The 72,089-nt window shown below is 36.9% G+C and overlaps 3 pseudogenes; all 3 read left to right on the top strand.

The window, feature by feature from the left end:
* The first annotated feature begins 53,928 nt into the window (after window positions 1–53,928).
* LOC149227494 (chromatin remodeling protein DDM1-like) lies at window positions 53,929–59,961 on the top strand (annotated as a pseudogene).
* A 3,049-nt stretch (window positions 59,962–63,010) lies between these two features.
* LOC149227493 (protein EXORDIUM-like 2 pseudogene) lies at window positions 63,011–64,550 on the top strand (annotated as a pseudogene).
* A 4,449-nt stretch (window positions 64,551–68,999) lies between these two features.
* Window positions 69,000–70,441, top strand: LOC149227492 (protein EXORDIUM-like 2 pseudogene; annotated as a pseudogene).
* The last annotated feature ends 1,648 nt before the right edge of the window (window positions 70,442–72,089 follow it).

Genomic DNA, 72,089 nt, shown 5'->3' with positions numbered 1-72,089 from the left:
CCGATTCCTTAAGCCACCTCCACCAAAGCTTTGCACCTGAAACTCTACTAAGGGTTTCAGGATCATGAAGCCCCAAACCTCCGTGGGCCTTAGGTTTGTAGAGCTTATCCCAAGCTACCAAAGCCCATTGGTTTTTCTCTTACCCTTTACCCCAAAGAAAATCCCTTTGAATGTTCCTGATCTATTGTAAAACTCCTTTAGGAGTAGGAAGAGCTGACATCATGAAAATGGATATGGTCTGCAGGACAACTTTTGTGAGCACAAGGTGCCCTGCTAAATTCAAAGATCTGCGTGTCCATTTCCTAACCCTATCCTGCAGTTTGTTAATGATTGGCTCCCATGCTCCCCTGCTTAGAGGTTTGTCTGTAAGGGTCATTCCAAGGTACTTAGAGGGTAATTGTTCCCTTTGGAACACTAGAATTCTGGTAAGGTTTCTCTGAATAGCAATGTCAGTGTTAAAAAAGAAAAAAAAAATTGCCAAGGCTTACCTTTGTACCAACGACCATAGCAAAGTCATTCAAGATTTGTTTAAAAGCTTTGGCTTCCCTAACCATGGGAATGCCCTGTAGCATAGTGTCATCCACAAATTGTTGGTGAGTTGAAGCAACTCCATCTATGGTGAGTTCCAAACCCTGGATTCTTCCCTCAGTACTTGCCATTTTTATCGCTCTTCCTAGCCCTTCCATCATGAGCACAAAGAGGAAGGGGGAGAGCAGATCTCCTTATCTTAAACCCCTAGAAGGCATGAAGGTTCTGGAGGGTAAGCCATTAAGCAGGATTGAAAACCTGGCCGTGGATACAACGGCCATAACCCATCTGATCCAATTGTGATCAAAACTATAAGCTTTCAACACTACCCTGATGTAAGACCAACTTATCTTGTCATAAGATTTCGCTAGGTCAAGCTGTATGATCATACCAGCTTTCTTGTTACTCTTAAGAGAGTGCACCATCTCATGAGCATGTATGATGTTGTTGAAAATATGTCTTCCTTCCACATAACCAGTTTTCTCCTCTAAGACAAGAACTGGAAGAAGGGGCTTGAGTCTGTTGGCAATCACTTTGGAAATAATTTTGTACACCACATTACATAAAGCTATGGGTCTTAATCTGTCCGGTGTCATAGCTTTTTCCTGCTTTGGAATCAAATCTATGAAAGAGGCATTAAGAGCCTTCAAGGCCGATTTGGATCTTCTTGAGTATTCCACTGCAACAAGGATGTCTTGTTTGATTGTTTTCCAGCATGATTTGAATAAGTCCACATTGAAACCATCGAGGCCAGGAGCTTTCCCATTTTTCATCTCGTTGATAGTTGCACTGACCTCATCTTCAGACACTGGCCTATTAAGATTATGATTGTCTTCCCTTGTTACAAGCTTGGGAATGTACATTGTGAATTTGTTAATGAACTATGACCTGTATAAGAGAGGCTCCTTTGCAATGCTAAGGAAGTGTTGTACTAGGAAAGATTCCATTTCTTTGTGGGTGACGAGCTCATTCCCTTGAAGATCTCTGAGTTTTGAAATTTTGTTATGTGACCTGTGACTCAAAGTTGATTTATGAAAAAAAAAATTGTTTCTTTCCCCTTCTCTAATCCAATGAACTCTCAATTTCTGTCTCCAGAAAATCTCATCTTGCCTCCACCTATCATCCCATTCCTTCTGAAGAGAATTATCTTGAGTTTTCCTTTCCTCGGTAAAACCATTTGTGATTATGAGCTGAATAATACCCTGAAGTTTCTGTTCAACTTCTTTTTTGGCATTGAAAATATTACCAAACTATTTTTTGTTCTAGTATTTGAGTCTGGCCTTGATGTATTTAAGTCTTTGTTGTAGCATTTACATTTTAGTGCCTTGAAAGGGAAAATCTTCCATCCACCATTTCCGAATGCTACTGGTGAAGTCAGGGTGAGAGAGCTAGACATTTTAAAACCTAAAAGCTCTGTTCCTCGGTGTAGCAATAAAAGTGGCTTCAAGCTGGACAGGCCAATGGTCTGAGCCTCCAAAAGGAAGGATTAAAGCTGACATGTCATGGCCTGTGAGAAACAGGTCCTCCGAGATCATGAATCTATCCAGTTTAGAGGCAACTTGAGAAGCCCCTCCTCTCTTGTTGTTCCAGGTGAAAGTACCATTTATTGTTTCAACAACCACTAATCTCATGTTATTTATGAAGTTCTGGAAGGAAATGGAGTCTCTACCTAATGTTCTGGTACCCCCCTTTTTCTCTGTGGGAGATTCGATCATATCGAAATCCCCTGCCAGAATCCAGGGCATATCAGGATATCTCTCTCTTAGCTCCTCAAGGGAAGTGAGAAGCTTGAGTTTGTCTTCTAATTTTTTAGGACCATAGACATTTGTAATCATGTAAATCTCCTTATCACCCACAAGTTGTATTACCAGCGAAAGATAGTTCCTAGATGCTTCCGCATCTAGGATTCCAAATTTTTGGGGATCCCAAAGCGTAAGAATCCCTCCTACTGAGTTGTCTGCCTTTACCTCTAGATACTCATACTTGCTTAACCATTTGCTATGTATTTCTCTGATTTTATCCATCGAGAACTTTATTTCCTGAATGAAAACCATATCTGGTTTTTATTCTTTTATTCTACTGCTAAGATTTCTTTGTTTCCTTTTACTTCCTAGGCCCCTAATATTCCAGGTTGTAAGCTTCATTAAGAAAGGTTTATAAAAGAGTAACTGGTAAGATCTTTCATCTTACCTGAGTTGATCATGAGTTTTCCACATTCTATCAGTAGCTCATTCTGTCTCTTCCTTCCTCTTTTCCTACCCGAGTTCTTGGAAGAGTGCCCCGGTGTATCCTCCATTTTCTTCATCCCTCTATTTTCCTGGTTCTCATGGTTTCTTTTGACTCCAAAACCCTTAGCTTGGGATCTCCATAGGAAGAGTTTTTGAACCCTATCAAACTCCTCTTATGGTAGGGAGTCACTCCTTTGGTAATACCTTGCTCCAAAAACTTCTCTAGATCCAATTTCTCCCTCTCAAGAATCACTTGTAGATCTTTGTCCTTTGTTCCCCCTCACTTGGGGTCATATAATGGTCCCTGCTAAGCTCCACAATGCTCGATGGATCATCCTGTTGCTGGCTATTCTCTGGTATGTCCTCCATGCTAGTATCCATATCCTTCCCATTGATTTTAGTTTCTGATTTCTGGTTTGCCCCATTGTTTCCACCTTATTCTTCTAATATTTTGAAACTATTGTGGCTCAGTTTCCTGTATTCATTGATTTTCTTTTGGTACCACTTTCCTCCTTTCCCCTTACCCCCCACTTTAGTGAATCCCTCGGGATCTTTGCTTGTGGTGGTTTTTTTTTTGCTTTTCCATTTGTTTAATGGGTCGTCTTTGTATAGGTGCCCGTGTTCATGGCACTTATGGCACCTAAATGGGACATGCTCATAGTCCACCACCTGCACTCATTCTTCATCATAAACTTCTAAAATGATCTTGTCCGAGAGTGCCCCAGATAGGTCCATTTCCACACAAATCTAAGCGAAGGACGTGTATTTGCCTCTTAATGTCACCTCTGATGTCTTTATAAAATGCCCTAGCTTGTTGCTGATAGCCTTTAGAGACTCCAACAGCCAATAATCTAAAGGAAGGGAGTATAGTCTTATCCATACCGGTACTGAAGTGAACGTTTCTTATTATAGGGAAAAATTCATCACCCATGGTCGCATGTAAAGGCCTGCAGCAGCATAAAAATAGGGTCCTCCCTCGAACACTCTGTCTTTATCTTCTAAGCTCGTGAACACCACCATAAAGAAGCCCTTGGATCCAAGGTGAAGGTTTATTTCCCCCTTAGGTTTCTAGTGGTTCCTTATCCATGCATGTAAGGCCTTCTTCGTCGGCCAAATCCCCATAAATTTACATATGATCGCGTGTTCCGCCATGTTATCTTTGTGCACCTGTAGCATTGGGTCACTTAAAATGGCCCAAGGAGTAATGATCGACTTGGGTTTATAGACCCCTATCACCCTTGAAGGTACAATTTCTGATTGTTGCCCTCTTTCCTCTTCTCCCTTCTATCTTCCTCATGATTTTCTCTTTGTTCGTGAGGTTTGATATTTCCTGTGTTAGTGTCTTTAGTTATCCCCTCCATTGGTTTCTTGAAGCGATGCAGACCAGTTTCCTTGCTTTTGTTCGCAGCTATTTGACTATAGGAGGGAGCAGAACTCCCTCCTCCACGACCCGCCATGGTTACCAGTGCCAAACCCTAACTCAAACCCTAATTCAGATTGCGGAGCACCTCACTTCCCCAGAATAAACATAATATTTAAAAAAATAATAATAATTTTAAAAAAATGGAAATGATATTTTGAATTTCAAAATAAAAAATATTTTTATAAATAATTTATTGTATTCCATTGTTTTTTTCATTATCTAAGTAAATACAAAATATAAATTCATTGATTTTGTTTAAATTTAATTGATCACACTACTATGTTTCAATCATCCATAAGCCCATTCATTAATGGACCCCTTTTAGGAGACCATTTGGTAAAGATATATGTCCTTGCACTTCAAGCCTTGAAATGTGAACCAAACCAATCATATGATTTAAAAATTAGGACAATATATAGATTTCCTTCAAAGTATTTAAGACCTTAGCATAAATTATTATTATTATTATTATTTGGTTCGAGAGTTTTTTTACCAGTGACTTTGAAATAATGGTTATTTTTTACTTTTGTACCAGTGACTTTGACATAATGGTGATTTTTTACTTTAAATTATGTAGTTGTAACTCCTTGTTCTAGTGGCGTCAACTCCTCGATTTCCTCATTATAGTTGCAACAATTCCCTTGTTCCCTTGGGACAACAACTCCCCTATTCGCTTGTGACAACTCCCATGTTTGTTTGTTTCCTTGTTATAGTTGCGACAACTCCCCCATAATGGTGGTAACTCACCTGTAGCTTGTTGCTAAAAATTTACTAGTATGTTTGTAACTCCTTGTTCTAGTGGCGGAAACTCCCAACTTCCTTTTTACAATTGTGATGACTTCCATGTTCCCTTGTTACAGTCGCGAGAACCCTCCTATAATGGTGACAACTCACATATAGCTTGTTACTAAAACTTTACTGCTGTGGTGTCAACTTCTATACCATATTCACATATAATGAATTAATTACAAAATTTTCTTTTATATTGCAAAATTAATTAATTTAAATTATTAATTTTTTTTAACTATTTTTTGTTTTATTTGGTTTTATTATTTCAAAATTTAATCAATCATAGTTTGATGTTTTAATAGAACCATCTTATTTAATGTATTTTTTATCATTATGTTAAATAAACCTGTCATAATTTATGCTTATTGTGATCTGAGGTTAAGTGACAACTCAATTATTATTATTATTATTATTATTATTATTATTATTATTATTATTATTATTTTTATTTTTTTATTTTTTTTTTATTTTTTTATTTTTTTTTTTTATTTTTTTTTTTTTTTTTTCAGGTTTTCTCACCTGAATTTAATTAATTCTAACTTGGTTGTAAAATGCTATAAAACTACTTAGTTTGAATTTTAAAACATATTTTATGCCATAAAGTGATTCAAAATCAAATTTTGAATATAATCAACATTTTTTAAAGATATAAATGTTTGAAGAGATAAAATATTTTAATTAATTTTAATTTTTTTTTACCCTAATTGATGTTTGATTGATTTAGCATTAATCTTTTAAGTGTGCATTCATAACTGTAATTTGTTTTCCACCAAATTGGATTTTTTAGCCTTTTTTTAATTGATTTAGCTATTATGCAAGTCAATCTTGTGAAAAGTGAACCAAAGAAAATATATGAATCAAACAAATTATATAATTTAAAAATTAGTTGCAACTCCTTGTTTATTGGTGGAAACTCCTCTATTTCTAGTTATGGAAACTCCCATGTAGGTTACTAAAATAGAGTATTGTTTGTTGAAATCTATGTTTTACATGTTGCAAATTATATTTTTGTTATGATGTTTTTTATATTTATTTATAAGTTGGAAACCATAGTTATTTATTATGTTGTTCCCTCTTTATTTCACCATATAATTCTCTAGTTGTTCAACTTCTCATAGTTTGTTAACTTAGTTCACGGTATCAAAACTATTTATTCAAATACAAAACAATATATAAAAATTATGGTTATATGTTTAAAATTCTTGAAGATTTTAGGTGATTTTAATTTTATTTTTTTTATAAAATTATACCTATATACCAACCCTTAAAATTATGCCAAATTTTTTACATGAAACAAATCGAGCATTGTCCATGAGCAAGCTGCATAAAACGCTTACCCTAAACTCCATAAAAAAATTACTATTATTATAGCTCCTCCTTAAATCTGCAGAAAAACAAGCGTAGCATTGTCCATGAGCAAACTCCATAAAATATTTAATGTTATTATCGATCCTCTTTAAAGCTGCAAAAATATTTATACTATTATTATCACTCCACCTTAAATCAGCATTGTCCATGAGCAAGCTCCATAAAATATTTACTGTTATTATCGCTCCTCTTTAAAGATGCAAAAAATATTTACTATTATTATCGCTCCACCTTAAATCTGCAGAAAATTTCAAATTATATTGCTCTTATCATCACTTCAAGTTAGAATCTCATAAATTGTTCAAATTTGAAGCAAAAAAATAATCTTTGCAAATCAAACTATGGAAATAAAACAAATACAATAGATACCTAGGAATTTACATGCTTAGAAAATAAATGGAAAATATCAGGAGAGATATGGAAGGGCATTCAAGTAGAGATTGTCTCCATTGTCAAACTAGAGATAATTTCCTTCAAATTAGTGGAGTTATAGATGTGTCACGAAGAACCTGTCACTGGTAGTAGATACACTCCAAACGTTAAACACAAACCTCACCAAACATATGTAAATTAGAAAGAAAATAAACCCAAATATATCCCCTCTTTATGTAAATTAGAAAGAATCTTCCCTCTTTATTTCAAAACACTTGTAGTAGATACATTCCAAATGTTAAACACAAACCTCACCAAACATATGTAAATTAAAAAGAAAATAAACCTAAATATCTTCCCTCTTTATTTAAAAGTTTCATTCTCGCGCTTAATTTGAAATTTGAAATCATGGTGTGAGAGCAACATCATGCATGATGGCATCATGCATGGTGTGTACTATCATTCACAACTAGACCATAACGGAAATCGGGAGGAGGTTGGTGAAACAATGGAGATGGACGTTGTTGGAGCAGATGGAGTGGGCCCATCAAAGTCGCTAGAGAATGACCACTGGCGAGGGAGGGCACAAAACCCGAAGGGTAAAACGTTGACCCGTTAGCTTACTCCGTTAATTATATGGAGTTGTAAACTTGCACATGGATTTTTATCTACAGAGTTATCATAGTTATCATTACTTGACATTTGGCCTCCTCCATTTTATATAATGGAGGTCTTTTATGTATTTTTACAGAGTTTATGAGTAATAAAATACTCTTGCATGTTCCACTTTGGATTCCCTAAGTTGCGTTTGAGGAATTCTCACACACTTTGTTGTGTTTGAGGAATTGTCACACACTTCATTGGGAATAAATTAGATGGATTAACCACCACCCTAGGATCTTGGGATTAACTTTCCACTCAAGGTAATGGTAAGTGTTTGTAATTTTACGACTACTTATGGATTTGGGTGTAATAGAAAACCTCAAAATGGTATATAAGTAGGCATTTCCTGCCCTGCTAAATCTTTTTTGGGCTCGGTCTCTTATATTTTTTTCCAATATTTTTAAGATCTAAATGGGGTTTCCATTCTCTATGAGAGTTTCGACAATATGAATGTGAATGTCAAGATTGAAGCCTCTATCTCTCAAATCTGAAGGTTCTCATTGTGGATCGATGAAATGTTTGTTGTAAAATGGAGTCCTCGATGCATGATGGCCCATATTTGATAGCATCAACACATATTTGAAAATAAAAAAACCTATTTATTTGTACGCTACAAAAATTTGAATCTTCTCCTTGTTTCTGTTACAGTTTCATGTTGATTTGTGTGTTCTTGTTCCTTGGCTAAATTAGGGAACCATTTAACAACTTAAGGATCCACAACTTCACCTCTCACTACAAGGGAAATTTTAAATATTAGTGGCAACACTTGTTACTATAATTTTTGAGACAAAGGTCTATATAGTGATGATTGAAGAAGCTATCACACAATCACATCCTATTAACATCTCTTTGGTTTGTTTTAGTGTGGTCTTTGTTCATTTTGTGCTTTGGTTTCTTGCAAAAAGAACAAGATTTGTGCTCATGACATGATTGACTATTTACTATTCCTCTTTGAGTCCATTTATCAACTTGGTGTCTTGACCAATTTATCAAGATGGCTAAAATATTGCAAGAGTTCTATGAGAAGAAGACAATGAATCAAATTTGTAATGAGGTCTTTTAATTACAGGCGGTCATTATTGTATTTCAAATAGAGAAGGAAACCCTTAAGCATTGGTTCCATCCTCTATCGCTGGGAAAATACGGAAGGTCAAAAATCTAAATCAACCATGGAAAATTATTTCTAGATGCTTGCAGATGAGTTTCACAAAATGATTGACTTCCTAAATGGGTTGGAGGAGAAATTTGAGTCCTTGTTTGACTCAAAAATTGAAATTTTGAAGAATCAACTTTGCAAGTTTGAGGAGAAAAATAATTAATGGGTTGTGGAGGTTTTCTTTTTAAAAGCCTCAATGTTGGATCAATATCGAACTATGAAAGAAAATTATGATGCCTTGTAACAATAGTTGATTAAGAATGATGAAGGCATTCAGAACTTGCAAGAGTGCAAGAAACACATTGAAATAGAAGTCAAATGCCTTCAAAATACTCAAAAGGAGAATATGTTTGTTGAGTTGTCAAACTCACCTAGTGATGTTTATAATCGTGCTTTTGTTTCATCTAGCTTTGAAAAATACACCATTAATATCGGGTTCCAATTTCTGAGAAAAATGGGATATATTAGAGGAGTACATGGGAAGAATGGACAGGGAATCATTGTTCCCATTAGCGTTGTAGTGCAATTACATCAAGAGTAGGTCTTTGATATGATATTGTTGATGCCTCATTACCTACATCCAGCTCTATTGAGAATAGAGAGAGTCATTTTTTGTTAGAGGAATTCAGAATGATTTGTTTTACGAACATGCTCCTACTAACTGTGATAAATAGATCGACGATGTTGATGCTAATGTCATTATAGATGACATTGTTGTTACTATAGAATAAAAAATGATCCATATCAACATCATAATCAGAGGAAATCACTCAGGCATCAACATTCTTGGTCACATAGTAGCCCTCCATTCAAATCATTATATAATATATGTGAAAGGATGAACTGTGGACCAACGCTAACCATGAGGATTGACTGTGGTTAGATCGATGGATGGTCATGGAATAATTTGAATAAATGTTTGTGGAATTCATATTGTTGTGTCTTATTAGTTGTGTAGTCATATAGAGTTTCACTTGTTAGCTTTTGATTACCACTACTCCGTCAGTTGTGTTGGAGGGGGTGACACATATGGATATCAGCGACCACCTACCTATTCCACTCGCTCACAACACAATTTTTGTAATTTGGAAGTTTTCTATTTTTCGAATTTCTTAGGTTCTAAACTATTGAATCTATTTTGAGGCCTTAAACATCATTATTTGGGGAAATTGGTTGATGCAATCATGGACTATTATTCATAGTAAAAAATTGTACTCTCAAATAGACCTTTCCAATGGGCTATCATGCATTCTAAACAAAGATCATATGCCAAAGTTATGACCCTAGGATGTTGACATTCCAACTTACCCCATTAGGGCCCATAAGCCTTTGGTGCTACATCTCCTAGGGTTAGGTTTTTCTATTTTTATGGTTTCTCATTGCTTATTCAAAATAAATAAGCCTCAAAGCCCCATTGTAACATAGTTTAGAAGGTGTAACCATCACATCTCTTCTTGGAGATAAGCTACCATCATTCGAGCTAGTTTTTTTTCATTCTACATGTATACAGTTTCAACATTTTGCATTTATTAGTTGAAGAAAATTTTCAATATATCATTTTGTTTTGGTTTTAAATATGTATTTCATTTCATTCCATTCATAAATTTAGACCAATCGTATCATAATGGTCTACTCTTCTTCTTTTTTTCCATGCATGTCCCCAATGAGGTCAAGGTATAAGTACTTGGGACTCGAACTGCTTGAGCCCTTGCAAGATCGTTATCACCAGCCCTGATGGCCTCCCATGTCGAAAGATTATAAATATGAGGGAGATGGAGATATTATCAAACTATTGCTCAAAGAAGCCTTCAAGTGACAAAATAATGAGATGATGGATAATTGTTCCCAAATAATTCGATGGATACCAATAGGAGACACAATTCATCTAGTGGCGACTTCATAGGCACTTTCCCCTTTAAGTTTGATCCAAGAGGATCTTGTTAGTCCAGTGCATCTAGAGAGTTCAGGTTGTCTTCAGCTTCATCAGCTTCGCCAATGTTCTTCAGTGTCTAGTGTTGTCTTCAGTTGTTTCGGTGTTGGTTACTTCGTCATGTTAGATGTGGTCCAAATTGTCGATTGATGGTGTTTGATGATTGATTGTCACATGGTGACAATATCATTTGTAATGTTTTTTTTTATATAAGGTGAAAAAAAGGGTTTATAACCTAAGCTAACTATAAAAACTAGCAATCAAGGGTTTAAAACCTAAGTCCTAAACCTATGTGACAAACCTAATGTAAAAAACCTAATTACATAAACCTAAGACCTATGTTAAAACCCAAAATCAGACTTTATTTTAAAAACCAAATGCAAAATACATTGAACACTCAAACCGCACGGGTTAGACTTACCGCAGCGGAAAATTGCGGTCCATGTAAACAGTTTTTGAGTTAAATACAGGACCTAAACCGCGGACAGATAACTGTGTCGGAGATTTTAAGTCATGTGAACAGTTAGCAGTTGGGTGTGACAGTAGCTTAACCGTAGGTCTTAACCACAACAGAGATTTGGCATGTGAGTAGTTGAAGGCCACGTAACTGCAATTGTTTACCAAAACCGCGGGGTTAAAACAACGGAGGTGGCAGTTTATGTTGCGACTGCCCTATTCACATGGGCAAGGTCAAAACCTCTGCGCAGTTTATTGACCGTTAGCAGAATATCTATAACCTAAGGTGCTATTTTGGGTTTTATATGTGGATTGATTTATTTTTAATGTAACCACCTAGCCTAATGTCACAATGTGACAAGGCCAAGTACAACAAACCCTTAAAGAAGCATATACATGCCAAGATTAGCTTGAGAGGCCTTGAATGCACCTGCAGCATTATAAATACATCATTTTTCTCATGTAAAAGGCATTAGAGTGATTTTGAGTCTTGTATGAAGATGCTGAGCCAGAGAGGCAGTTGTTTTTAATGTATCTTGGCCGTCCGGCGGCGGAATTGGGAACCAAGATAGGCGTTATAAAGCTAGGAGAGAGAGATTTATGTTGACAAAGACCAGAAGTTCCTACATGCACATTCAGTTTAGTGTTTTTTCTATGTAAAATACCTCTTTCGATCAATCCTAATAAAGCGGATGCCCATATTGAAATCGAGCCCTGAGACATAGTCCATCAGGGACGAACTCTGTAATCAATGTTTGTTGTCTTCTATCTCTATTCTTACTGAAAATTCATGCTTAGTTTTGTTTCTTAATTTACTGATTAAGTCTTAAATCAACTTCTTTCCTTCAGTCTTCCACATTCAACACTTAAGGTTAATGATCAATTCACTATTGGAAATTAATCCATTCTACTTTAGTTCTAGTTTATGATTGATTTCAGATCATATAATTTGGTATCAAAGCAAGTTACATTTTGTATAATTTTTGTCAATGAATGTTAGCCAGGTCTAAGTCGCGATGTGTAGAAGGAACACTTGAGGAGTTTGATCCAGAGATTGGAAAGCAAAAAGTCGCTCATAAATCGACCATGACAGGATCTAATGCAGGTGAAAATCTTAAAGAGAAGATGAGCGAGGAACAATTTCATAAAGTGTTTTTGAGCATGCAGAAGATGTTGGGAGAGCTCTACGAAGATAAGAAGGCGAGAGATGCAGTTTCTTCTTCAAAGACATCAAAGAAGGACAAGGGAAAAGGGAAGGCTAATAAACCTCCTTCTCTTCCATCATCTCCATCATCATCTCCTTCTTCTTCCAGCTCAAATTCTAAATCTGAAAAGAAACCTAAGAAATCGTCTCTTTTGAAACTTGATGTAAAATTTGAGCTACCTATTTATGATGGCAAAATTAATCCTGAAAAGTTAGACAACTCGATTAAGCAGTTAGAAGTTCATTTTCGTATTCAAAACATTTATGATGAAAAGACAAAAATTTAATTAGCTACACTTAGAATGGGGGGAACAAATTTAATTTGGTGGGAAAGTAAAACTCAAATAGATATAAATCGGAAAGGTAAAGTCATCTCCTCATGGTCTAAGTTTTTAAAATCTTTCAGAACACAATTATAACCTTTGGGATACATGCTGAAAGATGTTATTGATTGGCAGCATTTGAGGCAAGGTAAGGGGCAGAATTTTCAAGAGTTTACTCAGGAATTCAGGAAGAAAGCTTTGGCGCTTGGTATTCCATTGGATACACGTGAAACTCTATTAAAGTACATTGGTAGTTTACATTCATATTTACAGCATCCATTATCAATGTTTAATCTTGATGACTTTGATGAAGTGCGTGTTCAATCCATACATATTGAATCAGGTGGAAGACCGTTCAAGTTTTCACAAAAACCATCTAGACAGTTGGAAATCAACGATTCCAAAGACAACAAGAGGAAGGGAAATTTGAATGGAAAGAGATCAATGAAAGCTCAGAAGGAAAGTGAAAGACATACTTGTACTCATTGCTAGAGGATTGGACATGATGAATCCAAATGTTGAAAACTTCACCCAAAACTCAAACCAAAGAAGTTCTAGAAGAAGAAAGGTGAAAATAAGGCGAATGCAACAATCCAACAAGATTTGGGTTCTAACTCAAGTGATGAAGGTAAAATAACTGCAGTTTCGATAGGTAAAAATTCTAACACGGGTTCAAGTTCTAGTACTTCTGCACCTTTTTCAAACATAAATCTTCTGAATGAGGATAAAAGGTTTGAACTATTTCACATAAGGATAAGTTCTAAGCACAAGAAAATAGATACATTATTTGACAGTGAATCACAGGCAAATTTAATATCTGAAGATTTAGTTAAGAAATTGTGTTTTGAGACACAGAATCATCTAAGACAATACCCACTAGGTTGGCCACTTTTCATCCATAGACCAATGGACAGACATAAGTGGTGAACATGACAATCATAAATATTCTCTGAGGTTACTGCAGTAAACATCCTAAATTGTGGGATGAATATTTACCTTATGTGCAGCATGCTTACAATCGAGCCTTACATTCTTCGACTAACCGATCACCATTCGAAACATGTTTTGGGTATCTACCAAAGTCACCGATGGATTTCATGTTCGGTGAAGAGGATAAAGTGGGTGAACATGATGATGCAAACAAAGCAATTAAGTTCATTCAACAAATACAGAAGATACATGAAGCAGTGCAGGATCAGTTAGAGAAGAGTTAGGCCAAGTACAAAATGCACCATGATATGCATCGAGTCGATCATCATTTTCAAGTTGGCAATCAGGTATGGTTGTATATCAGTAAAGAGAGGGTTAGAAGTGAAGGTAAGAAACTAAAACCTATCAGGTATGGCCCTTTCAAGATTGTGGAAAAGGTTGGAAATAATGCATTCTGTTTAGATTTACCTTCTTACATAAGCATTTACTCAGCTGTAAATGTGGAAAATCTAAAGTTGTATGAACCTTCGATGATCATGGATCCCGAGGAAGATACACAGATTCCAACTATTGATGATTTGGCACCTGAGTATATGAATGAGTTGTAGGAATATACCATCTTGGACAGGAATAATCGATCTTCAAGACATGGATATGTTCAATATCTTCAAGTGGGACTCAAGGGCATGAATTCAAGAAAGGCAAGGTGGATGGAGATCGGAAGAGTGAGGGAACTATACCCTCACCTGATATCTGCTTAAATCAAAATTTTATGGTCCAAAAGATTTCAAGTGGAGAGGATTTATCCAGGAGTATCTTTTCAGTCCAGCGTATCTAGAGAGTTCAAGTCATCTTCAGCTTCATCAGCTTCGCCATTGTTCTTCAGTGTCTGGTGTTGTCTTCAGTTCTTCCGGTGTTGGTTACTTCGTCATGGTAGATGTGGTCCAAATTGTCGATCGATGGTGTTTGATGATTGATTGTCACATGGTGACAATATCATTTGTAATGGTTTTTTTTTTATATAAGGTGATGAAAAAGGTTTATAACCTAAGCTAAGTGTAAAAACTAGCAATCAAGGGTTTAAAACCTAAGTCCTAAACCTATGTGACAAACCTAATGTAAAAAAGCTAATTACATAAACCTAGGACCTATGCTAAAACCCAACATCAGACTTTATTTTAAAAACCAAATGCAGAATACATTGAATAGTCAAACCTCATGCGTTAGACTTACCGCAGTGGAAAATTCTGGTTCATGTGAATAGTTTGAAGATAAATATAGGAGCTAAACCGTGGATAGATAACCTTGTCAGAGATGTTAAGTCATGTGAACAATTAGCAATTGGGTGTCACAGTATCTTAGCTGCAGGTCTTAACCACGACGGAGATTTGGCATGTGAGGATTTGAAGGCCACGTAACCACAATTGTTTACCGGAACCATAGGGTTAAAACAACGCAGGTGGAAGTTTATGTTGCGACCACCTTGTTCACATGGCTAAGGTCAAAACCTCCGTGTAATTTATTGACCGTTAGCGGAATATCTATAACCTAAGCTACTATTTTGGGTTTTATATGTGAATTGATTTATTTTTAATGTAACCACCTAGCCTAATGTCACAATGTGACAAGGCCAAGTACAACAAACCCTTAAAGAAGCATATACATGCCAAGATTAGCTTGAGAGGCATCGAATGCACCTGTAGCATTATAAATACATCATTTTTCTCATGTAAAAGGCATTATAGTGATTTTGAGTCTTGTATGCAGATGTTGAGCCAGATAGGCAGTTGTTATTTTTATTGTATCTTGGTCGTCTAGAGGCAGAATTGGGAATTGAAATAAGCATTGGAAAGCTAGGAGAGAGAGCTTTCGGTTGACAGAGACCAAAAGTGCCTACCTACACATTCAGTCTAGTGTTTTTTTTGTGTAAATTACCTCTTTCTATCAATCCTAATAAAGGTGACGCCCATCTTGAAAGCAGACCTGGAGACATAGTCCATCAGGGATGAACTCTGTAATCAATGTTTGTTTTCTTCTATCTCTATTATTACTGCAAATTCATGATTAATTATGTTTCTTAAGTTATTGATGAAGTCTTAAATGAACTTCTTTCCTCCAGTCTTCCACATTCAGCACTTAAGTTTAACAATCAATTCGCTTTTGGGAATTAATACATTCTACTTCAGTTTTAGTTTATGATTGATTTTAGATCAAAGGTACAAGTGATTTTGATATTATTATATTTGAAGGTCAGATAGATGTAGATGATCTAGATAAATAGTTAAATCTATTAGAAGGATACTTTTTAGTCCATAATTTTTCCAATAGAGAAAATATAATTTTGCACTCCTTAAGATTGCCCCCCATGTCAAGGACTTTTGGGAAACTTACTATGAGAAAAGAGCCATGAAGGAATCCACACTGTTTCCAATTGCACCCACTTGGAACTCTTTTAGTGATGTTTCTAGGGGACAATATTACCATGTTGGAATCTACAAAAACTAGTACATGAGACGGACTACACTACGGCAAGAAAGGGACCAACCAGTGTTGGAGTTCACAAACATCTTTCATACCTTGTGTACTTATCTAGTATCAAGAAATATGAGTGACATCTAGGGCTTAAGTGTTACATTTTTCTACACAAATACATTCATATAAAAATGGAGTTCTTGGAAATGTCTTCTCTTGGTGCAACATACTAGTATGTTATCAAAGTCAAGAAAAAATTTAAAAATAAGAAGCGAGAATTTGGATCTACAAATCCTTCATAGAAAAAGCGGGGCAAGGGCATTCCCAAACCATAGAAAGAAAAAAAAAAATCTAGAAAGGACCACCCTAGGAAAACCCATCAAATCCATAAGCAAAGAATGATAATGGGAAGACAAAGAAAGACATGGGAAAGTGGTGCGAGTTCCACAAGAGCCCCACTCATAACATAAATGAATGTCGCACAAAGTAGTCAATGGTGGTTCAATTAAAAGCTTCAAAGTCACACACATGTTCCAACTCTAAACCATACCTAGAAAATGGGAAATAGATCATTGATAAGGAACTCAATGCCACCATTTCCACCACTAAGGTCCGGCAAAGTGAGCCCAAAGATTTGGATGAAAGTGAGCGTCACTTTCACTCACAAATGTGGGTGAGGGTTGCTCCACTATGTTTCATTGTCAATAGTGGGAGTAAAAATAACCTTATCTCAGTAATGGCTTTTAAGTGGTTAGGCTTGTTGACAACACCATACCCACAACCATAGACCATAGGGTGGCTTTGCACGAATGAGGTATTGTGTGATGTTTATCCCCTTAAAGTTTGTGATGTTATGTTAGGCCAACCATACTTGTGAAAGTGTCATGCTATATACGAGTCTAGATCTTGCAATTTTATTATTATTTTAGGAAGAAAAATATAAAATATACCAGAAGTATCCCCACCTACTTCCATTTATTTGATATTTTCTAAGAAATGGAGTAAGATCATTTCCAGGGTTGAGAAATTTGTCTTCCTCCTAATTATCTCTCAAAGTAAGGAGAAAATCATGGTCACATCCATGATCTTCACACGAGACTCCTCTACGCAGCAAAGGCAAGTGGATAAGGTCATGGATGTTAGGTCCCTATAATACTAGTGCAACCCCTTATTGTTATTTTGGTTCGCATGTAGTACCCATATTGTTATCATTGTGCCCCATAGAACCTGCTATTGTTATTGTTGTGCCCTTACAATATTATTGTTATGTAGGATCTTATTATTTTGTGACCCCTTAGACTCCTATATATAGAAAGGGGGTCTTCTCATTTGTATCATCTAGGAATTATTCATTTATATAATGTAAAGGAGGTTTCCCCCTAAAATAAGACACCTTTTCAGTCAGTGATCTATCTTTTTGTGAGCTTGTTGCATAACATTTGGTATCACATCTTTGGATTCTAGGGTTTTGCTACTTCAAATAGGTCATCATGGAATTTTCACTATAACTTGTTTTTTGTGAAGCTTCAGAAGCTAAAATTGCAACCACGTGTTGAAAAGTGTGCAACAAGAAATTCTTGCTGAGAGTGCAACAAGATGATGGAACTTAGTGAAAAGAGTCGTCTTCACTAAGTGCAGGCTATTTTTGGTGTAAGTCTATTTTTAGACTATGTCTATTTTTAGACATATGGATCATGTCTATGGATTGCAGGTTGTTGTTTATGGATGATTGGTCAAGTTGGGAAAAATAGATGGACTTCTATTTTTGATCAAAGTGTGAGTGATCACAGTGTGAGTGATCAAAGTCTATTTTTAGACTAGTTGTCAAAAATAGAAAAGTCAAATATTATTGTCTCATAATAATATTTGGACTATAAACTTGATCTTATTCTCTTGGAGCACTTCAGGATGAGCTACGGATGTGGTACATGCAGATCCCAGAAGGAAATACGTGGTTACCTATGGGATGACTAATATTTGCATGCAGGACTTCAGTTAGAACTCAAGTGAGTTGAGTTTAGTGGACTGGAGGTACAGTTGATGGAGTTGTGTTCAGTTTAGCTTTGTTAAACTAGTTGTATTTAGTCTAACTGATCAATAGACTAGAGATGAGTTGGGTGAATTAGTTATTAATTAATTCACAAGTTATTAACTCATAATGCAACTATAGAATACATCAGTTAACTCAGTTGCATGTCAGTGCATGTTCAGTTCAACAGGGACAGGTGGTAGAGAATCAGATTGCTATCAGTTGTGACTATAGTTGTGCACTAGATCTTGCACAATCAAGGGATTGAGTATGCCAATGAGTTTGCTCACGTATTTGCCCAGTATTGTAGCCTTTGCTCACGTCCAACAAAGTGTGAGTGACTATTTTGAGGTGAAATACGAGTTTGGTGAGCCATTCTCATCAGTTCTTGAGCAAGTATTGAGCAGTGGAGGCAGGCAAGCAGTGGAATAGATTTGGAGATCGGATCTGAGCTGTATTGTGTGTAACAGGTGGAGCTGGTACTGGATTTCTTGTGATAAGCATTGTACTTTGTAATGTTACATGATTCAATCAATATAATATACAGATAGTGTGGGGTTTTTAGCGAGATGCTTTCCCCGGGATACATACTGTGTTTATGAGTTTGATTGATGCTTCTGTGTGTGCCTGTGAATGTTTCTGCTTCTGTAAATTGATGATCAACGTAGAGGATATTATGTATTATACATGTTCCTCTTATAATTGTATGATCAGGATAATCTCTGTGAATATGTGTTAAATTATTCAAAATTTCTACATGGTATCAGAGCTGCTTGATTTGTAGAAGAGATTTTTACAGGATATCAAGCGAGGATTGACCATCGGATCTATTATTCAAAAAGTGTTTACATTTTATTTCTTCAGGCAGAGTCTGTGATTGGGCCAAGTAGCCTCTAGATTCATCCTTCTTTTGGAAGGTGAGATATCCGGTGAATGCCCATACAGTCGATCTCTGTACAAGAAATACTTTGTTCTCACGAATTCTAGATCAGAAGCGGTTGAGTTTTGAGCTGGTGGAATTCGAATTTAATTCCAAAGCAAGAGATAAAACTCAGAAACATTCAGTGTGAGAATGGAGATAGTATGCCCTAGTATCTCACGAAGTTCACCCAATGCCGGGATGAGCTGGGAAGTGTCGGGGTGACTGTCGGATGAGGATTGTGTGTCTAGCACTCCTTGACCTTCCTAAGAGTTGGCATAACTACCAGGACTCAGTGAATGGAAGGGAGAAACTGCCAGGATGGGAGAGACTTTGGTCAGATCTTGTGCAGGAGGATATTAAACGGAGCACCAAAGACGGTTCTTCATCTATGCAGGATGAGGAGAACTGTGCCTTAGCGAGTAAGGCGAAGAAGGGGAAGGGGAAGGTTTCTCTTTCCGAATCCAGTTCTTCCAATGATGGGAAGAAGGTTGACAAGGTGAAGGTGAGATGCTTTCGTTGTCATGAGTTGGGTCATTATGCTACTAATTGCCCAAAGAAGAAGTCCAAGAAGGGATCCGGGGAAGGATCTGAAGGTGAGGCACTTGCTTCACAGTTTGAGTTGGATTTCACACTCTTCGCATGCATGGTTTCATCCATGGTGGGAAGTGGTTGGTTTCTTGACAGTGGAGCTTCTTTCCACATGACCGGTGACAAAAGTTTGTTCAGTACTTTGGAGGAGAAAGATCTCCAGATACTCATAGGGATGGGTAATGATGAGAAGTATAGTGTCTCAGGTGTAGGCACAGTTATTTTTTAGAGGGAGCATGGAGCTCGCCTTACCTTTACCGATGTCAAGTATGTACCAGGACTGAAGAGAAACTTGGTGTCAATCGTGATGTTGGAAGACAGAGGCTATGATGTGGTCTTTAGTAAGGGAAAGGTTTTCTTTAGACACATCATCACTAGACATGTGAAGCAGATTGGTTCACGGGTCAAGAACCTGTATGCTCTTGAGGTTCAAGATGCATGCAAAGCCTTGAGCAGCAAGGCAACTGATGGAGACTTGGTGGTTGAGAGGGAGCGTATATTACCTCTCAACATGCAGAGCCAGAAGAAGTCTCAGACGATTGTGGAGGAGCCACGATTGGTGCAGCAGCTTCAGGAGGTTGTTGAGCAGCCACAACAAGGGAAGCTGAGAGGAGATCGAGTAGAGACATCTACTCATCCAGAGACCTCCAGTAGGGGGAAACTTCGAGCCAGGTGGGATGAGGGATCGCATGCAGCCATACCTCCGGGTAGGAGGTGGGGTGATGTGGATTGATTGTCCCAAGGAGGAGGGGCAGGATCCTTGAGGTACCCAACCTCTTGGATGAGACCTTGCTACGGGAGCCCTGATGTGTAGTAGTAGGAACTAACTGATTGGGTAGAGACAGATGCGGATGGAGCGACAGAGAGAGCGACAGTGCAGGGAATCCCAGGACAGCGCATAGCTAGCAGGTTGTAGCAATGCGAGAGGCACAAGTGTTTTGCACAGTGCTAGGTGGCACAGAGAGGTGTGAAATGGTGCGAGATGCATGGAGATGTTGCAGTAGTGCAGATGTCAGAGAGGGAGCACTTGTCAACAGCAGGTAGAGCTTCAGCATCAGAGGATGTTTCTATCCCAACATGGAGGTCAGTTGGGAGGTGCAGTGTGGATGCAATGCTGGGAGATAGAACCAGCAGCAGCACGGATGCAGTCAGAGATCAAAGTGATAGAGGCTAGAGCAGTCAGATACTGAAGAGCACAGAGATGCAGAGTTTCAGTCGACAGAGGCAATAGCAGTCAGAGACTTTGATGACAGAGCAAGTGGACCGGCCAGATGTGTTGCATGGAGAACATTCCAGAGTTACAGGATCGGGTTTGAGAGGAAGCCTTTCTTGTTGAGAGGGAGTGTTGAAAAGTGTGCAACAAGAAATGCTTGTTGAGAGTGCAACAAGATGATGGAACTTAGTGAAAAGAGTGGCCTTCACTAAGTGGGCCCGCAGGCTATTTTTGGCGCAAGTCTATTTTTAGACATATGGATCATGTCTATGGATTGCAGGTTGCTGTTTATGGATGATTGGTCAAGTTGGGAAAAATAGATGGACTTCTATTTTTGATCAAAGTGTGAGTGATCACAGTGTGAGTGATCAAAGTCTATTTTTAGACTGGTTGTCAAAAATAGAAAAGTCAAATATTATTGTCTCATAATAATATTTGGACTATAAACTTGATCTTATTCTCTTGGAGCACTTCAGGATGAGCTACGGATGTGGTACATGCAGATCCCAGAAGGAAATATGTGGTTACCTATGGGATGACTAATATTTTCATGCAAGACTTCAGTTAGAACTCAAGTGAGTTGAGTTTAGTGGACTGGAGGTACAGTTGATGGAGTTGTGTTCAGTTTAGCTTTGTTAAACTAGTTGTATTTAGTCTAACTGATCAATAGACTAGAGATGAGTTGGGTGAATTAGTTATTAATTAATTCACAAGTTATTAACTCATAATGCAACTATAGAATACATCAGTTAACTCAGTTGCATGTCAGTTCATGTTCAGTTCAACAGGGACAGGTGGTAGAGAATCAGATTGCTATCAGTTGTGACTATAGTTGTGCACCAGATCTTGCACAATCAAGGGATTGAGTGTGCCAATGAGTTTGCTCACGTATTTGCCCAGTATTGTAGCCTTTGCTCACGTCCAACAAAGTGTGAGTGACTATTTTGAGGTGAAATACGAGTTTGGTGAGCCATTCTCATCAGTTCTTGAGCAGGTATTGAGCAGTGGAGGCAGGCAAGCAGTGGAATAGATTTGGAGATCAGATCTGAGTTGTACTGTGTGTAACAGGTGGAGCTGGTACTGGATTTCTTGTGATAAGCATTGTACTTTGTAATGTTACATGATTCAATCAATATAATATACAGATAGTGTGGGGTTTTTAGCGAGATGCTTTCCCCGGGATACATACTGTGTTTATGAGTTTGATTGATGCTTCTGTGTGTGCCTATGAATGTTTCTGCTTCTGTAAATTGATGATCAACGTAGAGGAGATTATGTATTATACATGTTCTGCTTATAATTGTATGATCAGGATAATCTCTATGAATATGTGTTAAATTATTCAAAATTTCTACACCACGTGGATATGAAATATTAGTGAACTTCATTTACGAATTTAAGATATTTTATTGCTATATTTTCAAAGATATGATTCAAGGAAGTTTGGGTTTTTGCATGCTCCAGAATTCCATCTCAAACAGGTGACCCGGGGAAAATCATCATAACTTTATCTCTAAGCATTGGATTTAAATTTTGTAAAAAGTGCCTAAAAGAGGATGGACTGTAGTTTTTTGGATATCATTTTCAAGGATGAAGGTTGAGACAGTGACACGTGGCACTCTATACACGTTCACTCCACTGAACTAATTTATAATCCATCCATCATGGGAGATTGGGCATAACCTTTTCTTGAAGAATCCAATCTTGGTCTGACTTGTTGGGTTGGAATGAAGATTGATAGGGATACTTCATGACATAATTTTAGATCTTGAAGGTTCAAAATTATAGAGATACAACAACTGCAATATCTAGCTCCTAAAAAGAAAGAAAAATATGTGTATTTCTTCAATTTTGCATAACTTCTGTTTGAAAAATCAGTTTGAAGTGATTCAAAGGAGATAGTGAAGAATATATATCATTTCTTGATTTCAAAATGCCTCAAAACAAAAAAAATGGACACAACTAGTAAGCAACCAGAAATATCTTCAATGACACATGAAGAAGAGGAAAAAATGCAACATGATATGTCAAAAATTATGAGACCAAGTGCAACAAATTTTGCTCTCTCAAAGAGTAACCAAAAATTAAATGGAAGCTAAGATGGATGGTTTTAAGAATGGTTTAAAATCTGACATGGAATGCTTGAAAGATGGATTAAAACCATACATGGAAGGTTTGATGGATAGTTTAAAAGCAGACATGGAAGCTTGGAAAGAAGGTTTGACAAAGTTGCTACAAGAAACGCTTCCTAGTGGCGAAAAGATATTAGATGAAACTCATGATGAGAAAAAAATAAATTTTAATCATGATTTCATAGACTCTAATGTTGGATTGAAGACCCACCATATTCTAAAGATCGATATGAGGAAGTTTGATGGCAAGGATCCAGTAACATGGATACTACACATGGAGCAATATTTTGATCTCCATAATGTGCAACTCACACAAAAGGTACACATTGAAACTCTATATTTAGAACCAAATTAGTTGGTATGGTATCAATGGATTTGTTCTCGTAAACCACTTGTCACTTGGTCATTTTTTACTGAGAAAATGATAGAACATTATGAGGATATAAAGATAAACACATTTTTTATCCAATAAATAAATCTCAAATAAAATGGTTCAATGGAAGAGCACATTGAGGACTTCCAAATATTTAATATAAGGGTAAATGATATTCCATAGGAACATAGGATTGATGTCTTCATAGAGAATTTAAAGGATAACATCTAACATGAGGTTCACCTTTGGGAACCTAATTCATTGGAGAAGGCATTCAAGGTGGCAAGAAAAGTTGAGAGCAAAATTATGGAAACAAGGAAGTGTACCACTCACAACTATAAAGATGGAAGTTTTGTTTCTCCTAGCCTTCCACAACCTAAAAGGTTGACACCGCAACATTTGGAACCAAAAAGAGAGAAAGGCCTTTTATATAGTTGTGATAGCAAATACACTAAAGGGCATAAGTGTGTAGAGAATAAATTATTTTACAAAGATTGTGAAGAGGAGGAGGAAAAGGAACAAAAAACATAAAAAGAAGAGCATATACACCAAGAACCAACCCTAGAGAAAGAAGAAATAAATATGACCATATCTTGTAATGCATTGTTAGGAATTACCACTCCTCAAACTCTCAATATAGAAGGACATGTCAAGAAGAAAAAGGTAATAGTGTTTATTGATTTAGGTAGTACCGATAATTTTATTCATTGTAAGGTATCCAAGGAATTGAATTGCTTCCTATATCCAGCACCAGAGTGTCAAGTGATGGTTGCAGATGGAGGAAATATAAATTTCTCTTGAAAGTGCCATAATATCAAGCTAACTATGGGTGAATATGTATTGAATAGTCCAATGCTTTCCATTCCAATGGGTGGTTCTAATGTTGTACTAAGAGTTGAATGGTTACAATCTTTGGGTATAATAGCTTTTAATTTTCAAGAAATTTTCTTGAAATTTTTTTGGGAAGGAAAAGAATTTGAATTAAGGGGTATTGCAGGGAAACCAGGAAAGATAATTAGATCTAATGGCATGAAAAATCTTCTAAAGAAATAAAAAAGGGGAGTAATTGCAAAATTATGCTCACTAGAGATTCAAACATCAAAATCATCTATTTCTCTATATCTCCAAAAAGTCTTGGACAATCATTATAAGGTATTTGAGACTTCCAAAGGCCTCCCACCTGTTCGTGATCATGATAATGCTATTCATTTGATTCCAGGAAGTGTTCCTCCAAACATCTGGCCTTAAATATATCCTTATGCCCAAAAGGGTGAAATTGAATGTATGGTTGCAAAAAAGCTAGAGGCTAGAATAATTCAACCTAGTCAAATTTCTTTCTCTGCGCTAGTAGTATTGGTGCATAAGAAGGATGGATCATGTCACATGTGTCTAGATTATAGGGAGCTCAACAAGCTCACTATTAAAGATAAATTTCTCATTCATGTGATTGATGAATTGTTGGATGAATTACATTGAGCAATTTACTTCACCAAGTTGGATCTTTATTCAGGATATCATCAAATTAGAATGAAGACTGAAGACATTATGAAAACAACATTTAGAAATCATGATCTAGTCATTATGAATTTTTGGTCATGCCTTTTGGCCTTACCAATGCACCTTCTACATTTCAAGGTTTGATGAATTCCATTTTCAAACCCTTCCTTAGAAAAATTTTGTTAGTATTTTTCGATGATATACTAATCTACAACAAGTCTTGGAAGGATCATGTTCAACATGTTGACAGTGTGCTCAAACTATTCGAGGAGAAACAACTGTATGCAAAAACTACCAAATGTTTCTTTTGACTACATGATGTGGAATATCTAGGTCATATTGTATCTCATGAGGGTGTTAAGGTAGACGCTAACAAAATTAAATCCATTAAGGAATGGAAAATCCCCATAGCCAAAAAGCATATTTGAGAATTTCTCGAGTTGACAAGGTATTATCACAAGTTTGTTAAGAATTATGGGATAATAGCAACACCTTTAACAACATTACTGAAGAAATATGCATTTTCTTGGACTCCATTAGCAACTAAGGCCTTTGAACATCTTAAAGAGGCAATGTGCCAAGCACCAGTCTTAGCTATGCCAAACTTCACAAAAACCTTTATTGTGGAATTTTATGCCTCAGGAAATGGAATTGGTGTTGTTTTAATGCAAGAAGGAAGACCCATTTCTTTTTGAAATCCGTCCAAACAAAGGAAAGTATTTACACAAACCTATTTATGAGAAGGAAATGTCGGCAATACTACATGCACTAAAGTAATGGAGACCTTACCTAATGGGAAGACACTTCAAGGTAAAAACATATCATGATAGTCTTAAATGCTTTTTGGAACAAATATTATCTTCAAAAGAGCAACAAAAATGGGTCAAAAAGATGTTGGGTTATGACTTTGAAATCATCTACAAAAAAGGGAAGAAAAATGTTGTTGCAAATGCACTCTCAAGAAAGGATGAGGATGTGGAAGGATTGCTTTGTGCCATTTCTATTATCCAACCAAATTGGATAAACGAAGCAAGGCATGAATGAAATAATGACGAGAGGTGTGGACACTCATTCAAAAGTTGCAGCAAGATCCCAGTATATCTGATACATTTAGCTGGAAAAATGATTCATTATGGTAAAAATATTGCTTATATCTTTGTAAGAATTCCCAACTCGAACAAAATATTGTTTTAGAATCGCACACCTCTCCCTTAGGAGGGAACTCAGGATTTTTAAAAAATTACCACAGAACAAAGAAGGAATTTTTTTGGGAGGCCTTAAATTTGATATTCAAAATTTTGTGGTGTAATGTTTGGTTTTCCAACAAAATAAAGTTGAGACAATTAAGACCTCGGGTTCAATGGATTTTATCACAGGTTTACCCAAGTCTGAAGGAAAGAGTGCCATCATGGTGGTGGTTGATAGACTTACCAAGTATGGACATTTTTTTGCAATATCTCATCCATTTAAAGCTAGTACAATTGTTATTGAATTTATGGAAACAATTCAAAATCTACATGGAAAGCCAAACATTATTGTAAGTGATAAAGATCCCATTTTCACTGGAAAGTTTTGGACAAAATTATTTTCTTGTTTGGGTACTCAATTAGCTCATATCTCATCCTATCATCCTCAATCTGATGGGAAAGATGAGATATTGAACAAATCTTTGGTAGGATATCTTCATTTCTTTATATCTAATAAACAAACACAATGGGTCAAGTGGCTACCTTTGGCTGAATGGTGGTATAAAACTTCCTTCCATACTACAACAAAAATGACCCCATTTATTGTACTTTATGGATATCATCCATAATTCATCACACCATATTTAAGAGAAAGTTACAAGGTTTAAATAGTGGAAGATCACATCGAGCATCAACAACAATTTCTCCAACTCTTAAAGGATAACCTCACTTTGGCGCAGAATCACATGAAACAATAGGCATATCAACATCGCAGTGAAGGAAGTTTTGATGTAGGCAATTGGGTATTTTTACGGCTACAACCATACAAATAAATGTCCCTCAAGAAGATAAGAAGGATAATAAATTACCACCAAAGTACTACATCCCTTACAAGGTGTTGCAAAATATTGGCACTATGGCATACAAATTGGATCTTCCAGCATCTTCCTGAGTGCACCCAGTTTTCCACGTTTCATGTTTAAAGAAGGTTATAGGTGACAAGATCTCAATTCTAACAATATTGCTAGAACTTGACGAGGAAAGAAAATTCATATTGGACCCTGAAGCAGTCATGAAAATAAGAACCCAAAAACTATGAAACCAATCAATTTCTTAGTATCTCATCAAGTGGAAGAACTTACCCATTGAATATTCCACATGGGAGGATAAGAATTTTATACAGAAGCATACATAACTACTCATGCGTTGAGGACAACACTTTTTTGAAGGAGAGGGGCATGTTAGGTCCCTATAATACTAGTGTATCCCCTTATTGTTATTTTTGTGCCCATGTGGTCCCCATATTGTTATTATTGTGCCCCATAGAAACCCACTATTTTTATTCTTGTGCCATTACATTATTATTGTTATGTAGACTCGGACTATATTGTGACCCCTTAGACTCATATATATAGAAAGGAGGTCTTATCATTTGTGTCATCCAAGAATTTTTTATTTATGTGATGTAAAGGAGGTTCCCCCACCCGAAGAGGATACTTTTTAAGTCGTTGATCTATATTTTCGTGAGTTGGTTTTATAACAATCGAAAAGCACAAAGACATCTTCTCCTCACCCATGGGTGTACCTTTTCACTGTCAGGTCAAGCATTCAATCAACTTGACCCCTGACACTCCTCTACCCAATGGTCTAATATACCATCGCTCACTTCTGGAAAATTAGGAAATCAAGTGGAAGATCCAAGAGCTACTATTAAAGGGCACATTTGATCAACCTTGTGGGAGCTCAAATGTACTCATGCAGAAGAAGGATGGGACTTGGAGACACTACATTGATTATCAAACTCTAAACAAAATCATCATCAAGAATAAGTACCAGATTCCCTAGATTGACAACCATCTTGACCAGGTCAAGGGGGTCAAGTACTTCATCAAGATTGATTTAAAGTCCAACTATCACTAAGTTCCAATAGAACCAACTAATGTGTGGAAGATTTCTTTCAAGTCCAAGGATATTCTTTTTGAATGGTTGGTCATTCCCTTTGGTTTTATAAATTCCCCAGCAACTTTGATGAGGCTAATGGACGACATCTTAAAGCCTTTCACTAACTTTTTCATGGTTTTATATCTGGATGATATCCTCAAATTCAACAAGAATTGGGCATAACACTTCCAACATTTTTGGCAAGTCCTTCTCACTCTGCAGTAGCATAAGGTATGTTCTAACATGGAGAAATGATCCTTCAAAATGGACAAGGTCTAATATCTATGTTACATTATTGATGAACAATGTGTGCATATATATCCAAGTCATTTGGAATTGGTCGACCCTCATGACTCTAACAAAGCTTTGCAGCTTCTTGAGCCTTCCTAATTCCTATTGAATATTCATGTTTGGGTTATCTTATATCACTTGGCCCTTAAGTCAAGGTACTAAGGGTGGAGCAAAAGTAATTTTTTTTTGGTCTAAGTAAAAACAAAAGGCATTCGATGAAATGAAACACTACCTTTTCTCTGCACTAGTCCTCACCTTGTTAAAATTGAAACAATTGTTTGAGATTCAGATAGGTGCCTTTGAATGTGCTATTGTTGTAATCCTCATTAAACAAGGACATCCAATTTCCTATAATAGTGGTACACTCTCTAATACTATAACACCCTCCTCTGACATTTACCCAATTTAACTGGTATGTTGAGGTAAACATGTGACGAGAGGCTACTTAATGAGCCTCATAAATGGGTAATTATATGGGCTCATTTTGCCTCCTAACTTAGCTTAATCCACCATTATCATTAGTTTATTTCATGTTTTTGATTATATTTATGCTAATAGAGTGAGTTGGGTTAGTCATTATGCCATGAAGTCTAATGTGTGCTTTATGCAGAGTTTTGGTCAATTTTGATACAAAGTCAAAGGTTTAATGAGCATTTGGTAGCCAATATTCGAGGGAAACAACGAAGAGGATTTTTAGGAGGGTATCCCCCTCATTTATGACTCCCTACTTCGAATCCTCCTTCAGAAGGCTTGGAGCACAAGCAGCCACATCAATGCATCAAAGGGGCAGCCAAGCAAGTGAAGAATAATTGTTGTCTATCTCAAGTCTTGGGAGCCAAGCCTCCTTGATTTTAGGAGAGTTGTTGGGAGCTCTAGTTGTATAAATAGAGAGGCCTAAGGCCTCATTAGGTTGTTGGATATTATTCAAATTTTCGCACTTTTGTTACATATTTTTCTCAGCTCATTTTCGAGCTTACTTTTGTGGATAGTTTCATGTAATGTGACTATTATTTTGATAATGAAGATGAAATCCTTTCTGAGCCAGCACTGAGTTCTCTTAGAGGGCTAAAGCTCTTGGGTTAGGGCCCAACCCAAGCTGCCTATCACCTCTCGTTTTGTATTTATATGTTTTGTTTCAGTTTATGAATTAGTTGTTGTCAGATGGATTTCTTCCTTGGTTAGAATAGGTTGCTTTTGGTGATTTACATAGTTATTTCCATTTCAGTTTGCTAAAGTAGGTTAAATATTGTTAGAATAAATATTCAAAAAGGCCATCAACCAAGCCTTGACCTCCCTTCCTCCCTTTAGGACCATGAGCTGAGGTCAAAACCCTCTTTCGACCACAGAAACACAATTTTGCCTTCTCCATGCAATTTCTAGTGTTGTAGCTGATTTGGAGGTGAATGCTTTGCTTCAGATCTTGCCATACTCATTTTTGTTTCTACAATAAACCTCTTTCCATGCTTTCCTTTCCATATAGCATTATTCAGCATTCTGTTTTCCTAGATCAGAATTTAGGTTAACATGAGATACAGTTCTTTTTTTTTTTGGTGCAGCTAGTTTCTTTGCTTGCTCAGTTTCAGAGTTTGATTTGCAGCTCTCTTGCAGTACATCTCTACTCATAATAATTCAATAAATCAGCCATCACCAACTCTCTTTGCTACATGTTCCACAGGTCATTCACAACCCCTCATAAATCTGCCCTAATTTTCTGCACTTTTCTCATAAACTTTCCTCTCATCCCTTGAACAAGTCCAACCATCATTCCCTTCCCTAATCCTCCTTGATGAACCTCAGACACCTTAACACATCCTTCTAGCCTTCAGCTACCCTTTCCAACCATTTTCCCACCTTTAAAACCTCTAAAACAGCCCTCGGCATCCTCCTGTAGATCCCTTGCAGCCTTCTAGGACCCCTCCACACCTTCCTACACCTTTGCAAATTCCAAAGTCGCCCTCCATCACCACTTAATCACTGTCACATCCATAAAAGGATAAATTACATGCATGACAATCTCACATAAAATACATAAAAATCCAAAAAGAAGTTTTTTTTTTTTCTCATTTCCTTCTAGAAATAGCTTGAATACATGTAGTTTACTTCCTCAGTAGGTAATGGCATTCATTTCATAGGTTTTCATCTCTCTTTCTGCAAAAGTAGGTTTAGTTGGTAAATTAGGGTTCGCTAGGTTGTGCTTTACATTCCAATCTTCTTTCTCTTTCTGCAAGTAGAATAGCCTCTGTGGAGTAAGCTTTCCTTTCTTTCATCACATTTAAAGCTTCTTTTGGAATCCATAGAAGTTGGCTTGAGCTCCTAGTGATCTTGTGCCAGCTGACCAAGTGACAGCCTACAGTAAGAACTAGTACTTGTGCAAAGTAAAGTAGGAAGCCCCAGGAGTTGTAGCATTATTGCTGCAATATTGGTGCTCACCACTACTATGATGTGATTCAACTCCCCATGTACAGTTAAGGAAGTGGAAATGGCAAGACAAAAACCATTATGATTTTCCACACATGCTATAGAACCTTCAGGAGCCAACCAACCTTCCAAGTGACCAACCCCTTAGACAACTTGACATTTCATTGATCTGGACCCCCAACCACTCCCATGGCAAACCTTGCATTCAACTCAGGCCTTCCAATCACTCCCACAAAAAGGCATGCCAGTGACTGTGGACAATTTCAACTAGTTTTGAGCTAGCAACCCTAGAATATGTTTCACTATTTTAGGGTTAGGACTCAGACCACTAGCCCGAACTTCATGCAACTATTAGAAATGATAAATAATAATGGAATATGGCTACTAATAAAATCATTGGTATAAGTGGCAAGTGAAGGTTGAAGAACATTGTCACCCCTAGAAAATCTCATGCCAGTGACAACAAGAGAACCAAATACATGCATGCATGTACTGTGCATGCCATATCTAGCAAGGAATCACGCATGCAAATCAATACCTGCAAATAATCCCGCTGTAGTCTCTTGATGTTTCTCGTCCTTGCTTGATCCTTGCTTCCCTTTTCCTTCTTTCTCCTTCCTTTTCTTTCCTTGATCCAATGCTACAGTGTTCCAAGAATGCTCTAAGTGTCCAAGAGTGAGAGAGAGAGAGAATAGAGAGAGCTCCAAAACTAAGTTGACAAAAGGTTATGAATTGATCCTTAGAAGCGTTTTTCTTAATGATGCCTCTATTTTCTTCAATTTTCCATTATTTTTCTTTGTTTTCCTCCTTCCATGCAACCTATGACCTTTCGGTTTCATTTTCTCCTAATATCCATTATTTTCATAAATATAATGTTAGTTAATGTGTCATGCCTTTCCAAAGCCTTTTCCATTTCCTTTGCCAATATTCTTAGCCATAATAAACCAAATGAACACCCACACTAGGATTTTTTCCCAAGATTTAGCTTGGGATATGTCTCCCATGACCTTGGTTATTATATTTCCTTTATTCATTTTTGTTACATGGAATTTTTACCAGGGTTGTTACAAAACCCTCCCCATTGGGGGAACACCATCAACAAGACTACTGAGAAGAAAAACATACTACCCATGGAACTTTATAACATAGCTTAATGTAGTATTTACAATGATCAACCTGCTGAGAACCAAACCAATATGACAACATGACAACCATAACGACATGACACCCATACCGCTTATTAGAGATTTATAACACAACTCATAGCTGTATTTACATCCATATTCATATGTGCATATACAAAAAAATCACACCAAAACATATACCAAAAGCATTCACTCAAACAATGAATAGAGAAGGAATCATAGCCCACATATGATCTTCCATCTCCCATGTACCTTCAGCGGGCCCAAAGTGCTTCCAATGCACTTTAACCTACTCCATTGCTTGGTTTCAGAGCATGAGCATCTTTTATGCAATATGCATTGAGGTTTTGGCTAGAATTCTCCATCTGGATCCACCTACAATATAGAGAACTCAATCACATGATCAACATCTTTCACATACTTCTTAAGAAATGACACATGGAAAACATCATGGAATTTCATTGTTAAAGGTAGTGCAAGTCGATAGGCTACTGGTCAAATCCTTTCACGAATATTGAAAGGTCGACAAAACTTAGGTGCCAGCTTGGCACATGATCCAATCCTTAGGGTTCTCTTCTTCGGCTTGATGCGCAAATACACTTGTTCCCCGACCAAAAAATCCTTAAACAACTTGTTCCAGTCTGCTTAATTTTTCTGCTTGTTGTGTGTTTCCTTTAGATTCTTCTTGATAGCCTATATTTCCTATTCCAACTCTGCCAATATATACCCTATTCACTATATCACTCCAACTAATGGGAGTATTACAGTTCCACCCATAGGGTTCCTCAAACAAACTCATCTGCAATGACTCCTGATAACCATTATTATAAGTGAACTCAACCAACGAAAGGTACTCCTCCCATCTCCTTTGTTGATGCATCACATACATCCTCAACATGTCCTCCAATATCCAGTTGACCCTCTCTTCTTGTTCATCTATCTACAAATGATAAGTTGTACTGAAGGCCAACTCTGTCCCCAAGCCTACAAACAACTCCTTCCAAAAATTGTAAGTGAACTTACCATCCATGTCTAACAAAATCTTCCTTGGAACTCCATGCACCCTCACTACATCTCTAATGAATACATGTGATGTATCACTAGTTGAATACGTAGATTTCACTAAAATGAAGTGCTCTACCCTTGTCAACCTGTCCACCACAACCATGATGGAATCATGTTGTCTATATGTCCTCAACAAACTTGTGATGAAATCCATGGAAATGACCTCCCACTTCCACTCTAGAATTAGAATAGGTTGTAGTAGTCCACCTAGATGCTTGCACTCTTCCATCACCTGCTGAAAATCCAAACATCTAACCACAAACTCTACCATGTCCTTTTTCAGATTCGTCCAATGATAAAACTTCTTCATTGTTGGCAATGTCTTATGGTAACCTAGGTGACCTGAATATATTTTATCATGAAACTCTCAAAATATAGTCTTCTTGAGATCATTGTTTTCTCGCACATATATCCTATCCCTAAATCTGATCAAACCATCAGTTGTAAGACAATAGTCCATACCCTGCTCACTTGTAACCTGCTATAACCTATGCATAATCTCCATATACCTACCATCATATTATACTAATTGTAAAATCCAATCCTATAAGCCTATCCCATAAAAGTTCATAGCTGTTATATGATTCACCTATATTCTCCTACTAAGAGCATCTACAACCCTATTTTCAATTCCCTTAATGTACTTGATCTCAAAGTCAAACTCACTGATCATGTCCAACCATATAGCTTGACTGACATTCATATTTAGTTGGTCAAACAAGTATCTCAATCCACTATAATTGCTCATCAATACAAACCTTCTGCCAAGAAGATAGTGTCTCCACATCTTAAATGCATGGATGATCATTTCCAAATCAAGATAATGTGTCAGATAATTATTCTCATGCTCATTCAGTTTATGTGACTCATAGCATACTACATGTCCTTCCTACACAAGGACTCCACCAAGTCCTCTCTTGCAAGCATCTGTACATACCATAAACTCTTTGTCCAGATTTGCAACCTTTAACATTGGAGAATTTGTCAACACTTGCTTCAACTGCTCAAAACTTTTTGCACATTCCTTTGTTATTCAAATTTCTTACCTTGCCTCTACAGCAATGTAATAGGATATGCAATACAAGAGAATTTCTTGATGAACCTCCTATAATAACCTTCTAGCCCCATAAATGATCTTACCTCATCCACATTTCTAGGAGTTTCCCACTCCATGATAGCCCTTATCTTCTCTGGATCCACTCCTAAGCCTTCCTTAGAAACAACAAGTCCCAAGTAATCTACCTACATCTAAAAGAAACTGCATTTTCTAAGCTTAGATACAACTAATGCTCTCTCAGCAATCTCAACACTGCTGCTAATTTCTCAACATGCTCTTCCTCATTTTTAGAAAATATAAAGTTGTAATCAATGAATATAATAAAAAACTTGTTCAGATAAGGATGCATCACACTATTCATCAAGCACATAAAAGTAGCTGGAGCATTAGTCAAACTAAATGGAACTATAACAAACTCATAATTCCTATAATTGGTCCTAAAAGCTATCTTGTAAATGTCCTCTTCTTTGATGTGTACCTGATGGTATCTTGATCTCGTATCAATCTTCGAGAACATTGTTTCTCCCTTCAACTAATCGAACAAGTCATCAATCCTTGACAACGGGTACCTATTCTTCATGGTCACCTTGTTCAAATTCCTGTAATCAATGCATAATCTAAGAGTACGATCATTATTCTTCACAAAAAACACTTGTGCACCCCACGACGATACACTTGGCCTAATGTATTCCTTGTAAAACATTTCCTTCAACTGCAACTTCAACTCTACTAACTTTGTTGTGCTCATTGTGTACGGTGCCTTCAATTCTGGTGCTACCCATGATACCAAATCAATGGAAAAGTCCACTTCTCTATGAGGCGGCAACTCTGAAATATCTACTGGAAACACATCCTGAAATTGTTACAAGATTGGGTAGCTGCTCAATACCTTTGTATCCCCTACATCCTTACCTTTGTCGCTTGTAAATTAATGAACAATGTATGTATGGCATAATGGATGAAACTAAAGCTAATGTGTTGAGGCATCAATGCTTCTTAGCTATTCTCAGATGAGTATGAAACCCATATGCTTAGATATGTTGTTTACACATGTAGATTACATATTTTTCATATGTTTGACAAAATGTTTGTCATGGCTAGTAGGGATTTAGTCAAGATCTTGTTCAAGTAATTGCATTTGTATCATCACTCCATTTTTATCTTTCTGTTCAGAAGGTATCATTGAATTCTAGGCAGTGACCTGGGCTCTGGGACTGAAAAAGTGGCTCAAATCCCGAGGATGTTGGCACATCACTGAGAAAAATAGTCATTGGATGCTGGCATACCATGCTGTTGGAGTGTTTAGAGCCCTATGGATGATGGAATCCCCATATCATGGGAGCGTCTGGGGATTAATTCGTCTAGAAAATCAGTGGGACTCAGGGGCTAGTTACTTGAGATGTAGGGATGATTCATTGGAGTCTTATTGTTATTGTGGAAATTTTTGTATGGTGTGTTTCTGTTGGTTCCACTTGCTTAACATGACTTAGGAGGTAGAATCATATCATAGTAACTTCTTGTCACGTTTTTACCCCGATTGGCCGATTACTTGGGTAGATGTGGGAGGAGGGTGTTACGAAGACCTCCTTGGTATATATAGGAGTCTAAAGGGTCACATTATAATTAGGACATACATAAAACTAATAATGTAAGGGAACAAAAATAATAATAGTGAGCTTCTATGGGGCACAACAACAACAATATGAGAGCTACATGTGTCACGACAATAACAATATGGGGGCTACACTAGTATTATAAGGACCTAACATGCCCCTCTCCTTCAAAAAAGTGTTGTCCTCAATACTAGAGTATTTTTGAATGCCTTTTAATGCAATTTTCATCCTCCCATTTGGAATATTCAACACGTAAATTATTCTACTTAATGATATACTCTAAAACTGATCGATTTCATAGCTATAGGTTTCTTATTTTTGTGATTTCTTCAGGCACCAATATGATTTTTCCTTCCTTGTGAATTTCTGGCAATATTGTTTGAACTCAGAGCTTGTCACCTATAACCTTCTTTAAGCATGAAACATGGAACACTGGGTGTACTTAGGAAGATAGGTGACTCCAATTTGTATGGCATAATACCAATCTTTTCCAACACCTTGTAAGGACCATAGTAGTTGGGAAATAATTTAATATGCTTCTTAGGTTGCATGAGGGAAATTTGTTTTTATGGTTGTAGCCATAAAAATACCCAATTGCATACGTCAAAAATTCTTTCACTGTGATGTTGATATCCTTGTTGTTTCATTCAATTCTACGCTAGAGTTAGGTTATCCTTTAAGAGTTATAGATCTTGTTGTTGATGCTCGATGTGACCTTATAATTTTCTCTCAAAGATGATGTGATGAAAAGTGGATGATATCCATAAATGGGGTCATTTTTTTTATGGTATGGAAGTAATTTTTATACCACCATTCTGTCAAATTTCTAGTGAAAGGGTCTCTGTCACTTACAACAATCTTTGGGTTTCCATGTAGCTTTTGAATTGTTTCCATAAATGCAGTAGAAACCGTACTAGATTTGAAAGGATGAGATAGTGTACAAAAGTGTGCATACTTTGTAAGTGTATCAACTACCAACATGATGACACTCTTTCCTTTAGACTTGGGTAAACTTGTGATAAAATCCATTGAGACCTCCTCTCAACGCTAACTTGGAATAGCTAAAATTTGTAACAAATAGGGGGTCTTAATTCTTTTATTTTGTTGGCAAACCAAAAAATTTGCCACAAAATTTTGAATATCATATTTAAGGCCATCCCAAAAAAATTCCTTCTTGACGTTGTGGTAAATTTTTAAAAACATCGAGTGCCCTCATAAAGGATAGGTGTGCAATTATAAAAGAATATTTTGTCTGAGTTGGGAATTCTTACATAGACATAAGAAATATTTATACCATAATGAATCATTTTTCCAGATAAATGTATTAGATGTACTGAGATATTTCTACAACTTTTGAATGAGTGTCCACACATCTTCGTCATTCTTCCATTCATCCCTTGCTTCATTTGTCCAATCAGGTTGGATAATAGAAATTTCATATAGCAATTCTTCCAAATCCTCTTACCTTCTTGAGAGTGCATTTTCAAAGTCATTACCAAGAATCTTTGTGACCCATTTTTGCTACTCTTCTAAAGATAATATTTGTTCCAAAAAGTATTTAAGACTACCATGATATTTTTTTACTTTGAAGTGTCTTCCATTAGGTAAGGGCGTCATTTCCTTACGGCATGTAGTATTGCCAACATTTCCTTCTCATAAATAGGTTTTTGTAAATACTTTCCATTGATTGGATAAATTTCAAAAGAAATGAGTCTTCATTATTGCATTAAAAAAACACCAATTCCATTTCCTGAGTCATCACATTCCACAAAAAAAGGTTTTTATGAAATCTAGTGTAGCTAAGACTGGAGCTTGGCGCATTGCCTCTTTAAGATGTTCAAATGCCTTAGTTTCTTTTGGAGTCCGTTATGAAACCAGCTCACAAAAAGATAGAAAACATAGATCAACGTCGTATAATTCAGCCTCTTCGAAGGGGAAACCTCCTTTAGATTACACAAATGAACAATTCTTGGATGATACAAATGAAAAGACCTCCTTTCTATATATAGGAGTCTATGGGGTCATAATATAATCAGAGCCGACATAACAATAATAATGTAAGGGCACAATAATAACAATAGTGGGCTTCTATGGGGCACAATATTAACAATATGGGGACTACATGGGTACAACAATATAATAAGGGGGTTGTACTAATAACAATTAGGGGTTATACTAGTAGTATAGGGGCCTAACATGCCCCTCTCCTTCAAAAAGTGTTGTCCTCAACGGTTGAGTAGTTCTTGATGCTTCTGTATAAAATTATTGTCCTCCATGTAGAATATTTAGCGGGTAATTTCTTCCATTTGATGAGATACTTTGAAATTGATCAATTTCGTAGTTGTCGGGTTCTTGTTTCTCTGACTGCTCCAGGTTCCAATATGATTTTTCCTTCCTCTTCAAGTTCTGGCAATATTGTTTGAATTGGGATCTTCTGAAACTTTTGAATGAGTGGCCATACTTCTTCTTCCTTCTTCCATTCATCCCTTGCTTCGTTTATCCAATCTGGTTGGATAATAGAAATAGCACAAAAAAATGCTTCCACATCCTCATCCTTTCTTGAGAGTGCATCTGCAACAAAATTTTGCTTCCCTTTTCTATAGATGATGTCAAAGTCATAAACCAACATATTTATGACCCATTTTTTATGTTCTTCTAAAGATAATAGTTGTTCTAAAAAATATTTAAGACTATCATGATCCATTTTTACCTTGAAGTGTCTTCCCATTCGGTAAGGTCATCATTTCTTAAGTTCATGTAGTATTGCCAACATTTCCTTCTCATAAATAGCTTGCTTGAGATGTAGCAGTAAAAATACCCAATCACCTACATCAAAACATTTTTCACTACGATGTTGATCTACCCGTTGTTTCATTCGATTTTGCACCAAAGTGGCGTTATCCTTTAAAAGTTGGAGAACTTGTTGTTGATGCTCGATGTGATCTTTCACTGCTTGAACCTTTTTCTTCTTGATATGTCCTTCTATCTTGAGAGTTTGAGGAGTAGTAATTTCTTCCAATGCTTTACAAGATATGGTCGGATTCATTTCTTGATGCTCAATGTGATCTTTCACTTCTTGAACATTCTTATTCTTGATATGTCCTTCTATCTTGATAGTTTGAGGAGTGGTAATTCCGGCAAATGCATTCCAAGATATGGTTGGATTCATTTCTTATTTCTCGATGTGAACTTTCACTTCTTGAACTTTTTTCTTCTTGATATGTCCTTCTATCTTGAGACTTTGAGGAGTGGTAATTCTTACCAATGCTTTACAAGATATGGTCGGATTCATTTCTTCTTTCTCTAGGGTTGGTTCTTGGTGTATATCCTCTTCTTTTGATGTTTCTTGATCCTTTTCTTCCTCCTCTTCATAAACTATGTAAAATAATTTCTTCTCAGCACACTTATGACCTTTAGTGCATTTGCTATCACAATTGTAACAAATCCATTTTTCTCTTTTTTCTTCCAATTGTTGTGGTGTCACCCTTGTAGGTTGTGGAAGGCTAGGAGAAACAACAATTCCATGTTTATAGTTGTGAGTGGTAGAATTCCTTGTTTCCATAATTTCACTTTCAATTTTTCTTGCCAACCCGAATTCCTCCTCCAATGAATCCGGTTCCCAAAAACAAACCTCATGTTGAACATTATCCTTTAAAGTCCCTATGAAGACATCAATCCTTTTCTTCTCTGGAATATAATTTACCCTTCTATTCAATTTTTGAAAGTCCTCAATGTGCTCTTCCATTGAACCCTTTTTTTTTAGATTTATCAATTGGCTAAAGAAGGTGTTTCTCTTTGTATCCTCATAATGTGCTATCATTTCCTACGTGAAAATTGACCACGTAACAAGTTGTTTATGAGAACAAAGCCCTTACACCATAAAAATTGATCCGGTTCTAAATATGAAGATGCAATGCATACCTTTTGTAACATTGGTACACCATGTAGATCAAAATATTGCTCCATCTGAAATATCCAATTTACTGAATCCTTTCCATCAAACTTCCTCATATCGCCTTTTCTTGATTTTAGGAGCTCGATATTGAAATGACTATAACTCTGTAATTTCAACTCTTCTAGTTCTAAAATTGTGATCTGCAGTAGCCCTCTGTGTCCTCTTTCCAATGCCACCTATCTGATCGAATTTAGATTCTCCAAGAAAGAGTTATGCACAATCTCCCAAGATGACCTGATTATATACCTTTTCGAAAGAGCGATCTTGTATGAAGTGCCACGTGTCACTGTTTTGACCTTATGATCTAAAAAATATACACAGGAAACTACAGTACGTTCTCTTTCTGTAAATTCTTACGAAATTTCAATCTGATGCTGAAACCAAAAGTTATGATTATTTTCTCCAGGTCACCTGTTTGGAATGTAATTTGGGAGTCTGCAAAAAGAGAAACTTCCCTAGATCATATCTCCACAAATATTGCGCAAAAAGCTCTGAAATTTCGATATGAGGTTCAACGCGATTTCATCTCAAATGGGTTTTTTTTCACTTCTGAAACGTCGCAGAAAAAAATTTATAGCAAAAATTCCATGATGACCTATTTGGAGCAGCGAAACCCTAGAATCCAAAGCTCTGATACCAAATGTTATGAAACTAGCTCACAAAAAGATAGAAAAGATAGATCAATGCCTTATAATTCAGCGTCTTCGAGGGGGCAACCTCCTTTACATTACACAAATGAACAATTCTTGGATGATACAAATCAAAAGACGTCCTTTCTATATATAGGAGTCTAAGGGGTCATAATATAATCAGAGCCGACATAACAATAATAATGTAAGGGCACAATAATAACAATAATGGGCTTCTATGGGGCACAATAGTAACAATATGGGGACTACATGGGTACAACAATATAATAAGGGAGTTGTACTAATAACAATTACGAGTTATACTAGTAGTATAGGGGCCTAATCAGGTTGGATAATAGAAATTGCATATAGCAATTCTTCCAAATCCTCTTCCCTCCTTGAGAGTGCATCTGCAACAATATTTTGCTTCCCCTTTTTGTAGATGATTTCAAAGTCATTACCAAGAATCTTTGTGACCCATTTTTGCTACTCTTCTAAAGATAATATTTGTTCCAAAAAGTCTTTAAGACTATCATGATATTTTTTTACTTTGAAGTGTCTTCCATTAGGTAAGGGCGTCATTTCCTTAGGGCATGTAGTATTGCCAACATTTCCTTCTCATAAATAGTTTTTGTAAATAGTTTCCATTGATTGGATAAATTTCAAAAGAAATGATTCTTCATTATTGCATTAAAAAAACACCAATTCCATTTCCTGAGGTATCACATTCCACAAAAAAAGGTTTTTATGAAATCTAGTGTAGCTAAGACTGGAGCTTGGCACATTACCTCTTTAAGATGTTCAAATGCCTTAGTTTCTTTTGGAGTCCACAAAAATGCATCTTTCTTTAGTAATGTTGTTAGAGGTAATATTAGTTTCCCATAACTCTTAACAAACTTACGATAATATCTTATCAACCTAAGAAATCCTCGAAGATGATTTAGGGTTTTGGGGATTTTCCATCCCTTTATGGATTTAATTTTGTGATGGTCTACCTTAACACCCTCATGATATACAATATGACCCAAATATTCCACTTCTTGTACCTTAAATAAACATTGGAGGGTTTTGCATACAAATGTTTCTCCTCAAATAGTTTAAGCACCCTGTCAACATGCCAAAACATGATATTTCCAAGAGTTGTTGTAGATTAGTATATCATCAAAAAATAATAACAATTTTTTTATAAGAAAAGGTTTGAAAGTGGAATTCATCTAACCTTGAACTATGGAAGGTGCATTGGTAAGACCAAAAGGGATGACCAAAAATTCATAATGACCTTCATGAATTTTCAATGTTGTTTTTGGAATTTCTTTTATCTTCATTGTAATTTGATGATATCTAGAACGAACATCAAAATTGGTGAAGTAAATTTCTCCATGTAATTCATCCAACAATTCATCAATGATAGCAATGGGAAATTTATCTATAATAGTGAGCTTATTGAGCTATTTATAATATTGACGCATATGCCATGATCCATCCTTTTGTTTCACCAATTCTATTGGAGAAGAGAAAGAGCTTTGGCTAGGTTGAGTTATACCTTCCTCTATCATTTATGCAACCATAAGTTTGATTTCACTCTCAAAGGAACACATCATGGAATAAAGTTAATAACATGATTATGATCATGAATATGTGGGAGACCTTTGAGAGTCTCAAATACCTTGGAATGATTATCCAGTACTCTTTAAAGATATGGAGAAAGGGATGATTTCGATGTTTTAACTTCTAACAAACATAATTGTGTAATTACACCTCATTATTCTTTCCTCAAAAGATTTGTCATGCCATTAGAGATAATTATCTTCCCTAGTTTCCCTGTTATACCCCTTAATTCAATTTCCTTTCCTTCACAAAAAAATTCAAAAAACGTTCTTGAAAATCAAAAGTTATCTTCTCGAGAGATTGTAACCATTGTACTCCTAATACAACATCAACACTACCCATTGGAATCGAAATCATTGGACTATTCCATACACATTTCCCCATGGTTAGGTTGATATTATGGCACTTCCCTAAGCAATTTATAGTTCCTCCATTTGAAACCATCACTTGACACTCTGGTGTTGGATATAGAAAGAAATTCAATTCCTTGGCTATCTTACAATGAATAAAGTTATGGGTACTACCCGAATCAATCAGTACTATTACCTTTTTCTTCTTGATATATACTTCTATATTGAGAGTTTGAGGAGTGGTAATTATTACCAATGTATTACAATAGATGTTCAGATTCATTTCTTGTTTATCTGGGGTTAGTTCCTAATGTATATATTCTTCTTTTAATGTTTATGATTCCTTTTCTTCCTCCTCTTCACGATCTATGTAAAATAATTTCTTCGCATCACACTTATGACCTTTAGTATATTTTCTATCGCAACTGTAACAAAGCCATTTTTCTCTTTTTTCGTCTAGTTGTTTTTATGTCAACCTTTTAGGCTGTGGGAGGTTAGGAGTGACAACACCATTATAGTTATGAGTGCTAGACCTCCTTGTTTCCATAATTTTTCTTTCAACTTTTCTTGCCACCCCAAATGAATTTTCCAATGAATTAGGTACTCAAAGGTGAAATCCATGTTGTATGTTATCCTTTAAAGTCCATATGAAGACATCAATCATATGCTCCTCTGGAATATCAGGTACCTTGATATTCAATATTTGGAAGTCCTCAATGTGCTCCACCATTGAAGCCTTTTTTTTAGATTTATTAGTTCGCTAAAGAAGGTATTGCTCTTTGTATCCTCATATTGTGCTACCAATTCCTCCATAAAAAATGTCTAACTCAAAGTTTATTTATGATAACAAAGTCATCATTACCACGCAAACTGATTGGGTTCTAAATATAAATATGTAATGTGTACCTTTTGTGTGCGTGGAACATCATGTAGATCAAATAATTTGTCCATATGTAGTATCCATGTTACCATATCCTTGCCATCAAAATTCCTCCTATCAATATTTAAAATTTGGTGGGTCTCCAACCCAAATTTATAGTCTTTAAAATCATGATTCACATTCGTTTTGTTCTCATTATGATTTTTATGGACTACCTTATCACCATTAGGAAGCATTTATTGTAGCAACTTTGTCAAACCTTCCTTCAAACCTTCCATTTCTTCTTTTAAACCATCCCTCAAACCTTCCATGTATACTTTTATTTTTTCCTCTAAACCATCCATCCAAACATTCATTACTTCCAATTCATGTTTAGTTGTTCTTTATGAGAGTAAAAATTATGGCATTTGGTGTTATAATTTTGATATATCATGTTTCATTTATTCTTCTTCATGTGTCATAGTAGAGCTTTCTAAGTGCTTAATGTATGTGTAATTTTATTTTTTGGGAGGTATTTTGGACTGATTAATTATATATATGCTTCATTAATTATATCTATGCTTCATTATGCCTTTTCAATCACTTCAAACTGATTTTTCAAATAAGTGTAATGAAAATTTAAAAATACACACATTTTCGAGTTTGATTTTGAGTTTGTTGATAGGTTGATCTTGAAATTATTGTTTCTCTATGAATTCAAACTCCCAAGGTTTGAAATTGCATCTTGTTTTATCCCCCTATGTCGTATTTCCAACCCTGCCATTAGGCTGAGATTGGATTCTTGAAGATAAATTTAATCCAAATCTCCCAAGATGACCTTCTTATGGACTAGTTCAGTAGAGGAAACTTGTATGGAATTACATGTTTCCTTGTTTCAACTTTCAACCCTGAAAATAGTACCAAAGAAACTACAACCTATGTAATTTCAACTATTTTTTATGAAATTCAATTTGGATTCCTAAAATGAAAGTTACGAAAATTTTCCCCGAGATACTTGTTTCAGACAAAATTTTGTAGCATATAAAAACTCTAACTTCCTTGAACCATATCTTCGAGAATATAGCTAACCAAGCTCTGAATTTTTTACACAATTTTTATCAAGATTTTCACTCCACATGGTCACAATTTAAGCTTCTGAATCCTCATAAAAAACAAATATAGCGAAAATGCTAAGATGACATGTTTGGAGAAGCAAAACCCTATGATCCAAAGCTCTGATACCAAATATTATGTAACTAGATCCAAAAAATACAGAAAGTATAGATCAATGACATGAAAATAATCCTCTTCAAGGGGGAACCTAAGTTTACATCACATAAGTCAATAATTCTTGGATGCTACAAATGACAATACCTCTTTGGTATATATATGAGTCTAAAGAGTCACAATATAATTAGGGTCTACATAACAATAATAATGTAAGAAAACAACAATAACAATAGTGGGCTTCTATGGGCACAAGAATAACAATATGGGGGCTATACTAGTATTATAGGGACCTAACAAGGAGGTTCTAGAAGAGCCAGTTAAACTTTGAAAGAACTGGCATTGGTATTTGACTTCTAAGATAACCTTGTATCTTTGAGTTTTGCCGATAAGGGCATATTTAAGAATTTCACCTTTAATGCATCTATAAGATCGAGGTTCACTACTCATGCGTTGATCATTGATGAAGAGCATGTACGCGCTGGAATTCATGTTTGTGATGTTACTTATTTATAATTTCTTTCTCCTTAGAAACTTCAATTTCTCCAACGATTACAACCCAATCTAGCTTTGACTTATTAATAGTAGGAGTGTTATTTAAGATGTAATCAATCAGAGAATTCACAATATTCCTTTGATAATTTGATTGAGGGACAAGATTCGGTTATTGATTCAGTCGAGTGGTCATTAATTAAATTGAAATTGAAAATACTGAGGAACAATGAAGGATATTGATGAACGGATTATCTACATTGAGTGAGGTTCTCGCATTTGTGAACTTGTATTTCAAAGGGTTCCCTACATTCTTTTAATTGAATATCTCAAGAAATAAAAACATGTTTTCTAGTGGAATTGTTGTGAGAAATGGAATTAGGAGGACAAAATCATGTAATGAGTTTGCAATATTCATTTGATCACGAAGTCATAATCTAAGATTAAGTTGTTCAGTCAATTGGACAGTCATGGATCCAAGAAAAATTAAAGACAACTTGGGAACTAATCGGTCCCAATCATGGTCCCCAAAATATATGTTTACAAGGAGAAGTTTTTATGCTTCCCTCAATCAACTCCTTAAATATCACAAGGCAGGTGAGATAGTGGGACAAGTTTCCCCATTATGTTATGCCCTAATGTTGTGACTGATTTGAGATAAAATTTCACAAATTGTTTTTGATAAAAAGGATGTTTATTTACAGAGTATAAAAACATAAATTAAAAATTGCAACTAGTATATATAGAAATATAGTTGATATTTCATAGAAATTATAGAAATAAAGTTTTCATACAAAAATATCAACAAACATAATTAGAAACGAAACCTCAAATGGTAACAAATTAATCAGTATTCTAGAGTCTTACGAACCCAAAAATTGTAGAGCCTCAATTATGATTAATTTTATGAATATTACGAGACCAAAATGTAGGTAAAAGTAAAGAGTTCCAAGACAAATATACATAATAAACGATAGAGAAAAATGTTGATTTATTAAATAATTGTATGTGAGTACAGCAAAATATAATGGCAGATTCCTATGAAGAATATTTGAGCAAACTAGATTCTAAATATTTTCAATGTAAAAGAGATCATATACAGACCCCTTGGAAAGAGATAAGTAATGAGACAACGTTCAAACACCTTCAAGTGATTTGATACAGTTATAGACAACCTATTTTCTTTGCAAGAGTAATGGTTGTTACCACTAGTTAAATTTACTCAAACCTTCTAGGAATAGATAAATAGCAATAATTTTAAGTTACCTAAAAATATGTGCTCAAAGGTTGAGTGGAGTTTCCTTTTGGACTATGTCTTCCCTTCGAAAATAATTTTCTACCACCTTTGGTTCAACTTATTGTAAATCATAAAAAAAAATCAAGGAAGGAATGAAAACTAGAAAATATTTAATTCATACATTTCCTTGTAATGTTCTCTCTATTTCCTTCATAGGCTCCATTCCCATCTAAAGGGCCTTCAAGGTAGTTTTGGAATTTGAAGTGCTTTAAATATTAATTATGGTGTAATTTCTAATCAGGGTTTCATTAAAATGCTGGAATGGGGCTTTCTAAAGGAAAAAAATTAAATTAATTTAACCTTTTAACATTATTATCTTTATATCCTAGTAGGTGGGGCCATCCTATCCTTTAAATAAGCCATTTAATATTTCACTTCCCAACTTAATTCATTTTCTCAAAATAAATAATATGAAGTAATCATTGACCACGCATATATATTCACAATGTAGAATACGACAAAATAAACTATGCTGGTATAAACCATGTTGCATGAAGTACCACATTCCTCTAATATGAAGACAAAAAACATCATCCATATGTATCCATGAATATCAATGAATAAGTGAGAAGAAATGTGCAAAACCATCTCCATCAAACTAAAATGATAAACTAGAACCACTTTATGCCTCCCATGATTCCCTTGTGCCTCCCAACATCAAATATCATCCTTAATAATCAACAAAATACATGAATATATATCTTCAAAAATATAATTATCATGCATTATAAAAATAAAATAAATGTGTTGTCTTACAAAATCAATGTTGTCCATCCATCCATGCATGTATTATCACATAATAAAATAATAGTGATGCTAAAAATAAATGTTGGAAATCCAAAAACAAATTGAAATAATATGATGTTAGGAAAGTGGTCAAACTAGAATCACAGTATATCCACAAACAAAATCAGATTTGAAACTATAAATGAATTGTCACTTAGACCCATGTGATGCATTTTTTTTTTTCAGTGCACTTTTAGCTTGTTGTTTTTGTTGAGATGATCCATTAGAGGAATCTGATTTTGTGACTTGGATCTTTTGTTTCTCTTCACTGGTAGCAAGATGAGGAGGTTGGATAACAATTCAGGAATATTGAGTTGCTGGTTGAGGAGTAGGAACAATATGTGAGGCACCATATAACAACCGGTGTGATGCATGCGACATAGAAGAGGGTGGAGAGGGAGGAAATAAATTGTTGGCCATCCCTGGATAGACCGTAAAGGTTTTAGTTGAATGATATTATACTAACCATTATTGGCAGGGACAATAAATGGGGTTGAAATGTGAGGAGCCATTAGAATGACAATGTTGTTTTTTTTATGAATAAATGATTGTGGGGGTTGGGTAATGGGTTGGCAGGTTAAATTTATGATGTCAGTTTTCAGTAGCTATCATAACTCTTCCAAGTCTCCATCAAAGTCCACTGGAGCCCTAGGCATTTTGTCTCTCCTTATTCCTAGCTCTTTGTCTTTATTGTTCATTCCCTTTCCATGCTTGTTACAATTAAAAAAAAACTCATGTTGTAGAAAAAATAGTCATAATGTTTTGTAAGTAAGGAAATACTCATTCAAATTACTTTTACTAGAATATGAGTGAAGAAGAAACACACAAGAAAGAAATTATTTATAGGGAAAGGGATATAAACTCATGTGCATATGGTCACAATGATATTTTCATGATTGTAGAAACAACTAAACTCATTGAATGCAAAGCAACATGTTGAAAAATATGCAAAAGAGGGATTAATACATTTGTGTCCATCAACAGATAGTTACCTTCCGGTTCTGGATATAGAATGTTATAGAGAAAGTAAGTTGAGCGAAGGACTCTGCGAGAGGTATAATTTCATATCATGATTTTGACTGTGTAGTGTGAGATAGACCAAAATATCAGTATTAACATACCAAATATCATATCTTAAAATATTATTATAAATTCGAATACCAATGGTTGTCATGGCATAATAATATGATTAATGCAAAAAAATAAAGTCCACGGTGTTGCCTATCAAGGCTCAAAGTTAAGGGTGTATGATCCAAGATGTTTTCACTTATAAATGTATAGAAAAGAATCACATGTAAAATTGTAGCTTAACACAAAAATGTGCACATAAGAAAATAATAAGTAAACTCATAAAAGGCACAAAAGAAGACACCAAGGCTTGATAACGGAGTTCATCCAATTTGGACTACGTCTCCAAGCCCAACTCAACAATGGGAAGGCCTTTCTTATTAAATGGCATGAAAGAAAAGAGAATTACAATCATCAACTGTCCACAAGAAGCTTATACCTCCAATCTGCAAGATGGCCTGTGAAATGGATGCTTGAGATGGAGAGGTAAGCAACATCAAAGCGTCTCATAGCAATCAAAGGGGCTAGAGTCATGTAAACTATCTAAACACAGAAAAACAGCACTCTCGGCCTCCTGCCAACGAAACAGAGTGCTCCCCAAAATGCCTCCTCTGCTCTTTCCAATTGTCGTGGTTTTATAATGGATTCTTTGGACAGAATCCCATTCAAATAAGGGCCTGTCTGGCTCATAATGGACGCCTGTATCGTCGATGGATCGGTGGGCGCAACCGCCTCTTTAAATGGTCTTTTTATCGTTGAGGCGAAAAGTCCTCAAAATCCTGAAAAACACTGAAAATTCGATCCAAAACCATTCGCCCGGACTTCAAAAAACATCAAATCGGGCATATAATCTGTATCGGGTCCACGCTGAGGTCACAATCAATGTATCAGGGGTGTACAGTCCTGATTATTGGGATGACCGACCGCCGATCACCGATCGCCGATATCGGCATCGGCCAATCGCATCGGCGTTCCCTCATATATCGTGCCGATTGTGATTCTATCGATTGTTTAATCACCAATCGCTCTGCCTACTCGCCGATATATGTAAGACCTCCGATCTGATTACCTCTGATCCGCTGATCCAATCTGATCGGAGATCACCGATCGGGGGTTCCACTTCTCCTCGCTTAAGTCCGCCTCTATGCAACCTCCAATTGCGATTTGGCCTTAAAGGCTTAAGACCCATTTTCAAAGGAAAATCCTCATTTTCTTAAGGATCAAAGAATCATTCTTTTAGTAATAACTCCATCATCCGTACTTGGATTGAAGTACCATTTCCGCCGTTGGAAGTAGGAAGACAAGATCTACATTCTGGTCTTGAGTTGACTTCATTCTGTTCACTTTGATTTCTGAGTTTCCATGCCATTGTATCTAAAGATCCACATGGATCAATCCTCCCTATTGAGGAGCTTTTGGACCGCCAAACGATTTTCATTAGTCAATTGGCAAGTGAGGGAACTGTGCCCTCACTTTCTCTTTCTCCAACCATCTTACCTTGCTGGGATGCATTCCTTGAATCCAAATCGAAGGTATTCTACATCTCCTCGTTGTGAATTCCTGGTTCTTCTATCAAGGATGATGTCTTCGGGAAAGTCATCAAGATATTCTGGTGCAAAATCATCGACAATAGGAACTGTGTCCACCTCATCAGTGTTCATGATCAAAGGTGGTTCATACAGCTTTAGGTTCTCCACATTCACTACTGAGTACATCTGCATATATACTGAAAAGTCAAGATGAAAGGCATTGTTCCCAATCTTCTCCAATATGGTGAATGGTCCATACCGGATTGGCCGCAACTTCTTTCCTTCTCCCTTCATCCTGTCTTTGCTGATGTGGAACCACACCTTGTCGCTCACTTGGAATTGATGGTCGACTCGGTGTTTATCATGTCGAGCATTATAACGGGCTTGACTTTTTTCTAATCGCTCTTGCACTACTTGGTGAATCAATTGGATTCACTGAATGAAATGCTGAGCTTTGTCCCTATCATTATGCCCATCGGAGCCATCCTCCCTTCCAAAGACCATATCAAGAGGGTCCTTTGGTAGGTAACCAAAACATGTCTCGAATGGTGAATGTTGTGTCGATTAATGCACTGCTCGGTTGTAGGAATGTTGTATATAGGGGAGACGTTCATCCCACAACTTGGGATGTTTCCCACAATAGCCTCGTAATAAGTGTACCACGGTACAGTTAACAACCTCTGTCTATCCGTCAGTCTGCGGTTGAAATGTCGTGCTTCTTTTTAGTTTGGTGTCCATCATCCTCCATAAGTTGGTCCAGAACTCCCCAAGGAAGCGAGAGTCTCGATCTGACACAATTGATGTGGGTAACCCAAAGTGGACCCAAACATACTGAAAGAAAAGAGAAGCAGTCTCCTCTGCAGTAATCTGCTTTTTACAAGGCATTTAAGAATACACATTTTTCTAAAATGTTCAACGATGACATATCAATAGTCGTGACCCTTCCTAGACAAAGGTAAACCTCCTACAAAGTCCATTGACACACTTTCCCATGGGTGACTCGAAATAGGGAGTGGTGTGTAGAGCCCAAGTTTTCTATTAGAGGGCTTTGAAACAGAACACATCACACAACCCTTTACATAGCGAGTCACAATGTTTTTCATATGAGGCCAAAAAAAAAATCTTTGTACATGACATAAAGTCTTTTTGACGCCAAAGTGTCAAGACACAAGAGAGGTGTGGGCCTCTCGAATTACATGTACTCTTTCTCTTGTGGGAATACACAATTTACCAAGGTGATACAACAATTTCCCCTGCAAGTGATAGTTGTCCACCTATGAACCATGGGTTAGTTTTGCATAAACCTCCTTAAAGTCATCATCATTAGCATATTGTTCAGCATAAATTTCAAAAGATAACGAAGCATTATGCAAAATAACAGAAGCAGAAATAGGAGGGCAAGATAGCATATCGACCACTTTATTGCTAGTGCCCTTCTTATACTTTATTACCAGATGAAACTGTTGAAGAAAGCCCATCCACTTGAAATGACGAGATTGCTACAACTTGGTTTGTGACTGAAGGCACTGCAAGGGTTGATGATCTGTATGGATGATGGTCTCCTTGCCGATCAGGATGTGTTTCCACTTTTTCACACTCTGCACCAAGGCATAAAGCTCCTTGTCATAGGTGGGATAGTTTATCATAGCTTAAGAAAACTACTCAGAATGGTAACAAATCAGCTTCTTTTGCTGCATTAGTACAACTCCCATGGCATAACAATTGGCATCGGTTTTGATCTCAAATGGCTGTTGGAGATCAGGTAAGGCTAAGACTGGTGCGGTGCTAATTTTTTTCCTTCACCATTTCGAAGGACTTCTATTGTCTTCCTCACCATTGGAAGACCTATTTCACACTTGTCAATGTGTGCAGAGGTGCTGCAATAACAGAGAAATTAGCAATAAATCTCCTCTAATACTGGACTGCACCAAGAAAGCTACAGACCTCAGTTACACTAGTAGGATTAGGCCAATTTACAATTGCTTCAATTTTAGCGGGATCAATTTTTAACTAACCATGACCAACAATATGACCTAGGTAACCCAAAGAGGTTTTCCTGAACTCTCACTTTGACAATTTTAAAAAGAGTTTTTCTTTCTTTAGCACATCAAGCACTTTCTTTACATGACTCACATGTTCAAACCAACTTTTGCCAAAAACTAGTATATCATCTAAATACACAAGAACAAACTCATCAATGAAAGGCTGACATATATCATTCATAACCTGCATAAAGGTGGATAGAGCATTGCAAAGCCCGAATGGCATCACCATCCATTCGAACAGCCCTTGCTTGGTTTTGAAAGCGGTTTTCCACACGTCCTGCTCCGCAATTCTAACCTAGTGATAACCACTACGCAAATCCAACTTTGTGAAATAAACAACATTTTTTAATTGATCCAATAAATCATCTATGCGTGGGAGGGGATAGCGATTTTTCACCAATATTTTGTTGAGCACGCAGTAGTCCACGCACATCCTCCAGCTATTGTCTTTCTTTGGCACTAGAATGATCGATGAACCACATGGAGAGGTACTCAACCTGATTACACCTTGGTCCAGCAATTCCTGCACTTGCCTCTTGATCTTCTCCATTTCAACTGCCGACATCCTGTACATGCCGATATTTGGCAGAGGGGCATCATGCAATAGTTGGATTTCGTGTTGGATTTCCCTCTTCGGAGGTAGTCCCTTCGGCTCCTCAAACAGTTCATTATAATCAGAAATTAATTCCATTAATTCCCGTTGATGCTTCCCATCGCAGCGCTGAAACGCATCAGTAAATTCGGCCCCTTTCTCCCTTACGACCATAAGCATGCATTTTTTACTGGAATTCGCCAGTCGTTTCATCTGCCTAGCGCGTACGAGGCTGGCATTAATCTTATTTTGATGAACCCACACTATGTATTCTACCCCATCCTTGGTGATGTGATATTTATTCTCATGGTAGAAAAAGACTGCTTTTCTATCATACAGGTAAGGGTTCCCTAATACCATGACACAGATATCCAGTGGTATAACATCTAACTCTTCTTTGTCTACCAGCTTGGACGCAATCACAAATTTGACCTTACACTATTGGGTTACATTCAATTTAGCTTTATCATGTATCCATCCCATCGGGTAGGGCTTTGGGTGTGGTTTTGTCTCTAAGCCAAGCTTCTTTACCAGGGATTCTGCAATTAAATTTGCTTGGGACCCAGTATCAAACAGAGTTTCAACCTTGGTATGCTTTACTACAACTCTGATATGAAATAATTCAATTCTTTTTCTATCATTAGAGAGGGACTCATCTACAGAACTGGTGCTTTCATGCGATTTAGAATCAATAGGAGGTGTAAGGGTACCTTTTGTTCCCACTATTGTGACCAGCGCTTCATCTCCTGAATCTGATCCAAGGTCTTGCTATGCTGATGCCACTGTTTTTTTGCTTCCCTTTTCCTCCGTACTTCTTTGGACACTTTTCTGGGTGTTGCTTCCAACACTAATCATCATCATGGCCTTCTTTCTTGCAGTGATTGCAATAAGGCCGCTCACCCTCTTTGGTTGTTGTTGTTTTCTTCTCCTTCCCTTTCCATTTCGCTTTGGATTTTCCATTGGGAGGTTTAAATGGTGGCTTTCTGGATTGATCCTCTCTTTCATTCTTGCCCCTATTCTCAATATGAATTGCTTTTACACTAGCTGAATTAATAGTGGTTGGTTCAAACAATAATAATGAATGCCTGATATAACTATGCAGTGAGCCAATATACTTAGTTACAGCTTCAGGTGCATCAAGTGCAATACCCAAATTCAGTGCTTTCTTCCTAAATTCTTCTGTAAAAATCTGAACATCTTGCCCTTTGCCTTGCCTTAAGTATTTCCAATTCATCAAAGCTTTCTGTTTGTATCCTAAGGGATAAAATTGTTCCTTTAACGCAGAAGTAAAATTAGACCATGAGGAAAATAGCTTACCCACATTTTTACTTTTCTGCAATTTTCTCTCCCACCAAACGAGAGCTGTGTTGCCCAGCCATAGAGAGGCCAGCTGGATTTTGGCCTCATCCTCTATGATTTGTTGAATCTTGCAGTAAACCTCAATCTTCCTGATCCAATTATTAAGCTTTTCTATGTTACTTTCACCATTAAACATAGGAAGATCAAATTTAACATCTAATTTAAAAAAAGGTTTCTTAGATGCATCCCTTGGATATCTCTGATTATGGTGGTGAGAGGAAGAAGCACCTTCACTCCTAGAAGGAGAAGGAGGGGGGTCTTCTCCACCATTCCTATGTGCTAAACCTTGTTCTTCTGGATTTCTCTCATATGCTTTTCCAGTCTTATAACCAGCTAATTGATATTCTCTGCCATTAAATAGAAAGTATTTCTGAAATTACGCCCCTCTTCAATATGAGCTTCGTCTTCAATCATGTTTCTTCTCCGAGGTTCATGCCTTGCCTTTGGATCGAAAGGTTCTAGATTCCCTTTGCCTCTTTGAAGTATGCCTCTTGTTAGCATGCAAACATGCAATTCACATCTAAAAAGCCCTTCTCTGATACCACTTGATCCAGGATGTTTTTGCTTATAGATGTATAGAAAAGAATCACATGTAAAATTGCAGCTTAACACAAAAATGTGAACATAAGAAAAGAAGAAGTAAACACATAAAAGGCACAAAAGAAGACATCAAGGCTTGATAACAGAGTTCGTCCAATTCGGACTACGTCTCCAGGCCTAGCTCAACAATGGGGAGGGCTTTCTTATTAAATGGCATGAAAGAAAAGAGAATTACAATCATCAATTGTCCACAAGAGGCTTATACCTCCAATTTGCAATATGGCCTGTGAAATGGATGCCTTAGAGGGAGAGGTAAGCAACACCAAAGCGTCCCGTAGCAATCAAAGGGACTGGAGTCATGTAAACTATCTAAACACAGAAAAATAACACTCTCGGCCTCCTACCAATGAAGCAGCGTGCTGCCTGAAATGCCTCCTCCGCTCTTTCCAATTGTCGTGGTTTTATAATGGATTATTTGGACAGAATCCCATTCAAATCGGGGCTTGTCTGGCTCATAATGGAGGCCTGTATCGTGGATGGATCGGCGGGCGCAACCACCTCTTTAAATGGTATTTTTATCGTTGAGGCGATAAGACCTCAAAATCCCGAAAAACACTGAAAATCCAGTCCAAAACCATTCACCTGGACTTCAAAAAACATCAAATCAGGCATATAATCCATATCGGGTCCGCACTGAGGTTGCAATTGGCGTATCGGGGGTGTACAGTCCTGATTATTGATCGTCGATCACCAATATTGGCATTAGCTAATCGCATTAGCGTTCCCTCGTATATCGCGTTGATTGTGATTTCACCGATCATTTAATCGCCAATCATGTAATTGCCAATCGCTCTGCCTGCTCGCCGATATATGTAAGACCTTCGATCCGATTGCCTCCGATCAGCCGATCTGATTTGATCGGAGATCGGCAATCGTGGGTTCCACTTCTCCTCACTTAAGTCTATCTCTATGCAACTTCCAATTGTGATTTGGCCTTAAATGCTTAAGACCCATTTTCAAAGGAAAATCCTCATTTTCTTAAGGATCAAAGAATCCTTCTTTTAGCAATAACTCCATCATCCGGACTCGGATTGAAGTACCGTTTGCGCCATTGGAATCAGGAAGATGAGATCTACATTTTGGTCCTAAGTTGACTTCATTCCAATCACTTTGATTTCTGAGTTTCCATGCCATTGTATCTGAAGATCCACCTGGATCAATGTACCAGACATGACAATATTGCAAATATTATTCCTTTGGCATGAGATTATGAATTCAGGGAAATTTATACTCATATTTTTCAAGTGGATATGCCAATATTAGACATAGGTTGTGGAATGCCCATAAGATTAACATGAATATGTAGGGGTTTTATAAAACATAGCATAATAGTGTATATACCCTTTAAGCGATACCACCTGTTGGCATTATGATTCAGGTGTTGTACTTGATGGCAAACGCCTTCAGGTGGTAAATCAAGAAGGACGCAGGAAATTTTGTTCAGCAAGCGCGTCCCCGCAGGTATTCCATACAGAACCCGCGTCTAGGGACGCCGGCCAGCCGTTCAGAAGGTGCGTCCGCCCAGTGCACACATTTCAAGGTAGAGAAAAGCTCGTGGGGGCTTCTTGTGTGGTATCTAGCCGACGGTTGCGTGTTTCTCTGGTGTCGGCTCGTGGTATTGTTCCACGCTTTGGGGAGAAGCTTGCCTATATAAAGCAAAGGAGTTCATTTGGATTAAGTATCATCTTGGTTGATCATCTCTTGGTGTGATCTAGTCCATATCTTTAAGGGTAAATCTTCTAATGGACTACGATCTATATGGCGCATGATCAGATCTGTGGATCTGAGTGTTTGGGTTGGTTCTGAAGTCCTCTTATCTTCTATATCTAAAGGGACGCAGATTCAGTGAAGGGAAAGTGCGCCGGGACGCAGTACAGTAAAGGATCAGGTGCGTCTCTGAAGCGAAGGACGCGGCGCGACTGTGGTATTAGGTGCGTCTCTGAAGCGAAAGACGCGGCGCGATAGTGTTGATGTGTGCGTCGGTCGCAGACAAGCAAAAGGAACAGTGCGTCTGCACGCAGAACAGCATAAGGTATACTGCGTCCAGTCGCAGGCCACAGAAAGAAAATATGCGTCCCTGTCTCAAGATGATCTGTTAACTGTATATTTCTGTTCATAAGGTGTTCTGGGTTGTTTCTGTAATTACTGATCTGATATCTGTTGTAGACTGTATCTGTTGTATACTTGTTGATCATTTTGAAAAGAAGTAGGGGGTTGTAGCTCCCTTCCAGGAGAAGTCTGGAAAACGAGAAAGAGTTGTAGCTCTTTGCAGGTTGCAGCCTGCGTGCTGGTAAAGGACTGCACCAGTACAAAATCATTGTAAAAAGATTTTCTTGAAAGAAGATAGAGACATTATTGCAGCAGGTGGTTTTTCTCCCGCATTGGGTTTCCACCTTACATCTTGTGTTCTTTGGTGTGACTGTCTATTTTCTTTATTCATGCTCATTGTTTTATGGTACTGATATGCAAGAATATTTCAAAAGATCAAATAAGGAAGATTTGGTAAATTGCTAGATAATACTGATTCCCCCCCCCCCTCAGTATTATTTCCAACACCACCAAGTTGATTAACGATCGACTCATTGCATAAACAATATTATGTTAGGACCTGGTTCTCAAATATGTAATATATGACAACATTAACAACCTTGCAATGACAAATACTATATAGGACTTGCAGTTATGATACAAATAGTTACAAAGCTATCACATGAAGGAAAGGTCTAAAGGTTGTGACTTTATCAAATTGATGGTCAATCAATTGTGTATAGGGAGATTTTATATCATGTGAGTGACCAATTCAATAGTACCTTGAATAATCACAATGATAGTTTGAAATGTGAGGGAAGAAGTAATATACAAATTAAGGAAATAAAAAACCACATTCAGTACATAGGTATTAAAGCTATGAATCCTTAATCCAAGGGAGGCATGAAGCTTTTAGCATGAGGGAAACTCAATTCACAACCCAATTCAAGACAACATAACCAAAAATTATGTCAAAAGAGTCAAATAGAGAATTAGATGTACCTATTGACTTTGTTCAGGCCTGAAACTGAGGGCTCTTAAGGGCTTGAGAAATACTGAGTACAAAGAGTCATTTTGAGATAAAGAGTAAATTTAAACCCATGCAATAAAATAGCACAGAACAATGTCTAAGTTGATGGTGATTTGGTGATTATCAAAACCAAGGCCCATCATATTCTTGTATGTGCAAAAGAAAAAACTTGGAGAGAAAACCTATGCTAAAAAAGTATTTTGATTAAAAAATGTCAAGCCAACATTTAGTGAGGAGCATTTAATCAACAAAACAAACGATGCTCTATGTTAAGTGAGATGATATGTGATCCAAGATAGTAACGAAGCCTGCTATTTACATCATATATATATATATATATATATATATATATATATATATATATATATATATATATATATATATATATATATATATATATATATATCTATTGTGCACAAGAAATTGTGGTGGCAGAAAAGCGACTGATATTACGAATATGCAAGGATGGTAGTTGGAAATTCCATAAGGGAGCAATTGATGCCAGTCATACAGTCAAATAAATGCATTGATTTCATTTGATCACAAACATAGGGGAAATCGGGGAAGGGGATTCACACATGCATTTTCAAAGAAATATGAATGATAAATCAATAGCCTTACATTCCACAATTTTCCCCAGAAAGGGAACATACCTTGCACTTTTTCGCCTAAGTTGGAGATGTAGATAGGTTCAACAATTACTAGTTCTTGGCACTCTCCCAATTTTTTTCCATTTATCACAAAACTTACGCTAGGTGGAGAGAACAGAGGGAATGAAAAAAATAGTTGAAATGAGAACAGAGGGAATGTTATGAATGCTATGAATAAGAATTGCATAGGAGGCACCCAGTTCAAGCTTCTAATCATTTTAGAGAGGAGGAGAGGAACTGGAAAGAACGGATGGAACATTTTCCTATATTGATCAAGGGAATGTTAAAGTCCTATCAAATTAAGGTTGTAAAGTGGTTGATTTCTCTATGGAAAAATGGGCTCAATAGAATTCTGGCAGATCAAATGGGTATAGGAAAGACGGTGCATACTATTGGTCTCCTTGCTCATTTAAGACCCTTAATACCCTTAACAAAACCTCAAAGGTTTGAAGCATGAATGAAAAGCCCACGACCTTCTTGAAGTAAATTCTCCAATGAAACAAGACTATGAAAATTTATCTTGAGCCCAAAAGTTGTGATGGAACCATGTTACAGGATGGTTAGGAATCACTTTATGTAAAAGAGGAATTTCAAAACCCCTTTGCCACTAGAAAACACATATAATAGTCCTTCAAATATTCACAGTAGGCTCAAAAAATTCATTTTGAAAACTATAAACGATTTATGTAACTAATGAGGTTTGAAACCCTTTGATTTTAGATGTGAGAAGCCCTTGATGGCTTGCGGGTTTCAAAGAGAAAAACACGATGAAATGATGAGCAATTTTTTTTTTTTTTATTTAATGCCCAAAACCCTTAATGAAAATTCCACTCCTTGTAAGGCTTGTGGTTATGTGGCTTTCAATGGAGGGAAGAAAGAGCCAAATGAATGTCTCCAAAAAAATAAAGGCACGATGATAAACCCGGTCGTGAGGCTGGGTAAGGGCTAAACCCTTCGTCTTCACTCGGTTTCTTTATTCCAGAGTGATCCAGCCTGTAAAAAAAATAACCTTGAAACCTAGACTATTGGTCTCCTTGCTCATCTCAAGGGGATGGGCATGCATGGGCCCTTTTTAATAGTTGATCCTCTTTCAACTCTCTCAAATTGGGTAAATGAAATCAATAGGTTTTTTCCAAGCATGAATGCTATAATCTATCTTGCCTCCAAAATTGAGTAACAAGAGTTGAGGAAAACCCACATGCCTTACACAGTGTGCCCAACATTCCTTGTCATTTTCGCTTAATATGAGGTTGTTTTGAATGATAGCAAGGCTTTGGTTTGCTATGATTGGAAATATATAGTTGTTGATGAGGGACACCGATTAAACAACTCCAACTGCAATTTGTTGAGGGAATTGAAAACCTTACCTGCTGAAACAAAGTTTCTTTTGATTGGGACACCCCTACAAAATAATTGGGTGGAACTTTGTTCCTTTTTGAACTTCATTTTGCCTCAAATATTCACATAACATGAAGAGTTTGAATCTTGGTTTGATCTAGCTGGGAAACAAATCAATGGGATGAGGCAGGAAGAAATTGAAGAGAAAATACAAGTTCAAGTAATTTCAAAGCTTCATTTGATCCTTAGACCATTTCTTCTCAGAAGGTTGAAAGAAGAGGTTGAGCAGTCCCTGCCCAGGAAAAAAGAGATAATTTTATATGCAGATATGATAGAACATCAGAAGAAGATCAAAGATCATTTGGTCAACAGAACACTTGAGGTTTGTTTTCAGTTTGATCAAACATTTGAATATCCACCAGTGGAGCAGTTGGTTAAACAATGTGGTAAACTTGGTTTGCCAGACAGGTTATTAACACATTTGAAAGCTCAGAAACACAAGAGGTTGATATTTTCTCAATGGACTAAAGTTCTTGACTTTATGGGATACTATCTAAGTGTGAGAGGATATGAAGTTTGTCCAATTGATGGAAGTGTTAAGCTGGAGGATAGGAAAAATTAGATAAGGGATTTCAATGACCCAGATATCAACTTTTGTATCTTTTTTCTAAGCACACGCGCTGGTGGTCTTGGAATCAATTTTACTGCTGCAGACACTTTTATTATCTATGATAGTGATTGGAATCCTCAAATGGATATGCGAGCTATGCATCGATGCCACAGGATTGGAAAAACATGACCTATACTTATTTATAGGCTTATCACAACCCATTTTGTTGAGGGTCGCATGCTTAAAGTAGCGTTTGGTAACTTAAAGTTGGAGCATTTGGTGATTGAGAAAGGAAAATTTTGTCAAGAACGAAATACCAACATGCCAGAGGAATTAGATCTACTTGCTTTGATCCAACAAGAAAAAGATGAAGAGGAGGAACTCATTGAGTGTGAAGTTAGTGAATCAAATCTTATCAGGCTGATGGACCATTTTGATATGCTAAATGATTTAGCTGAACATGCAAGTGCAATGCTGATACTCTTCCTCTCATGGGACCTAGTTGTGCAAATTCTGGTACTCTTCCCCTCAAAGGACCTGGTTGGAAGGTAGCAGTACGTAGTGGACAAGGTGGGAGTATGTTGTCTTTCAATTGAAGGCTAGCAAAAATTCTCTTCTGATACCAGCGACTTGAAAAATAAATTATAATGGTCGTTTTGTTCTTCTGTTTTGGGCACATGACATTGAGAAGCGAAGCGAGAGCCGGGTTGAGGAAGAAACCCACCGGAAAGTATTGATGATTGTTCCTAATGTTGATGATCGGGACATTCTGTGCCCGTGAAACACCTGATGGACAGACGTTGAAATGGGTTTCGTTGATCGGGCTTGCATGGCTCATCTCCAAATGCAGTATTGTCGTATTGTAGTACTTGGGTTCCTCAACATATCAAAATGAAAGCGTAACAACAATATCCCCAAGAAATGGAAGAGAAACGACAGTGTGGTTGTGTTTCAAGGATGAACCATGTGGTCAAATACCATTAGATTGAATGACGAATCAGTGAACAGTGTTTGGACATGAAAATCCATAGAGAAAACACCTTGGGCATAATTATGAACACAACATTTTTATATTAAATAGTATAAAAATTCGTGACTCATAATAACGATATCATTAACACATTTTTTTGGCAACTAACTTCTATTTCTCATATATAATAGTTCTTCACTCTTTCTTAACACTTGTAGTACTTGGGTTCCTCAACATATCGAAATGAAAGAGTAACAGCAATATCCCGACGAAATGGAAGAGCAACGATGGTGTGGTTGTGTTTCAAGGACGAACCATGTGGTCAAATACCATTAGGTTGAACGACGAATTAGTGAACAATGTTTGGACATGAAAATACATAGAGAAAACACCTTTGGCATAATTATGAACACAAAATTTTTATATTAAATAGTATAAAAATTCGTGACTCATAATTACAATATCATTAGCACATTTTTTTGATAACTAACTTCTATTTCTCATATATAATAGTTCTTGACTCTTTCTTAACACTTTCAAAGTTCATAAATTCTATATATTTTAAACATAATTTGAAATTATGAATGAATTTTTTTATTACCATTAAAATTGTAAATGAATCATACATACATACATTTTAAAATTTAAATATTTAAAATACAATTTAATATTTGATCCAACTATGATATTTAAAATACAATTTAGTATTTTCAATTACATCCAACTATCTTTCAAGGTAACAATATATCACAACCTCTTCATTTATCTCTTCCATATAAAACTCGTTGCATTGAACGATTTGGGTTAACATTTTTCTTAGGTCGATGATATGAAATTAGTAACTTTTTATTTTCTTAGATTAGACCTGTTTTTAGATTAGCTAGAGACTTTTTTGTTTGTGGGACAAGGGATTTTGTTTAGATATACTCTACATACTCTATCCTCATACACACTCTCCCTCTTGAGAAGGGTCTACGAAAATATACATACTCTACCCTCTTGACTACGCGGTCTATGAAAGCATACATACTCTACCCTCTATGGTTTTGAACCTGTGACCTTTTAGAAGGAAACACATTGCCTTAACCATTACTCCAAAGCATACATACTCTACCCTCTATGGTTTTGAACCTGTGACCTTTTAGAAGGAAACACATTGCCTTAACCATTACTCCAAAGCATACATACTCTACCCTCTATGGTTTTGAACCTGTGACCTTTTAGAAGGAAACACATTGTCTTAACCATTACTCCCACTCAAGCTGTATAAATACCTGAGAAAAAAAAAGACAATTATATGATAACTTTATACCATAAAAAAATTATAAACACATTTGCAATTTGTTATATAACATTTTGTTATTTACATTTGTAAATTACTACAATAATATAAATATTATGCCATCTATTGATATAATTTAATTTAGATTGTTTTTAGTAATTATATTTAAATTATTAGATAAATATATTTTAATCTAATAATAAATAAATACAACATAAATAGATAAATATTTAATATTCTTTTGGAATTAATAGTATAACATTATTGTGGAACTGCTCTAGAGTCCAATATGATAGTGATATTATAAAACATTATGTAATGCATGATGTAATGTAATGTTATCTTGATCGGTCAATTAAAATAATAAAAATGCTATGTGATGTATCATCTAATGTTTCATTGACTTAAATTAATATAATGAAATAAAAATTATAATATAATTTTATATATCATTTTTGAATTTATATGAAATTTTATTAATTTTGGTTGGGTACTTTAGGTAAACTTGATAGATCAGGTTATTTGTGGTTTTTAAGTTCCATATTTATAAAAACATATTGTATTAATGTGCAATATAGCTTATTTAAAAAAGAAAATAAATCCCTAAGGGCACATCCAAAAAACAAAATGACTCCCTTATAAATAATTAAATTAAAATTCTAAAAATTTAAATATTTTAGTAATTATTTTTATAATTATTATTATAAAGATATAATGAAGTGAACCTAGGACCTCTAACAGAACATAAACAAGTTCAACCCACAAACGGAATAACATTTTCAATTCAAATCTAAGTCTATGTGAAGATAAACATACCTGCTGGAATATCTCGAGATGAACGCAAACTCCCAAAAATGTTTATTACTGGCTCTGAGGTCCACCGTCCACGCAATGAATTGCAGTCGGACAAGTCACGGGAACTCCACTTAAGAAATGAATGACGAGGTGGAGTGAATGTGAATGCTTGATAGCTTGCTTGCACTTGGCAGCTCACTGGAAACAGCAACCCCGTGGGCCAGCTCATCTTGTTCTTCGCAATTCGGAGCGATAATATTTTCTTAATGTTTAATAACGACGTGACATTTAATATTTTAATAATGCACGCATGCACGTAGGCAGAAATCGGCCGGGAATCCCAGGCGGTGAATGAGCTGTTCATTGTTATTATTATTTCAGGGCAGTTAACTTCAACCGGGACATTGACTACGATGTAATACGTAACTCGGTATACAGCGTAGGTTAAGTTTGCAGGAAAAGCTGAACGTAGAAGAACGGGACCGTTCCTTCCGACACGTATCATCGCATGTCGAATGGCCCCAGGATAGCTGTCTCCCGTAATGAGGGAGGTCGTCATTGTGAAGGGGATGGTAAGGAACTTCAAGGAAGGCATCTGGAAATTGCCAGTCTACAACGTAAATATATAATAATGCATGCCAGCGCGGCGCTCCTCTGTCAATCGCTTTCACCATTTCATAACAGTGTCTTTCACTTTCCCCTATTTATACATCGCTCCTCCTCATCTTCTCAGTACACAGCCTCTTCCAGTTTCCAATTTCTTCGTTCATTGTTTTTCTTGCCTCCTAGAGTGGTGTAACGAATTCTGACGCTGTTGCATTGTTTGTTTTTTTTCTTGATTGTCAAGAAAGTTTGCATTTGCTGGCTGTCTGATAGATAGGGAGTGTCGCAAGGTATTTCATTAGCTTGCCTTAAAATGGCTTGTTCTGTTTCATGGTTTCGACTTACCGCCATTCTGCATATGGCGGTTTGTATGGCGATGTTATTTGTATTTTCTGCTGCTTCTTCTGGACAGTCGAGGAAACTTGCTGCTTTGGTGGCAGACCCGGCTGTTGTTTTGACTTACCATGATGGTCCTCTGCTCTCTACCAGTGGGGTGATCACTGTCCATTTGATCTTCTATGGGCAATTCACCCCTGTTCAACGCTCCATTGTGGCAGATTTCCTGCAGTCTCTTGGGGAAAAGGCGTTAGAGGGGAAAGCAAATCAGCCCTCCGCGTCCACCTGGTGGAAGACCACCGAGAAGTATGAGGGCGCAGCCAAAAACAAGGCGGCTCCCTCCAGTGTTATAATGCTTGGAAAGCAGAAGGTGGATTCAGATTATTCCCTTGGCAAGTCACTCAAGAGGACTGACATTGCTGCTCTGGTTGAAGCGGCCGTCAAGTCGGGAGCTTTGCCTCTGCCTCTGCCGGAAAATAATGATGGAAGTGCCAATGCTGTGTATTTGGTGCTTACATCTGAGGATGTTACAGTGGAAGGGTTCTGCATGAGTTCCTGTGGATTCCATGCCAGTCTCAATCTATTATCGGACCAGAAATCAACTAGAAGCCGAATAATGGGGAATGAGGAGAAGCATCAACAGCTTCTTCCATACGCATGGGTGGGGAATTCTGCGAGTCAGTGCCCTGGACAGTGCGCGTGGCCCTTCCATCAGCCCATGTACGGACCCCAGACTCCTCCCCTGGTGGCACCAAACGGAGACGTGGGCATCGATGGCATGATCATCAACATTGCCACTGTTCTGGCAGGAGCAACCACTAATCCATTCGACACAGGCTACTTCCAAGGGGATGCTGCCGCACCTTTAGAGGCCGTGTCTGCCTGCGCGGGAATTTACGGAAAGGGGTCATATCCGGGGTTCCCAGGAGAGCTTCAGGTAGATAAAACGACGGGGGCAAGCTACAATGCCAATGGGGTTAATGGGAGGGAGTTTCTGCTGCCAGCTATGTGGGATCCGGCTACCCAATCATGCAAGACATTGATATAATCATTTTTGTAGTTGTCGCTGTCCTAAACCTGCCTAAAGAAGGCAGGGAGCAGGTAGATTTAGGCGCAGAAGAAGTGGCATCTATTATGCCGCATTTCAACAGATATTCTTTATTCTTTATAGAGATTAATACACATTCTTTTGTCTGAAATATCTTGCAAATTTGGCGAAAAGCCCTTTTAAAAACCCAGTTGTTTCATTTGCTTAGGAAGTTTGAAACATATTGAAACTAATACACCCAAGAAAAACATATTAGATGTAGTAGTTAGGATTCTCTGCCGAATTTCATTCTGCACCCATGTGACAGCTTCAATTTTTTGACTTTATTTTTCATATTACTGTTATTTTTCATGGCACGTCCCTTGTATTTTCGCTCATATGTTTAGGACGGTGTTCCTACATTTGGGCTGACATGGAATGAGCCAGGCGTGTTCTTAATAATTATCCATCAATTTAAAATTGCCATCGTTACACTGCAACGCTACCTACCATTCACACATACATTATGACACCGTTTGTAGCCTTCATCGTCAAGTTGCTTAACAAAGGTACGGCTTATAACTGTGAGACCTGGTCTACATACATTATGACACCGTTTGTAGTCTTCATCTTCCAGTTGCTTAACAAAGATACGGCTTATAGCTGTGAAACCTGGTCTTTGTATTTTTCAATGCTCATCAACTGTTGTCTCTCTCATTGTTCGTTCCCGGAATTTTTGAAACATGAATGCCCAAGCAAGGCACAACCGCCTGTCCCTGCGTCGGACTCTATGAATCTTCAATTATCTAATCAGAGTACAAAGTTGTATGCTTTGCCGTTACACCTTTTGCAGCACCCAGTTTTGTGGCCGCACACGTCGCGCCAAAACATTATGCTCACACGTCACTAGTTTAGGGTTGCGATGAAAAGAGGAATGGGTAGACAAGGCCAAAACATTATGCTGACAGATGTCATTATTGGTCACTATTAACGAATAGTGGGAAGCATATTTTGTTGTTTGGTTGATTTTGATATTGTTTTTAGAGATAAGTAAGTTTTTTATATTGTTTTTAGAGATAAGTTATGGTACAAAATGAAAGAATTAGGGGGAATATAGGGTACCTGTTCATAGGTTTTATCAGCGGGTTAGAGCCAAAATTTGAACAAAGGAAGGTATGTCTGACTAAATTTGAACAAAGGAAGGTATGTCTGACTGCTTGTGATATAGTAGTTAAACACGGATGTGCTCTTTTTCGTTAGGTTTGTTTGGTTTATATATTGATAATTTGAAGAGTGGATAAGCAATATCGAAAGAGAAGATATCTGTTGTTTGGTTTATATATTGATAAATTTGAAGAGTGGATAAGCAATACCCAAAGAGAAAACATCTAATTGGTATGATATGTGGTTAAACTATTTTTATATGCGGATGACCTTATTCTTAGTGCACTAGGTTTGAGAGATCTGGGACTCTTTTGTCAAGATGTGGGAATGCAAACAACAGGTCACTTTTCTCTTTGAGGGCAACCACTTGGAGGTTGTAGATGAGTACAAGTACTTAGGAGTTGATTTCCTCTATAGGTTTCACTCGAAGACACGTAGATCAAAGAGAATCTAAGGAGGGTAGAAGTTTCTTACCTTTTTGAGAGTAGGTGTAGACAAGCAAAACTATGAGATTGGAACACTAAAAAAACCCTCTTCAGTCCCATATGATATCCTAATAGGTGAGGCTGACATGTTTCCAATTGAGGCTTGAGCGATCATTCATTTGCTAAGTTACCTAAAGAAGGTTGAAAACATGGATAAGCACAAATAACCCAAATTGGTTGTTGAAGAAGAGCTAAATCCTTGGAAAAAGACATGGATGAAGCAAAACTGAAAGTGGTTGGGCAAATGGGACATAAATCTGCAAGATTGTCCTCAGGCTAAGGAGGAGATAAAAAAAAAGGTGTTAAAAAATTTAAGCACTGCCATGTGTACCAAACATGTAGGCAAAAAAACATATTATATTATGTCAAAGAATTTAAACCAACCGATAAACATGATGATAAAGAGTATTTGAGTAGGGAAAAGCTAAAATTTTAATTGCACAACTGAAGACTAACTCGGTCCCTAAAGAAAAATGAAAAAAAAACTTGCATCTTTTGCGACAGAAAAAAAATTAGTAGAAACATAATAACATTTTATCAAAAAATGCGCAGAAGCTATTTGTTGTTAGTTTGATAACAATCTAAAGTTAAACGGTGTGAGTGAGTGTAAAAATGTTATGAAATACTATACCCATACGTCACGTAGGCCAGTCGGTGTAAGTGAGTGTAAAAATGTTATGAAATACTATACCCATACGTCACGTAGGCCAGTCCAATGGAAGCCAAAATCAAATTGTGAAATGGTTATGAAATATTATCCCCATAGGTCAGGCAGGCCATTCCATTGGGAACCAAAATCGAAGTGTAAAAAGGTTATGAAATACTATCCCCGTAGGTCGTATGACGAAAATAATGAAAGTTGTCATGGAGTTATAGGTTCTTTAGTAAATTTTAATTTTTGCAACTTTGGGCAGTATAGATGTAGCTTGCATTGGTTAGAAGGATGGAAGAATTTGAGTAATCCACACCTACTACAAATCGATAAAAGGATTTGACCAATCTACACCTTTACAATCCACACTTACCCAACCCACGCTTTATTCACCAAACCATCCCCATAGGTCAGGCAGGCCATTCCATTGGGAACCAAAATCGAAGTGTAAAAAGGTTATGAAATACTATCCCCGTAGGTCGTATGACGAAAATAATGAAAGTTGTCATGGAGTTATAGGTTCTTTAGTAAATTTTAATTTTTGCAACTTTGGGCAGTATAGATGTAGCTTGCATTGGTTAGAAGGATGGAAGAATTTGAGTAATCCACATCTACTACAAATCGATAAAAGGATTTGACCAATCTACACCTTTACAATCCACACTTACCCAACCCACGCTTTATTCACCAAACCACACCTATGGCAAATATTTGACCAATCCGCACCTTAATGTAAAGGATTTGAAGAATTTATGCCATTTTGACCCCTCCATCTAAAAATCCACACTATTTGAATAATACTATGAGTATTATAATCAGAAATCTGCACTTATCAGAGAGATTTGACTAATTAAAATATATGAAATCCACATTTGTTAGTTTGAAACGTGTTGGCTAAAAAATTCTTTCATGTGATATGTGATTTCTACAGAAAGACTTTGTTTAATTAAAATATAATTTAATTTGGCCAATCTATACTCAATAATTAGAATATAATTTAATTGCATAAAAATCATTTTTGTATAATGTTTGATATTTATTTATTTTTATTTATCATTTAATATCATATATTATGTGTGAAGTTTTTTTTTATTATAAGCATAAAAGTAATTTTTTATTACTAGTGGTGAAAAATTTTCTACCTTAACTTAATGCTTTATATTACTTTCAAAAAATCAAATATATTTAATAGTGTTAATTTTTATTATCAAACTAGTCAATAATTTGATGTAATTTTGTAGAGTTGCTATTTATGTAATTTTGAAAATTGTACAAATGAAGGTAAATTATTTTTGAAGAGTTTTCAAATAGCTTGGTTAACCTATTAACTATATTGTATTTTAAAGAGGAACCATTTATCTCAACTTTCAACATGATGATTTAGAGTGAAGGTGTTGACTCTGTTGGACCTCAAATAGCTTGGTTAACCTATTAACTATATTGTATTTTAAAGAGGAACTATTTATCTCAACTTTCAACATGATGATTTAGAGTGAAGGTGTTGATGGTGTTGGACCTGCCAACATGTCAGGGGATCTCTTCGATAAGGAGTCCCAACTAGACCTCATACCGTTTGGAGTAGGACACTGTTGATGGTGATGGGCCCACCAACATGTCAGGGGATCTCCCCAGTGAGAAGTTCCAATTATACCTCACACTGTTTGGTGTAGGATTCTCAATAGTGGATTGTATAGTATCGCTTTGAACGCAATTTCATAGAGAGACAAGTAAGATCTCCCTGTTGGTAGTAAAAGTATGACATTCGCAGTAAATCAAAAAAAGTGCATGAGTAGTTCTAAGGGGCAGTTAATTTCAACCGAGACATTGACTACGATGTAATAGGCAACTCGGTATACAGCGTAGGTTGATTTTGCAGGAAAAGCTAGGTAGGCGGTGAATGAGCTGTTCATTGATTACATAGCGTAGGTTGAGTTTGCAGGAAAAGCTAGCTAGGCGGTGAATGAGCTGTTCATTGATTACATAATTGTTATTATTTCAGGGGCAGTTAACTTCAACCGGGACATTGACTACGATGTAATAGGCAACTCGGTATACAGCGTAGGTTGAGTTTGCAGGAAAAGCTGAAACGTAGAAGAACGGGACCGTTCCTTCCGACACGTATCATCGCATGTCGAATGGCCCCAGGATAGCTGTCTCCCGTAATGAGGGAGGTCGTGATTGTGAAGGGGAGGGGAAGGAACTTCAAGGAATTGCCAGTCTACAACGTAAATATATAATAATGCATACCAATCGCTTTCACCATTTCATAACAGTGTCTTTCACTTTCCCCTATTTATATATCGCTCCTCCTCATCTTCTCAGTACACAGCCTCTTCCAGTTTCAAATTTCTTCGTTCATTGTTTTTCTTGCCTCCTAGAGTGGTGTAACGAATTCTGACGCTGTTGCATTGTTTGTTATTTTTCTTGATTGTCAAGAAAGTTTGCATTTGCTGGCTGTCTGATAGATAGGGAGTGTCGCAAGGTATTTCATTAGCTTGCCTTAAAATGGCTTGTTCTGTTTCATGGTTTCGACTTACCGCCATTCTGCATATGGCGATTTGTATGGCGATGTTATTTGCATTTTCTGCTGCTTCTTCTGGACAGTCGAGGAAACTTGCTGCTTTGGTGGCAGACCCGGCTGTTGTTTTGACTTACCATGATGGTCCTCTGCTCTCTACCAGTGGGGTAATCACTGTCCATTTGATCTTCTATGGGCAATTCACCCCTGTTCAACGCTCCATCGTGGCAGACTTCCTGCAGTCTCTTGGGGAAAAGGCGTTAGAGGGGAAAGCAAATCAGCCCTCCGTGTCCACCTGGTGGAAGACCACCGAGAAGTATGAGGACGCAGCCAAAAACAAGGCGGCTCCCTCCAGTGTTATAATGCTTGGAAAGCAGAAGATGGATTCAGATTATTCCCTTGGCAAGTCACTCATGAGGACTGACATTGCTGCTCTGGTTGAAGCGGCCGTCAAGTCGGGAGCTTTGCCTCTGCCTCTGCCGGAAAATAATGATGGAAGTGCCAATGCTGTGTATTTGGTGCTTACATCTGAGGATGTTACAGTGGAAGGGTTCTGCATGAGTTCCTGTGGATTCCATGCCAGTCTCAATCTATTATCGGACCATAAATCAACTAGAAGCCGAATAATGGGGAATGAGGAGAAGCATCAACAGCTTCTTCCATACGCATGGGTGGGGAATTCTGCGAGTCAGTGCCCTGGACAGTGCGCGTGGCCCTTCCATCAGCCCATGTACGGACCCCAGACTCCTCCCCTGGTGGCACCAAACGGAGACGTGGGCATCGATGGCATGATCATCAACATTGCCACTGTTGTGGCAGGAGCAACCACTAATCCATTCGACACAGGCTACTTCCAAGGGGATGCTGCCGCACCTTTAGAGGCTGCGTCTGGCTGCGCAGGAATTTACGGAAAGGGGTCATATCCGGGGTTCCCAGGGGAGCTTCAGGTAGATAAAACGACGGGGGCAAGCTACAATGCCAATGGAGTTAACGGGAGGGAGTTTCTGCTGCCAGCTATGTGGGATCCGGCTACCCGATCATGCAAGACATTGATATAATCATTTTTGTAGTTGTCGCTGTCCTAAACCTGCCTAAAGAAGGCAGGGAGCAGGTAGATTTAGGCGCAGAAGAAGTGGCATCTATTATGCCGCATTTCAACAGATATTCTTTATTCTTTATAGAGATTAATACACATTCTTTTGTCTGAAATATCTTGCAAATTTGGCGAAAAGCCTTTTTGAAAACCCATTTGTTTCATTTGATTAGGAAGTTTGAAACATATTGAAATTAATACACCCAAGAAAAACATATTAGATGTAGTAATTAGGATTCTCTGCCGAATTTCATTCTGCACCCATGTGAAAGCTTCAATTTTTTGACTTTATTTTTCATATTACTGTTATTTTTCATGGCACATCCCTTGTATTTTCGCTTATATGTTTTGGACGGTGTTCCTACATTTGGGCTGACATGGAATGAGCAAGGCGTGTTCTTAATAATTATCAATCAATTTAAAATTGCCATCGTTACACTGCAACGCTACCTACCATTCACACATACATTATGACACCGTTTGTAGCCTTCAGCTTCAAGTTGCTTAACGAAGATACGGCTTATAGCTGTGAAACCTGGTCTACATACATTATGACACCGTTTGTAGTCTTCTATCTTCAAGTTGCTTAACAAAGATACGGCTTATAGCTGTGAAACCTGGTCTTTGTATTTTTGAATGCATATCAACTGTTGTCTCCCTCATTGTTCGTTCCCGGAATTTTTGAAACATGAATGCCCAAGCAAGGCACAACCGCCTGTCCCTGCGTCGGACTCTATGAATCTTCAATTGTCTAATCAGAGTACAAAGTTGTATGCTTTGCCGTTAAACCTTTTGCAGCACCCAGTTTTGTGGCCTCACACATCGCGCCAAAACATTATGCTCACACGTCACTAGTTTAGGGTTGCGATGAAAAGAGGAATGGGTAGACAAGGCCAAAACATTATGCTGACAGATGTCATTATTGGTCACTATTAAGGAATAGTGGGAAGCATATTTTGTTGATTTTGATATTGTTTTTAGAGATAAGTAAGTTTTTTATATTGTTTTTAGAGATAAGTTATGGTACAAAATGATTTTGATATTGTTTTTAGAGATAAGTAAGTTTTATATATTGTTTTTAGAGATAAGTTATGGTACAAAATGAAAGAATCATGGGAATATAGGGTACCTGTTCATAAAGGGTTAGAGCCAAACTTTGAACAAAGGAAGGTATGTCTAACTGCTTTGGCAGTGATATAGTAGTTAAGTACAGTGATATGGGGTTTAACGGTAAGTTTCGTTGGGTGAAACCCACGAGGCGGAGGTTCAAATCTCGTTGAGTACATGGCCTGTTGTGTCTTGGCTAGAAGAGTAGGCGACCCCAGAGTGGACGTCTCGGCTCTTGTTGAGGCATAAGTTCTTGCTATGTGTGGCTTGCAGGTTGCTGCACCTAGCCTAGGTTTATAGTGGCAGCCAATTGGATTTGATCCTGGGCCTGCCCAGGATAACTCTCACCAGTTACCGATTGTCCTAGTGTTAAAAAAAAAAAAAAAATATGGATGTCCTTTATCATTGCTTTGGCAATGATATAGTAGTTAAATATGGATGTCCTCTTTCTCCCACGTTGTAGTAATTAAATATGGATGTCCTCTTTCTCCCACATTGTTTGGTTTATATATTGATAAATTCGAAGAGTGGATAAGCAATATCGAAAGAGAAGACATCCGTTATTTGGTTTATATATTGATAAATTTTAAGAGTGGATAAGCAATACCGAAAGAGAAGACATCCAATTGGCATGATATGTGGTTAAACTATTTTTATATGCGGATGACCTTATTCTTAGTGCACCAGGTTTG

This window comes from Pinus tabuliformis, chromosome J (genome assembly GCF_031772625.1).
Source record: "Pinus tabuliformis cultivar Carrire ecotype Pingquan chromosome J, CPIR1, whole genome shotgun sequence".
NCBI lineage: Eukaryota > Viridiplantae > Streptophyta > Pinopsida > Pinales > Pinaceae > Pinus > Pinus tabuliformis.
The sequence above is the reverse complement of the archived record's forward strand: the minus strand, read 5'-3'. Positions and strand labels throughout refer to the sequence as shown.